Source organism: Carcharodon carcharias, chromosome 23 (assembly GCF_017639515.1).
Source record: "Carcharodon carcharias isolate sCarCar2 chromosome 23, sCarCar2.pri, whole genome shotgun sequence".
In the NCBI taxonomy this organism is placed as follows: Eukaryota; Metazoa; Chordata; class Chondrichthyes; order Lamniformes; family Lamnidae; genus Carcharodon; species Carcharodon carcharias.
The window spans coordinates 14,920,696-14,981,643 of NC_054489.1; the positions used below are offsets into that span (position 1 = coordinate 14,920,696).

The 60,948-nt window shown below is 41.8% G+C and overlaps 2 protein-coding genes across 7 annotated transcripts in view; both read left to right on the plus strand.

The window, feature by feature from the left end:
- The window catches only part of LOC121269090 (ORM1-like protein 3), a 50,949-nt gene extending 32,106 nt beyond the window's left edge, over positions 1-18,843 (plus strand). For 4 of the 6 annotated variants that reach the window (XM_041173544.1, XM_041173538.1, XM_041173539.1 and 1 more), the window contains 3 exons: positions 787-978; positions 14,225-14,376; positions 15,142-18,843. In XM_041173544.1, the coding sequence (XP_041029478.1) occupies positions 805-978; positions 14,225-14,376; positions 15,142-15,277 (462 nt within the window). In that variant the 5' untranslated portion in view covers positions 787-804 and the 3' untranslated portion in view covers positions 15,278-18,843. The remainder of the gene's footprint in view (positions 1-786; positions 979-14,224; positions 14,377-15,141) is intronic. The other 2 variants (XM_041173542.1, XM_041173543.1) reach the window with 1 other exon arrangement.
- Positions 18,844-24,153: 5,310 nt separating this feature from the next.
- psmd3 (proteasome 26S subunit, non-ATPase 3) lies at positions 24,154-59,950 on the plus strand. The gene is made up of 12 exons (XM_041173424.1): positions 24,154-24,609; positions 34,491-34,681; positions 35,665-35,802; positions 44,804-44,940; positions 46,297-46,487; positions 47,369-47,472; positions 47,671-47,785; positions 49,447-49,566; positions 51,118-51,221; positions 52,202-52,357; positions 53,609-53,659; positions 59,587-59,950. The coding sequence occupies exons 1-12, from the start codon at positions 24,432-24,434 to the stop codon at positions 59,662-59,664; spliced, it is 1,563 nt and encodes a 520-aa protein (XP_041029358.1). The 5' UTR covers positions 24,154-24,431; the 3' UTR covers positions 59,665-59,950.
- Positions 59,951-60,948: the final 998 nt, after the last annotated feature.

A 60,948-nucleotide genomic window follows, 5' to 3' on the forward strand; every position in this document is an offset into this window, starting at 1 on the left:
GGCCTTTTTCTGTACAGTAACTTTTGTATGGGTTTTCACCACCCCCCCCCCCCCCCCCCCAAAAGAAAAATACCCACAGTAAAAGACTAGTTTGGATCCTTATACAGATTGTTAATGTTGTCAGCATTTCAGAGTAGTGGAGGAATAAAAGGTAAATTATCTAATCTTGTTGGTGGAACTGCTAATGGGGTGGTTTTCAGGAGGTAAAACAAGAGGCTGAAATTGTGACCCTTGCTTCTCAAAACACAGTTTAAAAGAATCTAGAATTCCATGCAATCAAAACAAGATATTGACTTATTCTGCCACTTCAATGGTCCTGATTATTGGCTTTGTAGTGTATTCCAAAGCTTAACAGTGGCTGCTATGAATTTTATAACAGGAATACAATAAATATCCTTGATAATTCTTAGTGAAGATTGCCCAAGAAACATAACTCAATTTTCAAAATCAGTTACAGAATTATTGCAGGGAGCAGACAACCAATAATCAAGTAAACAATAATTAAACATGATGACAACCTACTGAGTTAGCTGTTAAATCGTAGCAAAGACTAGAATGGCAAGACAGGAACATGTACGTTGCTTGCAAGAGTAGGAAAAATGGAATTTTACCCCTTCATCCATTTTCTCTTTTTGGTCAGGAGGAGAGGGGTTCCTCTTGCTGTTTATTATTTCTGCAGCCAGCAATATTGTATGGCCTGTTTTTGAGCCTTGAATAATAATCTTTACTGTGTTTCATTATCCGAATGTTAGGAATTGTTAATTCTGCATTTCTCTCTTCTCTTAGGTTGTAAAGAAACAGACCATGAATGTGGGCACTGCTCACAGTGAAGTGAATCCAAATACCCGGGTTATGAACAGCCGTGGGATCTGGCTGTCTTATATCCTGGGAATCGGCTTGCTTCATATCATTCTCTTGAGCATCCCATTCTTCAGTGTGCCAGTGGTATGGACACTCACTAACATTATTCACAATATGGTAAGGCTAGTTGAAATGTTGATAAAGATAATGCTTTTCAGACTGTTCCAAATACTGTATTTAGGCATGCCGAGAGGTTATTGTTTTTTTACCCCCTGGTTTCTATTTTATTTGCATCCTGGTTTCAGAAGATTTAGTACCTTTCTTCCAGTGTTTCAATTTTTTTTCCTCCTCTAAGTCAGTTGCCATAAAATTAAGTTTTAAAAAAGCAGAGGTATGACCTGTACAGTGACCTTGGTGGAAGCATGAAGATAGAATGCTTTAAAATCAGCCTGGACTTCCCGATAAGTCCCAGGCTCGTATGGAATTGTATGGATTTTTTTTCTGTCTTCCTTGTATTGGGGCACCTGACTGAACAAATTAGAATTCTGCTTAGATGATGAAATAGTGCCTTATATCTAAGGCATACTCTGTTCAATTCTATGCACCTTACTTCAGGGTGGTTACTGGCCTTAGAGACGCTTCAGCACAGAATTAACTGAATTATACCAGAGCTAAAAGTGTTAAATTATGAGGACAGGTTGCACAGACTGAGCTTGCATTCCCTTGACTATAGAAGATTAAGGGGTAATCTAGTTGAGGCCTTTAAGATGATTAAAGGATTTGCTTGGGTAGATAGAGAGAAACCATTTCCTGTGGAGGGCAAATCCAGAACATGAGGGCTTAACCTCAAAATTAGAGTTGTGCTGCTCAGGGGTGACGTCAGGAAATTCTTCTTCGCACAAAGGGTAATGGAAATCTGGAACTCTTCCTCCCAAAAAAGTTGACACTATTTCAACATTGCTATTGATAGTTTTTTTTTATATAAAAACTTTTAAGGATATGGAACCAAGGAGTTGAATGGAGTTAAGGTACAAATCAGCTTTAATCTGGTTGAGCGGCAGGACAGGCTCGAGTGGCTGAATGACCTTCTATTCCTATATTTCTATTCTATCTGAAATAGCTGAACTGACTTTCGTGTGCATATTAATGCATTCTGAACTATTCACTTGTTATTGCCTTCATTGCTGAATATTGGTCAGTTTCTTACTTACCCACCAATTCCACCCTTCCCCAACATATACTAAGATTGAAATAGGAGAGGTAATAATGCTGAAACACTTCAACTTCATTATCTGAGCTGTCACTTGAATCGAGGTAACTAACAAATTAATTTGTTGATATTTTCTGTATGCATTCAGGTAGAGCAATAAATGCCATTGTGATTCAATGGAACTTACAGTAAAATAATTCAGAGTATGAATATTTGCTGTCTCTGATCTATTGTTCTGTGAATGCATCATCTTGTATTGATTTTCAAATTTTAGAGTTAAATGTAAGCACTCTATTGGCAGTAATCGATTATAGCATTTTATAGGTTCCATTAGCTTGTGTATTCCTAGCCTAGTTTTTGTTATACCTCCAGGAGTTATTTTATCCTGAAGTTGTGAAAGACACTATTTAAATGCCATTTTTACTTGCCCATTCATGAGCTTTAAATCTCTGCATGTTTGTTCTTTTCATTCACAAGCTCTTTGTACTGTGCCCACATTAACCCAAGGATACTGCACCTTTTCAGTGTTTTGATATCAAGATGTGGAAATATTTGGCGCCTCCTTTCAAGTTTGACAAAGTTGCATGTTCTGGACTGCTGTGCAATTCTTCTCTCCCACTGGCCTTGAAAGAATTTCTCTCAGTTTTACAATTGAAAACTCTACTCTTCTGGCAGTACACTTTTGACAGTCATGTTTCCTGACTGTCTTATGCGCTCTCAACATTTGTGGCCTTTGTTGGTATGCAAAATATGCACTAATGCAGTCTGTCAGTGAAATTTAACATCTGAGAGATTCTCCAGTCTCACTGACCTAGATCAGATTCTAAGTGGGAGGCCAGCCACCGTGGGCTGATTAACTGTCGAAAATTGATGTTCGGCATGTACTTGCTAGCCCTCTCAAATGGCACCCACCAATCCAGCTTGCTGCTGTTGGCATTCTTTTTCTTGCCCTTTCCCTGCAATCAGTGTAGAAAAGCGTCCTTGGAGATCAGATAATGCTGAGGGGCAAACTGGTAGAGACATGACTGCAGGCTGTTGGAGTAGCCCATGCATGTACACACCAGTTGTGTCATCTTGTGCTTCCTAAACATCAAGTCCCTTCAGGGATTTATTCAGGCAATATCTGAAGAAATGTTCAGAAGTGGCTGTTGCTGAGCCTTTTTCCTTGGTTGGCTTAACAGGTATTGGGTGTCTTCACTCACATGTGGCCTTAGTGTACCTGACACAAGCTAATGTTAGGGTGAATTTCAGCCTTATTTGGAAACTGTTGCTTACAGTATCTAGTGATATAGATGCTCATCTTATAAAGGAAACTGTTTTCCTTCTGGCACATCAATTTATTTGGACTTTGATACAGCCTATACTGTAATTGGTGTAGTTGATGTGAATCAGAGCATAAGCTGTTATAATGTTGAGAAGCAGTGTTGTAAATATACTTATCTGCATGAAACTCTTTAAAAGAATGACCAAATTGTGTAAAATTTATATTTTAGCACACAGCCAGCTTTCAGCTTTTAGTGCTGCATTATCTAGGCTTGTAAAGCCAAGGATATTTTGCCTCTCCAGGATATGGCCCAAATACGAAGTTGTCAGCTTATTAAATGGGACAAAATAATATGCCAAATTACTTAAAGCAAAGCATGAGATATGGGTTACTACACTTCTAAGAACTAAATGTATTCTCAGGACCATGCTTCCTTTTAAATGTATTTTTGGACCATGTTTTTAGTCATCCCTCCTATTACTACTCAGTGGCACTTTCATATCTGTAGATTGCATTGCATTTTACATACAAGTAGATAAGTTTGTCTATTTAGGACAAATGGTAACAGAAGATGATAGATGCGATGCTGAAGTTAGAAGAAGGATAGAAATAGCCAGAAGTAATTTTGTGAAGATAAAGGATGTGTTACCAACAAAACTCAAGGAACAAGGAAAATAACTTTTTTACTTCATTCATAGGATGTGGGTGTCGCTGGCTAGGCCAGCGTTTATTACCCATCCCTAATTGCCCTTGTTCAGAGAGCAGTTAAGAGTCAACCTCGTTGCTGTGGGTCTGGAGTCACATGTAGGCCAGACCAGGTAAACAGCAGATCTCCTTCCCTCAAGGACATTAGCAACCAGATAGGTCTTTATGACAAAAACAAAAATAGCTGGAAAAATTCAGTAGATCTGACAGCGTCTGTGGCGAGGAAGTCAGAGTTAACGTTTCGAGTCCATATGACTCTTCATCAGAACTACTTCATCTTCATCAGTTCTGATGAAGAGTCATATGGACTCGAAACGTTAACTCTGTCTTCCTCTCCACAGATGCTGTCAGACCTGCTGAGTTTTTCCGGCTACTTTTGTTTTTTTCAGATTTCCAGCATCCGCAGTATTTTGCTTTTATCTTTATGACAAACAGGTTCGTGGTCATCATCGTACTTTTAATTCCAGATTTTTATTGAATACAAACTTCACCATCTGCCGTGGTGAGATTCAAACTCAGGCCCCCAGAGCATTACTCGTGGCCTCTGGAATGCTAGTACAGTGACAGTACTACTATGCCACTGCGTCCCCGACTTTCCTGTATGCCTCAGAAACCTGGACAATAAATAAGTAAATCTGCCTTTGAAATGTGAACGCTAAAACGTATGCTAAAAATTCCATATACAGACCATAAGACAAATGAAGAGGTGCTTGAAATTGCAGGAGCAAAAAGAACTCTTTAAAAAATAACATCAGAAAAGAAAATATCAGTATTTCGGCCATTTGAGCAGAGCTGAAAAGCCACAGAGATCTCTTCTAGAGGGCAAAGTGGAGGGCAGCAGAAAGAGGGGTCAACCTAGGGGAAGTTGGATGACAGACATCACAGAACGGTTGCAGACAAGCTACAGTAGATGTGTGAGGATGGCACAAGACAGATCAGCGTGACGTACCATGTCAGCAGATGACCTGGTAGGAGTAGCTATAAGCAGCAACAGCACATCAATCTGTGATGATTGCATTCAACTCATCTATCCCAAATCTGTTCAATCTAAACTCAAGTTCTAAACAGTACAGATCCACTGTACTAAATTTGGATTCTTGCTCAGAGGTCCATGCGGTGGAATTTCCACACTTCTCCAGTAGAGGACACTGCTCTGAGCTAATGATTAAGCATTTTAGCATAAATAACAAAAGTGGATTCTACTTTATTCCATTTGTCTTTTATGCTGAACCTCAGAGCTGTCAATGCTTATACGGTGCCAAAAGTGTGTAAGTGTTCTGATCCTGTAAACAAGCGTCACTTGAGGTGGTTACCGCACACATATTTATCCTGAGCCTCTTGTAGTCATTTGATTATTTTTAAAGAAATAGACCCTGGTTTTCTTTGAAGCCTCAACTGTGAACAACAAACTGGGGACAAAGTCTGTTTGAATTTCTGGCGCAAGTGGGTTTTTGTAATAAGGCTGATATGCAGCTCTAACGTGCATTCTCTGAGCCCCAATACACATTGCACAGAGAGCTCATTTGGATTTTTCAAAAATGCTCTGGTTGTTCGCAGATACAATATTTTTTGATGCAAATTCTATTTACCATATTGTGTTGTACTCTAAATGCAGTTTACACTTGTGTTATTTCATTAGTCATCTGTCAATACTACTACATATCTTACAACTTCGTAATAACTGAGTAGAAAATGTTAAAAACAAAAAAACTGCGGATGCTGGAAATCCAAAACAAAAACAGAATTACCTGGAAAAGCTCAGCAGGTCTGGCAGCATCAGCAGAAGAAAAGAGTTGACGTTTCGAGTCCTCATGACCTTTAGTAGAAAATGTTGTCCACCACCTTCCAATTTATTTCCTAATTAGACTTTTTGAGCACACTTTTGAACACATTTTGTAAGAAATCAATGCAAACAGCTTTTTGACTTCACTTTGTCATCGCAATTTCATGTCCCATTATGGATCGGTTTGTCATGTGAATTACCAGGCACCAGTGAGCAACTGTTAGTACGAGACATTTACTTAAGATGATTTCAGATCTGATGGAAAGCAGCATGAAGTGTCATGTGATCACTGAAATCACACCAATTGTTAAGTTTTCTAGGCAATTTCCCCTAGCATTGTTTACAGAGAAGCATGGGTACCAATAGAATTGATGAATTGAAAGTTTGTGACGTGGGGAGACAGTCTGTTAGAAGTGCATGGAAGAGGGTTTTTTAAAAATCCATTCATGGGATGTGGGCTTCGCTGGCTGGGCCAGCATTTATTGTCCATCCCTAGTGCCCTTGAGAAATGGTGGTGAGCTGCCTTCTTGAACCGCTGCAGTCCATGTGGTGTAGGTACACCCACAGTGCTGTTAGGAAGGGAGTTCCAGGATTTTGACCCAGGAACAGTGATATATTTCCAAGTTAGGGTGGCGAGTGACTTGGAGGGGAACTTCCAGGCGCTGGTGTTCCCATCTATCTGCCGCCCTTGTCCTTCCAGATGGCATTGGTCGTGGGTTTGGAAAGTGCTGTCTAAGGAGCCTTGGTGACAGTATATGCATGCACTGAGGGATGAAATGAAGATACGTGGTTAGAAAAAGTCAAAAATGTTTGATGAGCATGAGAATAACATTGAATAGCACAGCATAATGGTAAATATTGAGGTGAAAAATGGGGGTGCTCCTGAAACTTGAGTGGAAGGCAAGATTGAGGTTACTGAGAAAGAGAGGAGTATGGAGGCAGTCATTGCATGACAAGATGTATGTTGTATTAATTGTAGGGATAATGTGGTAGAGTGGTGAAAAAGTAAGGAGGTTGCTTGTTGTCCCTAACTAATTGAGAAAATCACTCTTGCTAGGAACATATTTAAAATGGATGTGTTTGATGCAAGACTCTTGTTCATGTCGATAGGTTACAGCTAACAGGAGGTGAATTGTGAACAAAGGATATCTAATGGAGATAATGTATCTGGATTTTTAGTCTTTGTGTTTGTATTTATTATGAGAAGACTTATGCACTGAATTGAGAAGAATTGAGTCCACTAACACCTTTCCAGATTTTAAAATTAAGTTAAAATATTTATTAACAAAATGAAAATAAAATAAACCCACGCAAGATTACAGTTACACGGTTATTTAGCCTTAATTCCCAAGATTCTTAGTTAGCAGGCTCCCAACTACATACCCCCTTTAAGGCAACAGTCCAAAATAGATTTGAAATTATAAAATCAACCCAGCAAGGCTTACCACAGCGCCCACTGAACAGTGGAATTCCGAAGTAACTGTGGTTACTGGACACAGCAGACTTCTAATGTGGCTGGAGGCTTTTTCTTAAGGACTGCTTCCCACGGTGTACCTTTCTATATCACATGGCTGCACACCCCCTACATAGCCTTCCATCCCTCTTTATAATGTTTTCTCTCTTTAATCAGTAAATTCCATTGTTGTACAGGCCTTTGGAAACTTACTTTTCCCATAATATAAAACATTTTCATGATGTCAATATGGCATCTTTTTGGGAAAAATAAACATAACTTTGCCCTATTTATCTTGTTAGTTGTAAATATCCCACCATCCCTTTGAAACCCAAACACATTCCACTTATCTTAAAACGCAAATTTCATTCGCACCTTATCTGTGGACCCCTCATCCTATCTTGTCCATCTCCATTTCAAAAGTCTGCTTTAAACCTAACTCTTTTGATTTCAACCTTGCAGTCTATCTGATTCTAATTCAATTAAATCAGCCACACAGAACCATCCACACTCTCACCCATAAGCCTACAATAATATTATGAAAAATATTATAGTTTTGTGACACAGACCAACACAAAGGTGCAGCTGGAGATGGAAAAGGGCTATGTACTGGGGAAGGAAGGGTTGTAGTGATTTTTGGACCTCCACTTAATATCTGGAATGTGGAAGCGAATAAATTGCTATGACCACAGCAGATGTTAACTGCTGCACAAACCAAACCTCAGAGGGAAAGTTGGCTTAGGGGCCATACCTTTTTTTGTATTCTGAAAATGAGAAGAAAATGTATTGATCTCAGCAGCAAGAAATCCAGTAACATTTCTGGGATTTTAAAAATTAAAAGTTTTATTAACAAGAATAAAAGAATACTTAAGCACACAAGTTGCACAGTTAATCTTGCAAAACATTCCCAAAAAAGACTCCCTACTTGATCAGACCCACAAGTAAACACCTTCCACTCCACGTTTGCAGTTCACTTCAGGCAGACAGGATGAGTCTCGTGCACCCAGTGCTTTTTGATGCTGTGGCAGAGGAGGAGAGGAACTGGCAGAGGATGGCCCAGGCTCAGGGGCAGCAGTGGCCAGGCAGCTTAGGATGCTGAAAATCCAGTAATATTACCCAAGGCAAACTACTGTAGCTTTAATAAAGGCATACCTCATGACTTCTTAAGCTCACTCCCACTCTATAGCGGAAATCCAAAGCTTCAGAACAAGACTGCTTTTTGCAGCCCAAGACTTTTCTGGCTTGACTGGATGGCTTATTCAAACTTCATCTTCTGCCCAGAGATAAAACCAAAAAAACTACGGATGCTGGAAATCCAAAACGAAAACAGAATTACCTGGAAAAACTCAGCAGGTCTGGCAGCATCGGCGGAGAAGAAAAGAGTTGACGTTTCGAGTCCTCATGACCCTTCGACAGAACTTGAGTTCGAGTCCAGGAAAGAGCTGAAATATAAGCTGGTTTAAGGTGTGTGTGTGGGGGGCGGAGAGATAGAGAGACAGAGAGGTGGAGGGGGTTGGTGTGGTTGTAGGGACAAACAAGCAGTGATAGAAGCAGATCATCAAAAGATGTCAACGACAATAGTACAATAGAACACATAGGTGTTAAAGTTAAAGTTGGTGATATTATCTAAACGAATGTGCTAATTAAGAATGGATGGTAGGGCACTCAAGGTATAGCTCTAGTGGGGGTGGGGAGAGCATAAAAGATGTAAACAAAATAAATAAATATTTTTTTTTTCCTTTTTTTATAATGGAAATAGGTGGGAAAAGGAAAATCTATATAATTTATTGGAAAAAAAAAGAAAAGGAAGGGGGAAACAGAAAGGGGGTGGGGATGGGGGAGGGAGCTCACGACCTAAAGTTGTTGAATTCAATATTCAGTCCGGAAGGCTGTAAAGTGCATAGTCGGAAGATGAGGTGTTGTTCCTCCAGTTTGCGTTGGGCTTCACTGGAACAATGCAGCAAGCCAAGGACAGACATGTAGGCAAGAGAGCAGGGTGGAGTGTTAAAATGGCAAGCGACAGGGAGGTTTGGGTCATTCTTGCGGACAGACTGCAGGTGTTCTGCAAAGCAGTCGCCCAGTTTACGTTTGGTCTCTCCAATGTAGAGGAGACCACATTGGGAGCAACGAATGCAGTAGACTAAGTTGGGGGAAATGCAAGTGAAATGCTGCTTCACTTGAAAGGAGTGTTTGGGTCCTTGGACGGTGAGGAGAGAGGAAGTGAAGGGGCAGGTATTGCATCTTTTGCGTGGGCATGATGCTGAACTCTTCTTCCGCCGTCTTCGTCTCCGGGCTCACTTCTTTGGGCAGGAGTCCTTTCCCAGTTCAACGGATCCTTTTACCCATCTCCAATATTCTCCCTCCACCTGGACCCCTCCCTCTGGATTCTTACCTTCTCTTGATCTTTTCATTGAGAACTGTCGGCGCGACATTAGTCGTCTCAATTTCTCTGCTCCTCTCACCCATTCTAACCTGTCTCTCTCTGAACTTACTGCACTCCATTCTCTCAGGTCCAACCCTGACATTGTCATCAAACCCGCTGACAAGGGTGGTGCTGTTGTTGTCTGGCGCACTGACCTCTACCTCGCGGAGGCTGAGCGTCAACTCTCCTATCTCTCCCTGGACCATGACCCCACCACTGAACATCAAGCCATTGTTTCCAGGACTGTCACTGACCTCATCTCCTCTGGGGATCTCCCTCCCACAGCTTCCAACCTGATAGTCGCCCAACCTCGGACAGCCCGCTTCTATCTCCTACCCAAAATCCACAAACAGAACTGCCCCAGTAGACCGATCGTCTCAGCTTGCTCCTGCCCCACAGAACTCATTTCTCGTTATCTTGACTCCCTTCTCTCTCCCCTTGTCCAGTCCCTTCCCACCTACATCCGTGATTCCTCTGACACCTTACGTCACATCAACAATTTCCAGTTCCCTGGCCCCAACCGCTTCCTCTTCACCATGGACGTCCAATCCCTCTACACCTCCATCCCCCACCAGGATGGTCTGAGGGCCCTTAGCTTTTTCCTCGAACAGAGGCCCGAACAATCCCCATCCGCCACTACTCTCCTCCGTCTGGCTGAACTTGTTCTCACGCTGAACAATTTCTCCTTCAACTCCTCTCACTTCCTCCAAATAAAAGGTGTGGCTATGGGTACCCGCATGGGCCCCAGCTATGCCTGTCTCTTTATGGGGTATGTGGAACATTCCTTGTTGCAGTCCTACTCCGGCCCCCTTCCACAACTCTTTCTCCGGTACATCGATAATTGCTTCGGTGCCGCTTCATGCTCTCGTCGGGACTTGGAAAAATTTATTAATTTTGCTTCCAATCTCCACCCCTCCATCATTTTCACATGGTCCATCTCTGACACTTCCCTTCCCTTCCTTGACCTCTCTGTCTCAATCTCTGGTGATAGACTATCCACCAATATCCATTACAAACCCACCGACTCCCACAGCTATCTCGACTACAGCTCCTCACACCCCGCTTCCTGTAAGGACTCCATCCCATTCTCTCAGTTCCTTCGCCTCCATCGCATCTGTTCCGATGATGCTACCTTCAAAAACAGTTCCTCTGACATGTCCTCCTTCTTCCTTAACCGAGGTTTTCCACCCACGGTCGTTGACAGGGCCTTCAACCGTGTCCGGCCCATCTCCCGTGCATCCGCCCTCACGCCTTCTCCTCCCTCCCAGAAACATGATAGGGTCCCCCTTGTCCTCACTTATCACCCCACCAGCCTCCGCATTCAAAGGATCATCCTCCGCCATTTCCGCCAACTCCAGCATGATGCCACCACCAAACACATCTTCCCTTCAACCCCCCCCGATCGGCATTCCGTAGGGATCGCTCCCTCCGGGACACCCTGGTCCACTCCTCTATCACCCCCTACTCCTCAACCCCCTCCTATGGCACAACCCCATGCCCACGCAAAAGATGCAACACCTGCCCCTTCACTTCCTCTCTCCTCACCGTCCAAGGACCCAAACACTCCTTTCAAGTGAAGCAGCATTTCACTTGCATTTCCCCCAACTTAGTCTACTGCATTTGTTGCTCCCAATGTGGTCTCCTCTACATTGGAGAGACCAAACGTAAGCTGGGCGACCGCTTTGCAGAACACCTGCGGTCTGTCCGCAAGAATGACCCAAACCTCCCTGTCGCTTGCCATTTTAACACTCCACCCTGCTCTCTTGCCCACATGTCTGTCCTTGGCTTGCTGCATTGTTCCAGTGAAGCCCAACGCAAACTGGAGGAACAACACCTCATCTTCCGACTAGGGACTTTACAGCCTTCCGGACTGAATATTGAATTCAACAACTTTAGGTCGTGAGCTCCCTCCCCCATCCCCACCCCCTTTCTGTTTCCCCCTTCTTTTTTTTTCCAATAAATTATAAAGATTTTCCTTTTCCCACCTATTTCCATTATTAAAAAAAAAACCCACTAGAGCTATACCTTGAGTGCCCTACCATCCATTCTTAATTAGCACATTCGTTTAGATAATATCACCAACTTTAACTTTAACACCTATGTGTTCTATTGTACTATTGTCGTTGACATCTTTTGATGATCTGCTTCTATCACTGCTTGTTTGTCCCTACAACCACACCAACCCCCTCCACCTCTCTGTCTCTCTATCTCTCCGCCCCCCACACACACACCTTAAACCAGCTTATATTTCAGCTCTTTCCTGGACTCGAACTCAAGTTCTGTCGAAGGGTCATGAGGACTCGAAACGTCAACTCTTTTCTTCTCCGCTGATGCTGCCAGACCTGCTGAGTTTTTCCAGGTAATTCTGTTTTTGTTTTAAAATGTAACATCTGTTTACCTATGGAACTTCAAGAAGCAAACATGCTTCTTGTCACTTCTGACTTCCCTTTGATATTCAAACGAACTCTCAACTTATCTAAAAATGCAAATGTTAGGTTTGAGGTACAAGGTTGAATCTAACGTCTGTATCCTTTTATATCTTAAACCTCCCAGACAACCTGTCTTCTAGTAGCTTTTCCCCAGCTATTTTTAAATCATTTACACGCGCGCGCACACACAGACACACACACGTGCAGCTTTCTTCACAGAATAACGCAATATTCCCCAAAAATATTTTAAAAATCCATTTTCACAAAATGAAGTACAGTAGTAGTAAATGAGTTGATAAAATGTGGCTAGGTGAAGGCTGTAATGGAGATTGGTGTCCATCTGGACAAGTGGGTGTGCTAAGTGATGGATGTGGGTAAATAGATGGTTTGCACATTACAGTCATGAAGATGTGTATGCAATGAAGTGCTCCTTGACCAAGATAGGATTTCAGTGTGTTTACAGAATATTCACAAAGTATGTAGTAAATGTGAAGCTGGGATGTTGAAAGGGAAAATCAATTACTGAGATTACTTGAGAATATTTGAGTACAAATAGTTTTTCTTTAAAAATCCATTGTGGTCTAGTGAGTAAAAACACTGCTTAGTATACTATTCAGTCATACAGACTGAAAGGCCTTGGGTTCAAATGGATCTGTATAATTCAGACCATCCCACCCTTTAAAAGGACATGGAAACGTTGGGAGAATTTCGGGGGGGGCAATAACAACAATGGTTCTGTGATTTAAGGCTGTAATTTAGGGAGAGATTCGAGAATACTTTGGTTGTTAAACTCTTGTTTTCAATCACTAATGTATTCAGATCTTCAAAATGGTGAGAGGCATGGATAATGTAAGCTTGTGCCCACTAATTTATAACTACTTGCATATGTGTTGCTGCCTTTAATGTAGAATTTATATACAACCAACTTAACGCAGCCATAAATGGATGCTGAGCCAAAGGAGGAGAGATTATAATGTGTAACCAAAAGCTTTATCAAAGAGTAGGTTTAAGGTGGGTCTTAAAAGGAAAGAGGAGGCTAGAAGGATCTAACGAGGGAATTCAGAACTTGGTGCTTGGCTGCCAGTGGTGGGGTGAAGGGATGGGGAAATGCATAAAAGACCAGAATCAGAGTTTGCGAGAGGGTTTACACAGTTACAGAAATAGGGAGGAGTGAAGCCATGAAAAGATTTGAACATGAAGATGAGAACCTTTACTTTGAGCTTTTGGTAGTCCGGTCAAGAGACCAAAAGTGGGGGAGTAGGATTGGAAACGGGCAGCAGAAATATAGATGAACTGGTTTATTAAAGGGAGGATGAGTGGAGTATTGCACGTCTGGAGGTAACAGTCAACACAGGTCAGGTTTGTCTTTAGCCTTATGTTGATAGCCTCTGTGATCAAATGGCCTGCAGATGCTCTTTAGCCTTATAAATGGTGAGTAATCACCTGGGTGGAATACCAGGTTGCCATTAGCACTTGAACTGTTCCCCAGTATAAACCTTTGTCTTTAGGAGAGGAGAAAAGTTTGCATCCTAAATGAGTACTCGTGCAGCAACTGGGCCAACCGCATTGTAAAATATAAGATTATAAGAAATAGGAGCAGGGGTAGGTACTCGGCTCTTCAAGCCTGCTCGCCATTCAGTAAGATCATGACTGATCTGATTAAGGCCTAAAACCACTTTCCTGCCTGCCCCTCACAACCTTTGACTCCTTTTGTCAATCAAAAATCTGTCCAACTCTGCCTTGAATATGTTCAGTATCAAATATGCTGATCCACGCTGATGGATTCAATGAAATTGACTTTGAAATATTTTATAATTTTGTGGTGAGATATTTATGGAATTAATGTCCCTAATCCAAGAGGCCTCATACCTTCCAAAGTTATAGACAGAATAATGAACCGATAGCATCCGCTAATTTATTAAAATGTGGAAGCTGCTAAGGCCAACAGACTTGGGAAGCATTTTACGAATTCTACTGGATATTTTTTGAACTGAAACACTAATATCTTGTTGTATAATGGTGTTATTGCCTGCTGTCTCAGGATAGGTTTGCCTAAATTTTAGTATTTGCTGTAAACTGAATTCAAGGAATGTTCTGCTATTAGCATGGTCAAAGCATTAAATGTGTCTGTGTAAATATTTTCCCTTCTGTCTCCAGGGGATGTACATATTCCTGCACACTGTAAAGGGAACACCATTTGAAACTCCAGACCAAGGAAAGGCACGGCTGCTGACACACTGGGAGCAGATGGATTATGGAGTGCAGTTTACAGCCTCACGCAAATTCCTCACAATCACACCTATTATCTTGTGAGTCTGAGAAGTAACTATTGAAGACTGAGTCAGCCCAAGGAACAGTGACCAATGTGGCACTTGCGAATTTATCTTCCTTTTATCATAGACTTTGTAATGCATCATCCCTGAAAAATAATAGGAAACTTCCCTTCCTTTCCACCACCTCCATGGTTTGATGTACAAAGTCCATCTTTTATGATCCTGAGCTGTACGCTTCAGAAAACTACCAACTTCTGGTACAGCCAGAGCACTTTTGGGGTTCCTACAATTTGCTTCACACAGCTATCAAGCTAGAAGGATTGGGGGTGGGTGGTGGAATTTGGCCAAGATTCCCCTTATTGGTAGTTACCTATGATCTCTGGAACTCCCTCGTAAAATTACACAGTGACCTTTTGGTTGTAATAGCCTCCAAGATCAAATAATCTGGCAATGCTGCCTAGTATTCAACATGTCGAGCCATTGGAGGACTGTTCTCACCCACAGCACCACATAAATCACTGCCTTCAGGAGAAATAAGGGGAGATAAAAAGTTCAAGAAAATTGTTTAATTATTGGCTCTGCTGTTGATATGTTTAAATATTTGTACAAAATTTAAAAATTATAAGCAAGCAATTTAGCAAAAATGTAAAACCATATGAGTTGTCAAAATTTAGAATCTTTTTGGTGTTAGAATCCAAAAATCTAAGTAAACATTAGCTTTTGGCTTCGTTGTGAAAATGCTGCAGAGCCTTCAGGAAGATTTTGATGCTTTTTTTTTGTCTCTTTTTATTTCAACAACAGGTATTTTCTTACCAGTTTTTACACAAAATACGACAAGTTACATTTTGTTATAAATACAGTTTCGCTGATGAGCGTCCTCATCCCAAAGCTGCCTCAACTTCATGGAGTCAGAATCTTTGGCATCAACAAGTACTGAATACAACATTATGACCAGTGTGAAAGAAAACACTTTTGGAACAACCATCAGCAGCAAGGACACATCATGTTCAGATATTATGACTTATACCCCGCACTCTATAATCTCTTATCATGGACTTTTTATTATGAGTAGTACATTTCTGAATGAAGCAGCTCATGTTGGTTGCTCAGGTATCACATTAAATATTTGCAGTGCTCGGAATAGAAAGCCTGCTTTTTCGTTTACTGCCTATAGATCCTATTCTCCCAGACAATATTTTTGATGCCTTGATTGCCATATTAAGTAAGGAGACTTTGGTATTGTAGACATTTAGTTGATACAGTGTGTGAATTTTGCTGTCTATTGTGACCAAACGGATGTAAAAGTATCACATGTAAATACTGTAATGAAATTAGATTTATGAAGGTATGCTGTTTGATATTTGCAGAAGATTTGTTTTCAGTGTCACAATGGAAGCAGTTGCTGAAGGCCATAATATCAGTACATTTATGTGCATGTTCCAATATGGCAGGATTAGGTGTCCTTCACTATATTGAGGTACTTGGAAACATGGTCTATATGGCTTAGTGTAGCCTCTTTGAAGAAACAGTGCTGGTCTTACTGTGCATTTTTAATTACTATCTTTTGCAGATAATTTTTATTTATTTTGTTTTCTTTTCCTCTATCTCATATATGTTCAGTGTTGTGTGGGTGGAAAAATTTACTTGGGAGAATGTAAACACTAATGAGGATGTGTTTTGAAGCACAACTTATGAATGTTTGATTTAAAAAGGTGTTTTTTGGATTTTTTTTAAAGCATATAAAGTGTTAAATAATAGATCCTGTGTGTTAAACGAGGGCAGTAATTGAGGCTGGGCACTTAAATTCGTCTACCCAGGACTTATTGTATGGAATCTCAGAATGTGATTTTTTTTTTAACATTCAAAAACAAATCAGGATGTTAATTGTTGGAATACTGCAAAACATCAGCAATCATGCAATTTTCCTGTGTTTGCCACGTTGCCTAACTTTGTTCCTTTCTTAACAAATGTAATTTTGGTTATCTGTACCTGGTCTGTTGTTCTGTCAGAGTATATTGTAATTTGACTGGCTGAAGAAATGTGTTTGAATTTCATCTGATTTTTATTGGATGGTAGCGATGTACCTGACTTTTATATTTTTTTTTATATTCCTGCTGCACACTTGAAATTGCTGACCTTGTACCGCTGGTCCTTGCAGTCTGCTAGGACTACAAAAAATCATAGCACTGAGAGTCATGATTTTAAGCAATAACATATGAAGACATGTACCATAGCAAGGGATTGAAGATATGTCTGCGTGATTGAGGCCTTGGCTATAGTGGGTAAAATTGCTGAACTTTACTCTTAGGAATTGGGCTTTGAAGCCAGCTCATGCTGGTGGGAGGAAAGAACTCAATTTAAATTTTGAAATCTCGGCCTCATTCCTAAGATTGTAAAGCTGCTTGTTTGGAGCAATTTGGCAAAGTCCGTCGGGGTCAAGAAGTTAACTGAACTGGGAAATGCTATTGTAGTGATGCAGTTGGAGTTAAAACACATTGCTGCGACTTCAATGAACATCTGATTTGTGCCATCCCTAATCTAGGAGTGCCTGATGCTGGTGCAGGATGTTTTAGGAAATGTGAAGTATTATTTTTCCCAATGGTGTTAGACAAAAAAGTTATCAGCCACTCAACCGATTGGTTCAGTGTGTTTACATAGTGAATAACTGAGCCATATGGGTCAGGAAGGAGGGTGAGGCCAGGAACGTGTCCTCTTTTTAATTCCTATCGAGTTAGCTAACTGTTGCTAGGACAGAGGTAGAGGCCCATGATTGGTCTAATTGCCTCTGGCTTATAGAGGAGAAAATCAATCTGTTTGTAAACATTGTCCAACAACCATCCTCTTTTGGAATTGTGTGGATGTTGGAAGAGAAGATGATTGAACTCTGCTGAAATTTCCCCTTATCACTGAACAAATCATTCTGAAGGCTTACATATGAATAACTAGGAACAAAAACAGGAACTGGTGGAAATATTCATGACTATGCACTGGGCATCTGGACAAGCTACTGGTCTGTTGAACTGTACACCAGCAAAGAGTTGATGGTTTTGGTGGAATGATGGAGTAGAGCAATTAGCATGGGAAGGAGGGAACTAGAGAGCAAATAAACCAGTTTTCATTCCCATCCTTAATTCCCTGCTGAGGTACACACACAAATATGTTACTACTTTTCAATTAGACCTTCAAACTGTTGAAAAATCCTGATTTTTAAAGAAATCTGCCATTTATTTGTCTTTAAAAAGTTATGCTTACACTGGGAAGAGTATCCTGTGGTCAGGAGCCAACGTGGAATTGTCTACCAGTATAACCGAATGAGAAGAATACTCCATTATTGGCAATAATTGAAAGTTTACACTTTTTAATATTGAAATTTAATCATAATCCTCTTTCTTGCACTATTATTCAATTGTAGAAGAAATGCTAAAGTTGCACTTTTTTAAAATGTTTACAAATGGACACCAGTCTTCTGCAGTGGAAAGGAAGAGGAAAACAATCGGACTACAGACTCGCATTAAAAGTCCAGTGCAAAATTGGACAATGTTCCTCAAATCAATTGAAATTAAAACTGAAACACATTACTTATCAAACAAGTTAAAACAATTTCAGCAGTTAACCGTGTCACTGCGTTGGTCCTACAGAAGCACAAATTACGAGTGCAGTCCTGATTTTTTGACTATTCCTGAATTCTGTCTTTGGAATTTTATTCACAAAATGTTACTGGACTTGATTTGTGTCAAGTTGTCCAAATTCACTGGAAGGGTGTGCCAGTGGAAAGGTTAACCTGCTGTAATCAGGAATTGTTAAACATTTTAAAATATTGCTTTACTATACTAATCTGATGCCTTGTACAAGATTAAAGCCTTGAATTTATAGATTTTTGAATGCTGGTAAATAAAGACACCATGGAAGGCTGCTTTTTATAGTATTTTGAGGGGTTCTGGATTGTCAAAAAGTAACAAAACTTTGTGAAGTACAGTATATTTTTTTTTTGTTTAACTTACAACTTCCACTTTCAGCTTATATCTTAAATAAATGGTCATGGGTGATGGGTTGGTGCTGATGCAGTATCAGTGCTACCCCCACCCCACCCCCAAAGTAGCAAATGTGAGAATTGATGGGGTGATGCAAGGTCAGGACAACCCAGGGTCAGATACCTGCACTATTTTTATAGTGGCTGTAAGAGGTACGAATACCAAAACTATTTTGGTGGAATCTGAATTAAATATGTGCCAGGCTGGGCCTTTTGAATTTTATACCAGTCTATCGGTTGTGATATTAACCATTGAAGAATTATTTGCATTGGGGACTAGTGTGTTTGTGTATTTGAGCATCTTGTAAATAAGAGTTAATTTAGCATCTGGTTGCAAAAGGATCCTGTAAGCCAACTGCCCTTTTGCAACCAGATGTTTTTCATCTAGATCTTTGTAAGAAAGTGTGAATAATATTTTTATTACTCCTTTGTACAGTATTCTGATATTTAATAAAGATCAGTATTCATGTAAACTTGTACAGTTTCCCTTTGTTCTCACATTGCAAAGCATTCGAATACTATCTGTATGATTTTCGATGGCACTTTCAACTTTGAGGGGGTGTAAGATGAAAGATAGCTGATTCACCTACACTTTTCTTCAATATACACATCCACAAGCAGACTGCAACATAAGTGGAGATCATGCCATAGCCCCACATCCCCAGCATATTGCATGACCTATTTCAACAATCAGAATGATTAATAAACTACAGTAGTTGCTGCTGTGCCCCCCAAATCACGCAGGCTTGTTCTATTTAGCAGTTACAACTTTACTAGTAAGTTGTGATAGCGTTTTAACACCAATTACTTTATGGTAAGTGCAGAACTTAAGATTTTTAATTACATTGCAGAAGATGCAAAGTCTGATCATGTACCTGTTTAATTTTTATTCTTGTGATTTATGATGCAATCTTAAGTATTTGTGGCTTTAGCACTGGGGTATCTGTTACCTTGTACTGATAACTTATCACTCTCATTGTACATGGTAAGATGTGAGCTAGCCAGTCATTTTCATCAATACTAGTTGCTTTCAGACTAATGGATTATTGAAATCATTCAATACTGAAATGGTTCCCTCTGAAGTTGAATTATTTAGCATTGTGATTTCAGGATAATAATGTCCACCAAGTCTAATGATAGACTTCAAGAACAATATGAAATCACTCAAAGCATATGATGCACTGAAGTTGAGTGGAGAATTTTATACTTCACTTTTTAGGGCCTTTTATGTGCTGATAGCAATCAGTACTTGTGTTTTTTTAGGTGAATCTTGTTTACTCCTTGTTACCCCGTTAGAACTGTCAGTTCAGCAGATGGATTAATACAGTTTAATCTCTGACATGGATGTGAACCATAGGAAATGCTACAAATACTCAGGGCAGACTGCATCAGCGGAGAGAGAAACAGTTAACATTTCAGGTTAAGGACCTTTCATCAGAACATTTTGTCAGCGTTTGGTTTTCTCGGTCAAATCTGCTGCCAGGAAAGTTCTTCAATCTGAAACGTTAACCCTGTTTCTTTCTCCACCGATGCTGCCAGACCTGAGTATTGCAGCATTTTCAGTTTTTATTTCCAATTTCCAGCATCTACAGTATTTTGCTTATAAGGGGATGAAGCACAACTGTGGTGAAAGTCTCTGGCTGGAAGGATTCTAACTGGAATGAAAGTTGGGCAGGTCTGAACCAATTCTAACTGGGTGTGACACTCTAGCACAAAATTATCCTTTACGGTTTTACCGGGAGAATCTAAAACAGAGAGAGAGATGCTCATACAGGTGCTGTTCCACATTTTTGGGATCAAGGCAGATTAGGACAGAGTAGGGAGAGCTTTACTTTGCACCTGGCTGGTGTCAGATGTGACTTGCAGAAGAACTTTATTTAACATTGAGGTAACTGAAGTGAAAAAAGTATTTCATTTCCTGCACTGGTGTCAGCCACTTTCATGAGCCCAAAATTGAATACCTACCAAAAAATACAACTCTGGAAGTAGATATAACCAGGAAAACCAAATGCTAACAATACAATCCATTCAAATTCTGCAGTTTCTGAAGTAAATGTGTTATACAGCACAATGACTTGTTTAATCTGTCTGTTATGCAGATTATGCAGAAAAGGTGTTACTGAATATTAGGGGACAATTTTCAATTTTATAAGAACATGATGTGTGTTAGAGCTATCCACTTAGCCCTGCACCAATCCCTCTTCCCCTTACCTTTTTTTATCTTCAAATATTTACCCACTTCTCTTTTGAAATGAACTTTTGATTTTACTTCCAATAATGTTTCTGGTGTGGCATTCCACTGCTTGGGGAAAACAAAATTCTAACTTCTCTTTCAGTAACAAGAACATATTTCTTACCTTGTGTCAGCCATGGCTCAGTTGGCAACGCTTTCATCTGAGTCACAAGGTTTTGGGTTCCAATTTCCACTCCAGTACTTAAGTACAAAGTGAGACTAGTGTCATGAACAAAATCTGTGTTTTCTTAATCTGTGATCAATGTGTTTTGTATGTGAGGGGTGTGTATTTTCTTTCTCTTTGATTATTCCAATTTAAATAATTTCAGCAGCAAGCTTTTTGAGAATTTAAAATAAAGCTTATTTATTATCACACACTTTCCCCAAAGATTTTGAGAAATGTGACATTCAATCACTGGACTCACCACATTCTCAAATATTAGATACAGATAAAGAAAAAAACAATATGATTACAAAGTATAATTGTCTCAATCTCCCTTTCATTGGTAGGCCTGTAGTTTCTTAGATGAATTGATGGTTTTAGTTGTCCCAACCCCCTTAAACCAGCTTATATTTCACCTCTTTTCTATTTTTCCTTAGTTCTGGTGAAGAGTCATACGAACTCGAAACGTTAACTGTATTCCTCTCCGCAGACGCTGTCAGACCTGCTGAGTTTTTCGAGGTATTCGTGTTTGTGTTATCCCCACTGTTCTGGCTAATAATTCCCCAATCACAAAAACAGATTATCTAGTCACTATTACATTGCTGTTTGTGGGAGTTTGCTGTGTTTTCTACATTACAACAGTGACAGTGTACTGTGGCTACAAGAGCAGGTCAGAGACTAGGAATCCTGGGGTGAGTAACTCACCTCCTGACTCCCCAAAGCCCCTCCACAATTTACAAGGCACAAGTCAGGAATGTGATGGAATACTCTAAACTTGCCTGGATGAGTGTAGCTCCAACAACACTCAGGAAGCTTGACACCATCAAGGACAAAGCAGCCTGCTTGATTGGCACCTCATTCACAAACATTCACTCCCTCCACCACCAATGCACAATGGCAGCAGTGTGTACCATCTACAAGATGCACCTCAGGAACTCACCAAGCCTCCTTAGACAGCACCTTCCAAACCTATGACAGCAACCATCTAGAAGGACAAGGGCAGCAGATGCATGGGTACACCACCAGCTGGAAGTTCCTCCTCCAAGCCACTCACCATCCTGACTTGGACATACATTTGCTGGGTCAAAATCCTGGAACAAATAAATTGCAGTGGTTCAAGAAGGCAGCTCACCACCACCACCTCTAGGGTAATTAGCAACGGGCAATAATGCTGGCCTAGCCAGCAATGCCTACATCCCATGAATGAATAAAAAAAAGATTGCTTCAAAAAATACTTAATTGGCTGCAAAGCACTTTGAGAAGTATGATGGTCGTGAAAAGTGCTATTTAATGCATGTCTTTCTTTGAATGTTTAAGTGGATGGGATGCTGATCAAGGGGTGTACTTTGCCTTAAACGCAAAGAGGGTTTTTGCACCATATTTTCAGGCTGTGAATTCCAGACACCTGGGTGAAGATAAAAGAATTGCTCAGCTCCCCTCTAATCTCCCATTACTATAAATATTATATAAAGGGGGAGATGGTGGCATAAGGTAATGTCAGTGAACTAGTAATCCAGAGGCCCAAGCTCTGGGGACGTGGGTTCAAATCCCCAAAACGGCAGCTGGTTCAATTTAAATTCACTTACTAAAATCTGGAATTGTTCTCAGTAATGGTGACTGTGAAACTATCATCGATTTTCGTAAAAAAAACCAACGGGTTAACCATTTGCCATCCTTAGCTGGTCTTGCCTACATGTGACTCCCAATCCTCAGCAATGTAGTAGATTAGGGGGTGGAGAACCTTTTTCTTATCATGTGTCATTCAAACATAGACAAAATCAGTTGCGGGCCACACACACACACACACACACACACCTAAAAGTGAACTTGCTTTAGCTTTTTTAAAGAATGCAGAAACGTTCGACTCATCCGCTGTTTTAATGTGATGACTGAATTTCAAAATTACATTGTTAAATATTATTGTAGTAATTATAGCTGACACTTTTGTCCAAAGCAAATTCTTAACAACGATGATAAGTGCTATTTTGAAGGTGCTCCTGTCAGAGGTCGATATTTTTAGAAATCTTGCTGCGGTCTGTATGAAATTGAGCAATGGGCTGGATCCGGTCCACGGGCCATAGGTTCCCCACTCCTGTGACAGACTCTTAACCGCTCTCTGAAATGGCCTAGCAAGTCACAGTTCAAGAGCAATTAGGGATGGGCAACAATGCTGGCCTTGCCAGCGACCCCCACATCCCTTGAAAGAATAAATTAAAAAAATACTGTTGAAATGAGAGGCACGTTGCCAAAGCTTTTTGTCATGCACTCATCAGGACAAATGCAAGAATGCCAAATTTTAAGCTATCACAACAATTTAAACTAAAGGTGCTGATTAGCTATGGCATTGCGATGGAGAAAGCAATGGGGAACGATAGGATCCCCAAGCTCCCAGGTAATTCAAAAAAGACACAAGGCTTGAACATATTTCTTTTGTTTGCAGAGAATGGGTCCCTGTGTATGAATATACGTCGCTTCTAACCAGCATAAATGAGCCATGTTATGAGCTCGAATGATTATCTTAAATTGGTTGTTAGTGTAGCTATTAGCACACACAGGAGATAAATCAATCAATCTGAAGAAGAGTCAAATGGACTCATAACATTAACTCCATTTTTCTCTCTACAGATGCTGTTAACTCTTTTTTTCCTCTCCACAGATGCTGTTAGGCCTGCTGAGTTCTTCCAGCATTTTCTGTTTTTGTTTCAGGTTTCCAGCATCCGCAGTATTTTGCTTTTAAATCAACTTATGGCCCATTGGTTCATTATGTATCTGCCAAGGGAAATATTCACCCTATCCAGGCCCCTGATAATATTATATCGCTTAATTTTTAAAAATATATATGGCAAGACCAGCATGTGCTGCCCATCCCTAATTGTCCTTGAAAGGAGTCGTTTGCTAGGTCATTTCAAAAAGGAAGTTGGAAGTTAATGTGGGTCTAGAGTCACATATGGAACAGGTAAAGAGGGCATATTTCCTTCCCCGAAGGGCATTTGTGAACTGGATGGGTTTTTACTCAGTCTGGAGTCACATAATAAGCCAGAGTTGCAGATTTGAACTAGATATAAAACAACAAGATGGATTTTTCACAAGGTTGTTCATGGGCTGATGGATGAGTTGAATTTTAAACTGACCGTGGGGGTGGGGGTTTAACCAGACTAGTGACAACCACCACCTCCACCCACACACTCCTACCCCATACCCATACCCCCACCCCCCTCATACCCCCATCCCCCCCTCCCCCCATACCCATACTCCCCTCCCCCCATACCCCTACCTATACTCCCCTCCCCCTGCCCCTGCCCCTGCCCCTGACTGTGGAGGATGAGTCGATGGAGAATGTGCCTTGAGCTATCGATCACTCTGCGCTCCACGAGGTGGGGCTGCGGTGGATGATGCGGCTGTTGATTGTGAGCGGCTGGCGGCGCGGCCTAGTCAGGAGTTTGTGCCCAGTCATCGTGGGAGAGACCGAGACCCGGACCCGGGACAGAGAGACCGCGACCCGGACCCGGACCCGGACCCGGACCCGGACCCGGGACAGAGAGACCGCGTCCCCCCGGGACAGAGAGCAGGCGAGAGCGGGGACGATAAACCCGCCCGGAGACCCAGAGGCCGCAGTTTAAACCCGCCCCTCAGAGCCCAGCCTTTCCCCCGCTCCAGCCGCCGGGATGAAGGACACGGCCGGGAAGCACAAGCCCAAGGAGCCGGCCCCGGACAAGGCCAAAGTGGCCGCTGGACCCCCGGCCCCCGATGTGGAAATGAAGGACGTGTCGGCCGAGCCCGAGTGCGAGCAGCCGGAGAGCGGGGAGAAGAGTCAGAAGGAGCTGGACCTGATCACCCTGGAGGGTAAATATCCTCAAACTATAAACCCCTCACCCGGTAGTGAGGGGCTGAACCTCATCCTCATCACCCTCACCCTCACCAGGTAGTGAGGGGCTGAACCTCATCCTCATCACCCTCACCCTCAACAGGTAGTGAGGGGCTGAACCTCATCCTCATCACCCTCACCAGGTAGTGAGGGGCTGAACCTCATCCTCATCACCCTCACCAGGTAGTGAGGGGCTGAACCTCATCCTCATCACCCTCACCCTCACCAGGTAGTGAGGGGCTGAACCTCATCCTCATCACCCTCACCCTCAACAGGTAGTGAGGGGCTGAACCTCATCCTCATCACCCTCACCCTAAACAGATAGTGAGGGGCTGAACCTCATCCTCATCACCCTCACCAGGTAGTGAGGGGCTGAACCTCATCCTCATCACCCTCAACAGGTAGTGAGGGGCTGAACCTCATCCCCATCACCCTCAATCTAAACACATAGAGAGGGGCTGAACCTCATCCTCATCACCCTCACCCTCAACAGGTAGTGAGGGGCTGAACCTCATCCTCATCACCCTCAACCTAAACAGATAGTGAGGGGCTGAACCTCATCCTCATCCCCATCACCCTCAATCTAAACACATAGTGAGGGGCTGAACCTCATCCTCATCCTCATCACCCTCAACCTAAACAGATAGTGAGGGGCTGAACCTCATCCTCATCACCCTCAACCTAAACACACAATGAGGGGCTGAACCTCATCCTCATCACCCTCAATCTAAACAGATAGTGAGGGGCTGAACCTCATCCTCATCACCCTCAATCTAAACAGATAGTGAAGGGCTGAACCTCATCCTCATCACCCTCAACCTAAACACATAGTGAGGGGCTGAACCTCATCCTCATCACCCTCAACCTAAACAGATAGTGAGGGGCTGAACCTCATCCTCATCATCCTCAATCTAAACACATAGTGAGGGGCTGAACCTCATCCTCATCCCCATCACCCTCAATCTAAACAGATAGTGAGGGGCTGAACCTCATCCCCATCACCCTGGGGGCTGGGGGTGTGGGGGGGTAAGATATTTACCCAGCATAAAATAACCCAGTCAGAATGTGGGGCTGAGGGTCAGAAAGCTGGATCACCCTGGGGGGTAAAATATCCCCAAATTATAAACCCCTCAACCTCAATCTAAACACACAGTAAGGGGTAGAGAAGCTCAACCTTGTCACCCTGGAGGGTAAAATATCCACAAAGAACAATTCCCAAATGAATCCAATCTAAAATGACCCAGTTAAACTATAGGGGTATTGGTGGGCTGCAGAAAGATGGATCTGATCACTCTGGAGGATGAAATCAGTGCAACTTAAACCCGCTGAAGTGAACTATCCTAGATACATAGTAGGTATTAGGGCAGAGAACTGAATCTGATCACCTTGGAGGGTAAAATACCCACAAACCATGAGCCCAACAATTTGTCCCTCAGCCCTACTCTATTTAGACTGATACTGTTGGGCTCATGATAGAGTAGGGCTGAGGGACAAAGGGCTGAACCTCATCACTCTGGCAGGTAAAATATCCACAAAGAACAATCCCCAGCCCAAAATATCCCAGTTAAACAGTAGGGGTTAGGGTTAGGGTCAGAGCTGGACCACCCTACACAAAAAATATAAAAAAGGCCATTAGACAATCCCTCATTACACATAGCCTCAGCGATAGTTAGGCTGGGATGATGAAATATTCAGTAAGTGAGGCTACGAGGTGCATGGATCTGATCACCTTGGAGGGTAAAATACTACGATCAGTGTAACTTAAACCAGTTAATGTAAAATATCCCAGATAAACAGTGGGGGTTAGGGGCAGAGCTGGGCATGATCACATTGGATATGAAATATAAATAGTTTATCATTATCAACTATATAAATAGTTTGTCATTCATCAATATAAATAGATCATTGTCATACATAACTCGGATGGTGTATATATACACTGTGGTAATAAAATGTTCAGTAAGTGGAGTCAGGGCAGAAATCTGGACGGAGCTGATTCCCTCAGGATTAAAATAAACTAATCTAATATAAGGTATCCAATATAAGTAATGGAACTGGTTCCAAAGAACTGGACAGGGAAGGGGGAGGTGGTGGCATAGTGGTATTGTCACTGGACTAGTGTTCCAGAGCCCCAGGATAATGCTCTGGGGACCCGAATATGAATCCCACTACGGCAGAATCTGGCATTAAAAGTCTGATGATGACCGCAAAACCATTGCTGATTGTCATAAAAACCCATCTGGCTCACTGATCTGCTGTTCTTACTTGTAGGCCTGGTCTGGCCTACATGTGAATCCAGACCCACAGCAATGTGGTTGACTCTTCCCTAATTGCCCTCTCAACAAGGGCAATTAGGGATGGGTAATAAATGCTGGCCTAGCCAGTGCCCACATCCCAACGAATAAAAAAATCCACTAAATATGGTAAAGATTAATATATATATATATATATATTTAAGTAACATAAACGGTATATTTTAAATAAGTTAGTGTCTGATCTAGAGAAAATTGTACTGAACACATATATAAATGTGGGACTCGCAGTATAATCGTTATGTTGCTGGATAATAATCTAGAGTTTAAATCCCACCAAGGCAATTCTATTAATTAAACAAATCTGAAATAAAAAAGCTAGTATCACTAATGATGAGCGTGAAACTACTAGATTAGGTTCACTAATCTATCAGGTTCACTAATGCCCTTTAGGGAAGAGAATCTGCCGTCCTTACTTGGTCTGGTCTACATGCGAATCCAGACCCACAGCAATGTGGTTGACTCTTCATTGTCTCTGAAATGGCCCACCTAGCCACTGAGTTGAAAATGGCTTACTAACACCTTCTAAAGAGCAATTAGGGATGTGCAATAAATGCTGGCCTTGCCAGTGCCGTCCACATCCTGTGGGGAGAAAAATATAACCAACATGTAAATTAATAGAAGTATAACCTGAGATGTAATGGATGAAAGTAGTAGAAATGTTTGCAGAGAGCTGGTTCAGATCACCCTGATAGGTAAAATGTCCACTATGAAATGTATAATAATACTCTATAAATTCTGCTGCCCATGTCCTAACTCACACCAACTCCTGCTCACCCATCATCTCTGTGCTCGCTGTCATGTATTGGTCCGCAGTTAAGCAATGCCTTGATCTTAAAATTCTCACTTTTCTTTTCCAATCCCTCCATGGTCTCGTTCTTCCCTATCTCTGTAATCTCCTCCAGACCTACAAACCTCCAACATATCTACACTCCTCTAATTCTGGCCTTGAGTAAATTGCACAGTATCGTATTGTGTAGCTGACCCTTGTTCTGCTATTAATATCTTCTGCTATCTTACCTTTATGCCACTATCAGCACCTTGTTTACTCTTCACCACTACCGTTAACACTCACTTTGTCTTGTGTCCATGACATCTTTGTCAATCTCCTAAACAAAAACAGAATTACCTGGAAAAACTCAGCAGGTCTGGCAGCATCAGCGGAGAAGAAAAGAGTTGACGTTTTGAGTCCCCATGACTTGTCAATCTCCTGTTAGCTGTCACCTATCCCTGACCTTCTATCTCATTCCACCTGCTCCACCCCCATTTAAACAGTATAAAATCCATTGTATTTCTACTTCTCTTTAGCTTTGAAGAAGAGCCATATGGACTGGAAACGTTAACTCCTGTTTCTCTCTCTACAGATACTGCCAAACCTGTTGAGTTTTTCCAGCATTTTCTGTTTTTATTTATTATTATTGTATTGTATACCTTATTTGTAATAGATCTATAGAGAGAGAGCACTGTTGGAATGCACAGAATTTTAAAAGATGATAAAAAAATTGCATTGATTGTAGTAATTAATCCTGTGCAGAGTATCAGTTAGTAAACATTCAGCAATTACATCGAAATCACAAACCCATTGTGTGGAGTGGCCCAGCTGTTGGAATTTTGTTATCTGATGTTGGGGATGCCACTGGAACCTGGAGCATGTAGAGCATAATGTGAATAGATTCCACTTTAGTGTAAATTAAAGGGGTTAAGCACAGAAAGTAGTAGCTGATGACAAGAACAAACAAACTTGCATTTCTACAGCAAAGAAAAGGAAAATGCTAGATATCTGAAATAAAAACAGAAAATGCTGGTGATATTCAGCAGAACTCGAGCTGTTTTTATTGCACTTGTGTGGACATTTAGGACCTTAGGGGCATCTTGACTTTACAGCTAATGAATTACTTTTGAAGTGTAGGCACTGTTGTAGCGAAACATATTTAGCACTTAGCGAGGGCTCACAAACAGTGAGGGATATGACCAGATAATTATTTTTAACTTGCGTTAACTGAGGGATAAATGTTTTACAGGGCACTCTGACAGCTCCCCTACAAAAGGCTATAGATAGGTTAGGTGAGTGCGCAAAGATCTGGCAAATGTGGGAAAATGTAAAATTTTGGCAGAAGGAATGAAAAAGAAGCATATGATCTAAATGGTGAGAGATTGCAGAGCTCTGAGATGCAGAGGGATCTGGGTGTCCTAGTGCATGAATCACAAAAGGTTAGTATGCAGATACAGCAAGTAATTAGGAACGCAAATAGAATGCTATGGTTTACTGCGAGAGGAATTGAATGCAAGAGTAGGGAGGTTATACTACAGTTATACAGGGCATTGGTGAGACCACATCCGGAGTACTGTGTACAGCATTGGTCTGCTTATTTAAAGAAGGATGTAAATACGTTGGAAACAGTTCAGAGGTTTACTAGACTAATACTTGGAATGGGTGGGTTGTCTTATGAGGACACGCTGTACAGGCTAGGCTTGTATCATTGGAGTTTGGAAGAGTAAGATTGAAACATATAAGATCCTGAGGGGACTTGACAGGGTGGATGTGTGAAGGATGTTACCTCTTGTGGGAGAATCTCGAAGCAGGGGTCACTTTAAAAATAAGACATCGCCCATTTAAGACAGATGAGGAGAAATTTTTCTCTGAGGGTTGAGAGTCTTTGGAACTCTGTTCCTCAAAAGGCGGTGGAGGTAGAATCTTTGAATATTTTTTAATGCAGAGGTAGATAGATACTTGATAAGCAAAAGGGTGAAAGGTTATCAGGAGTATGCAGGAATGTGGAGTTGAGGTTACAGTCAGATCCTAATTCGTATGTTCATACATAGCGCTTTGAAACCTTTTACAGCCACCTGAGAGGGCAGATGTGGCCTCCATTTAATGGTTCATCCAAAAGCCTGCAGGTTTAAACAATTTTTAATGGACACTGATTTATTTCTTAGCAATCAGGCGAAGATTATCATTTGAGAAACCTTCCCCAATCCTGAATTGTGGTTACCAACACATATTACTTCAATGAAGTAAACTGACTGACTGCTTTATTGCTATTACCTGATTCCTGTGGTTAAGTTACTGCTTTTTAAAAATTCATTCTTGGGATGTAGGCTTTGCTTGCTGTGCCAGCGTTTATTGCCCATCCCTGGTTGTCCTTGAGAAGGTGGTGATGAGCTGCCTTCTTGAACCGCTGCGTTCCATGTGGTAGTGGGTGCACCCAGAGTGCTGTTAGGAAGGGAGTTCCAGGATTTTGACCCAGTGACAGTGAATGAATGGCGATATATTTCCAAATCAGAACGGTGAGTGGCTTGGAGAGGAGCTTCCAGGTGGTAGTGTTCCCATCTATCTGCTGCCCTTGTCCTCCTAGATGGTAGTGGTCGTGTTTGGAAGGTGCTGTCGAAGGAGCTGTATAGAACCTTGATTAGCCCACACTTGGAATATTGCGTGCAATTCTGGTCACCACATTACCAGAAGGATATGGAGGTGTTGGAGAGGGTGCAGACGAGGTTTACCAGGATGCTGCCTGGTCTGGGGGTTATTAGCTATGAGGAGGGGTTAGAGAAACTCGGATTGTTCTCACTAGAGCAATAGAGATTGAGGGGTGATCTGATAGAAGTTTACAAAATTATAAAAGGCATGGACAAAGTAGATATTCAGAAGCTTTTTCCCAGGGTGGAAGAGTCAATTACTAGGGGACATAGATTTAAGGTGAGAGGAGAAAACGATAAAGGTGATGTGCGGGGCAAGTTTTTTACGCAGAGGTTAGTGAGTGTCTGGAATTCGCTGCCAGAGGAGGTGGTGGAAGCAGGTATGATAGTGGTGTTTAAGAGGCAGCTTGACAAATACATGAATAGGATGGGAATAGAGGGATACAGACCCCGGAAATGCAAAACGTTTTAGTTTACGGGCAATGTGATCGGCGCAGGCTTGGAGGGCCGAAGGGCCTGTTCCAGTGCTGTACTTTTCTTTGTTCTCTTTGAGCCTTGGTGAATTCCTGAAGTGCATCTTGTAGATGGTACACTGTGTGTCAGTGGTGGAGGGAGTGAATGTTATGGATGTGATGCCAATCAAGTGGGCTGCTTTGTCCTGGATGGCATCAAGCTTCTTGAGTGTTGTGGGATCTCCACTCATCCAGGCTAGTGGGGAATAGTCCATCACACTCCTGACTTGTGCCCTGTAGATGGTGGACAGGCTTTGGGGAGTCAGGAGGTGAGTTACTTGTCTCATGATTCCTAGCCTCTGACCTGCTCTTGTAGCCACAGTATTTATATGGCTAGTCCAGTTCAGTTTCTGGTCAATGGTAACCCCAAGATGTTGATAGTGGGGGATTCAGTGTTTCTAATGCCATTGAACATCAAGGGTTGATAGCTGGATTCTCTCTTGTTGGAGATGGTCATTGCCTGACACTTGTGTGGCACGAATGTTGCTTGCAACTTGTCAATATCCAAGCTGGATATTGTCCAGGCCTTGCTGCATTTGGACATGGACTGCTTCAGTATCTGAGGAGTCGCAAATGGTGCTGAACATGACGCAGTTATCAGCGAATATCCCATTTGAAGTCCTTGCAGCCGCCTGTTATTTTCTGATGCATATATATGAAATTGGATGTATTTTATTCAGATTTTCCCTCCAAAAACTGATAGCTAAAGTGGCTGTTTGCAGCTAACTGCTGTTGTGCCCTATTATGGCTGTAAGGAAATGTTCATCCTGGAAGATTAGCATTTGTAATGATTTAATGCCAATTTATACTGCAAGTTCAAGGGAGGTTGAGGTGCTCGTTATTGTACATTCTTATACATTATACAATGATGAGGAAAATGCATTGACAGAGTGGGAATAGTGGTTATCAGCTGTATGATTTACTTTTGATGTAACTTTATCATTTCCTTACTCTTGAAAATTTTGTCTTTTTAAATTCATTCATAGGATGTGGGCGTTACAGGCAAGGCCAGCATTTGTTGCCCATTCCTAATTGCCCTTGAGAAGGTGGCGGTGCCTTCTTGAACTGCTGCAGTTAAGGAGGGAATTCCAGGATTTTATCTAATTCAGCAGTTTGTTGGTAGTTGATACAAATGGTGTTTCAGAAAAACATGGTGAGAGGTGCATTTTTTTAATTTGTTCAGTGGGTGATGCTGGCAAGGCCATGTTTATTGATTTTCACTAATTTCCCTGGGATGGTGATGAGCCGCCCCTTGAATCATTGCTGTCTTTATATTGACAAAGTTCCCATGAGAGTTTTAGATAAGGGATGGTAGGCTAGTGACCCAACAATGTGCTAAAATTACAGAGCACCAGCCTGCAGGCCCATTACTACTTTGTGTATCTATCTGCTAATTGTTTGCCTCTGAGTTGTTGTATTGCTGCTTTCCATTTTATTTTGGCTGTATAGTTGTTCAGAAGCCACGGGGCTGTGCTGCGATGGAAGTGATAACTGCGCTGTGAAACCTGCAGCTATTTGTAACTGGCAATGTTATCCTGTGTTTTTTGTATGGCAGCAGAGTGTAGTGATCTTTTATGGCAAGTCTGTCGTTAGGAAACTTCTTATCTACCCACTCGAAAGGCCAAATTAGATGGATTTCTTTCAGAAAATAATATTTTGGAATATGGCATATGAGTAATTTGAGATTTGATGTAGTAAAGGTAATAAGCTTGGGGGAGCAGCTGACTTTGAACCTCGAATCTCAAAGTGCTCCACCACTGAGATTTTCTTTCCATCATGACTGTGTCTTTTGTAGACTACTGCTTATCGATGGAGATTGTTTGTTTGCTGTGTTTCATCAACAATTCCATTATCAGATGAACTTTGGTCTTTTTGCATCTAGCAATTCCTATGTTCAGAAACCATTTTGAATCAGTCTGAATTGGATTGCTGTTTGTGGGCCAGATCAAGTTGTCTTAGTAAACCAATTGGGACTTAGGATAATCTCATGACTTTTCTTTGCTACAGCCCCGTGCAAATGCCTCATCTTTGTTGCAGGTTATAAAAACCGGTATGTTACTAGATTATTAGTACACTTGCAATGGTGGCATTTGAACTCTCAACTTCTGGGTTGTTAGTCTCTTGTCCATAACCATTACACTATATATCTGTCTAATTTTGATCAATTTGTTATTACCCCATTAATAATATCATAGGGATGATGACTTTTTCAGCAGTGACAGAGAACAGGAGATTTTTCTCACCTCATTTTATGTTTGTACAAGGCGTGTGATGAAAAAGCCATGGAAATAGTCCAGCTTCCATCAATAACAACTTATTTATTTATATTATAGAGCTTTTAGTATAATAGTCCCAAGGGATAATCAAGAAAATGGACACCAAACCCAAGATGGAGACATCAAGTGGGTTGACCAAAAGTTTGGTCATATACATCAGTATTAAGAAGCCCTTGGAGGCAGTGATGAAGCTGAGGGACTTTGAGAGAGAATCTCAGAGTTTGTCAGTCAGCTGGATGCATTGGTGTCAATGGTGGGGCAAAAACATGGAGGGTGCACTCGAGGTCAAAGTAAGAGGAAAGAGAAACGTAGGGCTGGTTGTAGGACTAGGAGAGGTTATAGAGTTTGCTGGTTGGGGTCAAGGCCACAAAGGGATTTAGATTTGAGGATGAGAATTTCTAATTCAGTTTATGTTTTAATGGCAGTGCAATCACAAAGCAGTTTCTTTGAACCTCTTGTGATTTCTAGAAAATTAGTTAAATTCAAGACTTGTTTGCAATCATTTCAAGTGTTTTGAAACTCAAATATTCATGTATTAGCAAATAATCTCCATCCTTGTTACTTGATTCCGCAGAGGTGTTTACTGCCAGTCTTCTAAAGGATGCCTTCACATGTTACACATTGGCATTCAGAGACCCGCTAATAACATGCCTTCGGAATGGCCAAGTATGATATTTGTCATTCCTAGGTTGGGCTTGCATTAAAAATGGCAAGAACTTGCCCTCGAAATGGATACCCTCAGAGTGATTCCATTAAGGTGGATGTAATCAATTGGAATTGATAGAATTGGCGGAGTATCAGAGTACACAGAGGGAAGAGGTCATTGTGTATTGCAGAGAATAGTGACCATTAAGGCTGTTGCCTCTTAAGTTCTCTGACACTAGAGAACTAAGTGAACTTTGATCCATGTAACCTGTTTGTGTGGACAAGTGGGATATACCCTAGCATGGAGCCCATGCTGCAGGAAAACGGAGGCTGGAGCAAAATTGGTTTCCTGCAGTGTCTGGCAAACCATGGTGGGCAGCCTGTGAATTGTGTTAGATTCCCATGGAGTGGCTCGAGGTGCTGATACACTGTTTTGCAACAATGGGGATGTTATCAACAAAGTGCGATGGGGGGAAATGTTAGAGGAAGTAAATGTGATTCCTTTTTAAGTTTCTGCGTCCTGTTGAAATGTACGAAGAGTGGATCTTTGTATGATGCAGCCAAGAGTGGGGGGTGTGAAATTCTCAATGATGTCACAAGGGCCCTGGAAGTAGGTGTTGGGAATCAACAGGGAAACTGATGCAATTCCAGATAGTCTTAAAACAAGTCATCTTGAAACACTTGCTTTTTTTTTCAGATATAAAAGAACACGTGAAGCAGATTGAGAAAGCTGTATCGAGTAAAGAGCCACGGTTTGTTCTGCGGGCTCTGCGAGCACTTCCTCCGACCTGTCGGAGATTGAACCCCACTGTCCTCTACAAGGCCATCAATGGCTTCTTTGTGTCAAACACTTCGATACGGGATTTCCTGCTTGCTTTTCTCGAGGAGGTTGGTGTCGAACGCTAAATTTTATGTGGATGCTTTATGGTTATGAATGTGTGACTCAGAGGCGATTATTCAGTTGAACAAGGAATTCATCGAGGGCACCAAAAGAATCGGGAGTGGAAGTAGGCCAGTTGGCCCATTGAGCATGTTCTGCCATTCATGGCTGATCTTCTATCTGAACTCTGCTTTCCCTCCCTATCGTCATATCCTTGATTCCCGTGGTGTCCAAAATGGGAATCCTTAACTTGTTCACCTCAATTCCTTCTCAAGGAGTCATCTGGGGTTTGCCATTAAAATCTGAGTCTAGGAGTTAAATAATACCTAAATTTGACTTGCCAAACTGTCTTGCATCAGCTGGTTTGGGTTATATTAACATTTGCAGCACCGACCTCCTGTCAGGATCTGCACAAGCTGAGTGAATGAATTAAAACCTTCTTGCTGATTATCGAAGACATGAATTAACAGTTGCTTATTAACTCTAGAGTTATACATGTAAATATTGAAAGTATTAAACTAACTAGTAGGATTAATTGTTGAAATAAAAGTTTACAATTATGTTGTGCAATTTCAGCATTAAGCACTGAATTTACAATTGAAATCAGTGGTCTGAGATTGATGGAAATGAGATCAGTTTAGGATTTAATTTCTTAGATATCTGACCAGTTAACAGCTAAACTATTGAATAAAATCTACGTGCTCGTAATTAGTAATGTTTCCAGAATTTATACAACCTTGTCTTTGTGAGCCAGTGCAGATGAAATGGTGCCTCGAAGGTTGGTGTTCACATTCCGCCACAATAGACTTTAGGTGTTGTTAGGTTCATCCACATGGTAAATGGTACAGAAAAGCAGTACCACACAGTGTGTTAAATCACGAAAAGAAATTTAGGAGGCCTGCATTGCTGGTATACTTGGAATGGTCAATTTAAAAATGACTGCACTGAAGACTGCGTAATACATTACATGACATGTATCATTCTTTTTTAGCCCATGGATACAGAGGGAGAAGTACAGTTTCGCCCTCGAACAGGGAAGGCAGCCACGGTACCTCTTTTACCTGAGGCAGAGGCCTATCTACACCTTTTACTGGTCATTTACTTGACAAACAACAAACGATACACTGAGGTGAGTTTCAGTTTCAAAGATAGTCATCCAGTAGAAACTTTTAAGGTGTAAAGCTTAAGATGAGCAGTAACACGAGTCCCATTAATTTGTATATTGCTTAAGAATTAGTTTTGTGACTTTGTAGCTTTTGTAGTAGTTAAGGAAAGAAAGTACTTGCATTTCTATAGCAATGAAAACAGAAAATGCTGGAAAAACTCAGCAGCTCTAACAGCATCCGTAGAGGGAAAAACACTTAACATTTCGAGTCATATGACACCCAGTCAAACACATCTTCGCCTCAACCCCCTGTCGGCATTCTGTAGGGACCATTCCCTATGGGACACCCTGGTCCACTCTATCACCCCCAACACCTCATCCCCTCCCACGGCACCTTCCCATGCAATCGCAGAAGGTGCAACACCTGCCCCTTTACCTCCTCCCTCCTCACCATCCAAGGGCCCAAACACTCCTTGCAGATGAACCAGCGCTTCACTTGCACCTCCTTCAATTTGGTCTACTGCATTTGCTGCTCCCAATATGATGGTCTCTACATTGGAAAGACCAAACGCAGACTGGGTGACCGCTTTGCGGAACACCTTTGGTCTGTCCGCAAGCATGACCCAGACCTTCCTGTTGCTTGCCATTTCTACACACCATCCTGCTCTCATGCCCACATGTCTGTCCTTGGCCTGCTGCAATGTTCCAGTGAAGCCCAATGCAAACTGAAGGAGCAGCACCTCAACCTCTGACTAGGTATTTTACAGCCTCCCGGACTTAACATTGAGTTCAACAATTTCAGACCATGAATTCTCTCCTCTATCCTCACCCCTTTTTTCAATATTCATTTTTATTTTTTATCCACTTCACTTATTTTTATTTATTTTCATTTTTATTCATTGTTTTATCCCCACCTTTTATCCTATTTTCAATCTTTTTCCCCCACCACTGTTCCCTCTCCCACCCCGCTCCACCCCACCCCAACAAGGGCCATCTGTCACTTGTTCATGTTGTTCTTTCCAGAGTGCTTACCCTTATCCTGCTATTATCACATTCTGATTTCTTACCTTAATGCCACTATCAGCACCTCCTTTAGCCCTTAGCATTACCATGAACACCCCCTTTGTCCTTTTGTTCATGACATCTTTGTCAATCTCTCCTTTGCCCCCACCTATCGCTGGCCTTCTATCCAGCTTCACCTGCTCCACCCCCCTTAAACAGTATAAATTTCATCACATTTTTACTTCACTTTAGCTCTGAAGAAGTCATACGGACTCAAAACGTTAACTCTGTTTCTCTCTCCACAGATGCTGTTAGACCTGCTGAGTTTTTCCAGCATTTTCTGTTTTTGTTTCAGATTTCCAGCATCCGCAGTATTTTGCTTTTATATCATGCATTTATAAAGCACCTTTTGAGTCTTCTGGATAATCCAAATTCCTTCACAACCCATGAATTGCATTTGAAATGCAGTTACTGTTTTGTAGGGAAATGTGACAACTACTTTGTACCTAACAAAATCTCCAATGCAAAAATGATCGAACAGTGTGTTTTATAATAAAATCAGAGGACTTGCATTTTGTGACCACTGGACATCTTGAAGCACCTTGCAGCCAAAGAATTAGTTTTTACAGTGTAGCCTCTGTTGTAATGTAGGGACACCAGGCGATATTGCTCTCATAAAACTCCCATAAATCTGAAATGTGATAATGACCAGATAAACCTCTTTTTGCGATGTTGATTGAGGGATAAATATTGGCCAGCACATCGGGGATAAACTCCACTGCTTTTCTTTGAAAGAGTGCCATGAGATCTTTTATCTCAACTTGATCAGGCAGATGGGGCCTCAGTTTAACATCTCATCTGTTAATCTCAATCATATATTGAGGAACGGATGAATCTGAAGATAGTCTTTTCCCTTAAGCCAGGTTTATTTCCATGACTATAAAATAAAGGCACAGATTCTTGTTGTCCAACCCCCAGTGTGAACTGTTTTTATACTGTAATGATTCTGTCATCCTTCCCCAATTGGGGGCAGCTGCTCTTAATTACGAATTTAAAGCATTTAGTTTATTGCAGCACCATTTTAACATTAACAGCTCCTACATTGCAGCAGTCCCTTAGTACTGCACTGGAGTGTCAGTTTTTTGACTCAAGTCCTCGAGTGGGGCTTGAACCTGGAACCTTGTGATTCAGAGGTGAATGTGCTACCAGCTGAGCCATGGCTATCATTTGCAATGGTTGATACTGGCCAGGTGTCTGGGAGAAGTTTCCTGCAGCGGGGTTTTTTATTCCCGTCTGACCAGGTAGAACCTCGATTTAACACCTCATTTGAAAGGCAACACTTCTGACAGTGTAGTAAATGGCCACTTAAGGGCCTCATTTGACCTCCGGGTGAGAAGGTCGTTCTCAATTCTCAATTCTTCCTGCCGAGCGATCGATTGGGGGGAGTTGGGAAGGTGACAGACTCTCCACCCCACATCTTCCTATTCAATTTTATGGTTGTGGGGGGGGGTAGCATTGAATTCCATCCCACATTTGCATGAATGGAGTGCATAAATTATAACTACTTCCTTTTATTTTTCTAAATGCAGTCAACAGACAATGCAGAGAATTTAAAATCTCTGTTTTTCTCTAGTTGTTTAATTTGAATCTGGTCCACACCACCGCAATGGAAATGTATGCTCTTTAAAGCTTCTGTATGGAAAAACTAATGGACTTATAAGCAAATGAAAAATTCAGCGAGGTTAGAAAGTTTCTCAGTTCTGGGGTGCAAATTATTTAAATGCAGGAAAATAATGAAAGTAGCTTCATTCTACATCTGATCTGTGCTTGATGTAAACGTTTTGCATCCTGAGCTCTGACATTCCCCATGTTGTGAGAACAAAACATTGGAGCGTTGTCTTTTGCATCCTGAGCTCTGACATTCCCCATGTTGTGAGAACAAAACATTGGAGCGTTGTCTTTTGCATCCTGAGCTCTGACATTCCCCATGTTGTGAGAACAAAACATTGGAGCGTTGTCTTTTGCATCCTGAGCTCTGACATTCCCCATGTTGTGAGAACAAAACATTGGAGCGTTGTCTTTTGCATCCTGAGCTCTGACATTCCCCATGTTGTGAGAACAAAACATTGGAGCGTTGTCTTTTGCATCCTGAGCTCTGACATTCCCCATGTTGTGAGAACAAAACATTGGAGCGTTGTCTTTTGCATCCTGAGCTCTGACATTCCCCATGTTGTGAGAACAAAACATTGGAGCGTTGTCTTTTGCATCCTGAGCTCTGACATTCCCCATGTTGTGAGAACAAAACATTGGAGCGTTGTCTTTTGCATCCTGAGCTCTGACATTCCCCATGTTGTGAGAACAAAACATTGGAGCGTTGTCTTTTGCATCCTGAGCTCTGACATTCCCCATGTTGTGAGAACAAAACATTGGAGCGTTGTCTTTTGCATCCTGAGCTCTGACATTCCCCATGTTGTGAGAACAAAACATTGGAGCGTTGTCTTTTGCATCCTGAGCTCTGACATTCCCCATGTTGTGAGAACAAAACATTGGAGCGTTGTCTTTTGCATCCTGAGCTCTGACATTCCCCATGTTGTGAGAACAAAACATTGGAGCGTTGTCTTTTGCATCCTGAGCTCTGACATTCCCCATGTTGTGAGAACAAAACATTGGAGCGTTGTCTTTTGCATCCTGAGCTCTGACATTCCCCATGTTGTGAGAACAAAACATTGGAGCGTTGTCTTTTGCATCCTGAGCTCTGACATTCCCCATGTTGTGAGAACAAAACATTGGAGCGTTGTCTTTTGCATCCTGAGCTCTGACATTCCCCATGTTGTGAGAACAAAACATTGGAGCGTTGTCTTTTGCATCCTGAGCTCTGACATTCCCCATGTTGTGAGAACAAAACATTGGAGCGTTGTCTTTTGCATCCTGAGCTCTGACATTCCCCATGTTGTGAGAACAAAACATTGGAGCGTTGTCTTTTGCATCCTGAGCTCTGACATTCCCCATGTTGTGAGAACAAAACATTGGAGCGTTGTCTTTTGCATCCTGAGCTCTGACATTCCCCATGTTGTGAGAACAAAACATTGGAGCGTTGTCTTTTGCATCCTGAGCTCTGACATTCCCCATGTTGTGAGAACAAAACATTGGAGCGTTGTCTTTTGCATCCTGAGCTCTGACATTCCCCATGTTGTGAGAACAAAACATTGGAGCGTTGTCTTTTGCATCCTGAGCTCTGACATTCCCCATGTTGTGAGAACAAAACATTGGAGCGTTGTCTTTTGCATCCTGAGCTCTGACATTCCCCATGTTGTGAGAACAAAACATTGGAGCGTTGTCTTTTGCATCCTGAGCTCTGACATTCCCCATGTTGTGAGAACAAAACATTGGAGCGTTGTCTTTTGCATCCTGAGCTCTGACATTCCCCATGTTGTGAGAACAAAACATTGGAGCGTTGTCTTTTGCATCCTGAGCTCTGACATTCCCCATGTTGTGAGAACAAAACATTGGAGCGTTGTCTTTTGCATCCTGAGCTCTGACATTCCCCATGTTGTGAGAACAAAACATTGGAGCGTTGTCTTTTGCATCCTGAGCTCTGACATTCCCCATGTTGTGAGAACAAAACATTGGAGCGTTGTCTTTTGCATCCTGAGCTCTGACATTCCCCATGTTGTGAGAACAAAACATTGGAGCGTTGTCTTTTGCATCCTGAGCTCTGACATTCCCCATGTTGTGAGAACAAAACATTGGAGCGTTGTCTTTTGCATCCTGAGCTCTGACATTCCCCATGTTGTGAGAACAAAACATTGGAGCGTTGTCTTTTGCATCCTGAGCTCTGACATTCCCCATGTTGTGAGAACAAAACATTGGAGCGTTGTCTTTTGCGTCCTGAGCTCTGACATTCCCCATGTTGTGAGAACAAAACATTGGAGCGTTGTCTTTTGCGTCCTGAGCTCTGACATTCCCCATGTTGTGAGAACAAAACATTGGAGCGATGTCTTTTGCATCCTGAGCTCTGACATTCCCCATGTTGTGAGAACAAAACATTGGAGCGTTGTCTTTTGCGTCCTGAGCTCTGACATTCCCCATGTTGTGAGAACAAAACATTGGAGCGTTGTCTTTTGCATCCTGAGCTCTGACATTCCCCATGTTGTGAGAACAAAACATTGGAGCGTTGTCTTTTGCATCCTGAGCTCTGACATTCCCCATGTTGTGAGAACAAAACATTGGAGCGTTGTCTTTTGCATCCTGAGCTCTGACATTCCCCATGTTGTGAGAACAAAACATTGGAGCGTTGTCTTTTGCATCCTGAGCTCTGACATTCCCCATGTTGTGAGAACAAAACATTGGAGCGTTGTCTTTTGCATCCTGAGCTCTGACATTCCCCATGTTGTGAGAACAAAACATTGGAGCGTTGTCTTTTGCATCCTGAGCTCTGACATTCCCCATGTTGTGAGAACAAAACATTGGAGCGTTGTCTTTTGCGTCCTGAGCTCTGACATTCCCCATGTTGTGAGAACAAAACATTGGAGCGTTGTCTTTTGCGTCCTGAGCTCTGACATTCCCCATGTTGTGAGAACAAAACATTGGAGCGTTGTCTTTTGCGTCCTGAGCTCTGACATTCCCCATGTTGTGAGAACAAAACATTGGAGCGTTGTCTTTTGCATCCTGAGCTCTGACATTCCCCATGTTGTGAGAACAAAACATTGGAGCGTTGTCTTTTGCATCCTGAGCTCTGACATTCCCCATGTTGTGAGAACAAAACATTGGAGCGTTGTCTTTTGCATCCTGAGCTCTGACATTCCCCATGTTGTGAGAACAAAACATTGGAGCGTTGTCTTTTGCATCCTGAGCTCTGACATTCCCCATGTTGTGAGAACAAAACATTGGAGCGTTGTCTTTTGCATCCTGAGCTCTGACATTCCCCATGTTGTGAGAACAAAACATTGGAGCGTTGTCTTTTGCATCCTGAGCTCTGACATTCCCCATGTTGTGAGAACAAAACATTGGAGCGTTGTCTTTTGCATCCTGAGCTCTGACATTCCCCATGTTGTGAGAACAAAACATTGGAGCGTTGTCTTTTGCATCCTGAGCTCTGACATTCCCCATGTTGTGAGAACAAAACATTGGAGCGTTGTCTTTTGCATCCTGAGCTCTGACATTCCCCATGTTGTGAGAACAAAACATTGGAGCGTTGTCTTTTGCATCCTGAGCTCTGACATTCCCCATGTTGTGAGAACAAAACATTGGAGCGTTGTCTTTTGCGTCCTGAGCTCTGACATTCCCCATGTTGTGAGAACAAAACATTGGAGCGTTGTCTTTTGCGTCCTGAGCTCTGACATTCCCCATGTTGTGAGAACAAAACATTGGAGCGTTGTCTTTTGCGTCCTGAGCTCTGACATTCCCCATGTTGTGAGAACAAAACATTGGAGCGTTGTCTTTTGCGTCCTGAGCTCTGACATTCCCCATGTTGTGAGAACAAAACATTGGAGCGTTGTCTTTTGCGTCCTGAGCTCTGACATTCCCCATGTTGTGAGAACAAAACATCGGAGCGTTGTCTTTTGCGTCCTGAGCTCTGACATTCCCCATGTTGTGAGAACAAAACATTGGAGCGTTGTCTTTTGCGTCCTGAGCTCTGACATTCCCCATGTTGTGAGAACAAAACATCGGAGCGTTGTCTTTTGCATCCTGAGCTCTGACATTCCCCATGTTGTGAGAACAAAACATCGGAGCGTTGTCTTTTGCGTCCTGAGCTCTGACATTCCCCATGTTGTGAGAACAAAACATCGGAGCGTTGTCTTTTGCATCCTGAGCTCTGACATTCCCCATGTTGTGAGAACAAAACATCGGAGCGTTGTCTTTTGCATCCTGAGCTCTGACATTCCCCATGTTGTGAGAACAAAACATTGGAGCGTTGTCTTTTGCATCCTGAGCTCTGACATTCCCCATGTTGTGAGAACAAAACATTGGAGCGTTGTCTTTTGCATCCTGAGCTCTGACATTCCCCATGTTGTGAGAACAAAACATTGGAGCGTTGTCTTTTGCATCCTGAGCTCTGACATTCCCCATGTTGTGAGAACAAAACATTGGAGCGTTGTCTTTTGCATCCTGAGCTCTGACATTCCCCATGTTGTGAGAACAAAACATTGGAGCGTTGTCTTTTGCATCCTGAGCTCTGACATTCCCCATGTTGTGAGAACAAAACATTGGAGCGTTGTCTTTTGCATCCTGAGCTCTGACATTCCCCATGTTGTGAGAACAAAACATTGGAGCGTTGTCTTTTGCATCCTGAGCTCTGACATTCCCCATGTTGTGAGAACAAAACATTGGAGCGTTGTCTTTTGCGTCCTGAGCTCTGACATTCCCCATGTTGTGAGAACAAAACATCGGAGCGTTGTCTTTTGCGTCCTGAGCTCTGACATTCCCCATGTTGTGAGAACAAAACATCGGAGCGTTGTCTTTTGCATCCTGAGCTCTGACATTCCCCATGTTGTGAGAACAAAACATTGGAGCGTTGTCTTTTGGATCCTGAGCTCTGACATTCCCCATGTTGTGAGAACAAAACATTGGAGCGTTGTCTTTTGCGTCCTGAGCTCTGACATTCCCCATGTTGTGAGAACAAAACATCGGAGCGTTGTCTTTTGCGTCCTGAGCTCTGACATTCCCCATGTTGTGAGAACAAAACATCGGAGCGTTGTCTTTTGCGTCCTGAGCTCTGACATTCCCCATGTTGTGAGAACAAAACATCGGAGCGTTGTCTTTTGCGTCCTGAGCTCTGACATTCCCCATGTTGTGAGAACAAAACATCGGAGCGTTGTCTTTTGCGTCCTGAGCTCTGACATTCCCCATGTTGTGAGAACAAAACATCGGAGCGTTGTCTTTTGCATCCTGAGCTCTGACATTCCCCATGTTGTGAGAACAAAACATCGGAGCGTTGTCTTTTGCGTCCTGAGCTCTGACATTCCCCATGTTGTGAGAACAAAACATTGGAGCGTTGTCTTTTGCATCCTGAGCTCTGACATTCCCCATGTTGTGAGAACAAAACATCGGAGCGTTGTCTTTTGCATCCTGAGCTCTGACATTCCCCATGTTGTGAGAACAAAACATTGGAGCGTTGTCTTTTGCGTCCTGAGCTCTGACATTCCCCATGTTGTGAGAACAAAACATCGGAGCGTTGTCTTTTGCAGCTTCTGGTGCAGCTCGTGCTTTGGTTTCTTAGCCTGGATTTCAAATCCTGCGGTCAGTGTGTGAAATAAAATCGGTGACGGTTAAAACTTCAGGCAGGGGCTAGTTGTGAAAAAGGTGACATTCCAGCTTTTCCTAAGGCCTGATGGATAAAGGCACTGCGTGGTTTAGCATTAAACCATCGGTCTCAGGTCAGAGAGCCTCTGGTTGAATTCAGAGTCTTTGCTGAGTTAACTGTGGCAATTGACGCACTACATTTGACCTCAATTTCCCCCCCCCCTGACAAGGCAGGGGTTTCCTCTGTCATGAAATATCGCCCATTGCTCTTTGCTGGAAAGCGGGTGCATATGTGTGATTTCAAGTGAAAACGACTTGCATTTATGTAGCAATTTTAAAGCAGTTAAAACATCCCAAGTGGCCTCACAGGAGTGCCATTTGACACAGAGCCACATAAAAAAAATTATTGAAACAGGACCCAAGGTTTGGTCAAAGGGGCAACTTTTAGAAGTAACTTTGAGAGTGGGTGGAGTGGTTTAGGAAGGGAATTCCAGAGCTTAAGCAACTGAAGTCATGGCCATCAATGGTGCACCAGTGGAAAACAAGGATGCGCAAGAGGCCAGAATTGGAAGACTGCAATGATTTTAGCTCAGTTTTGGCTGTGATACCTGAAGTGGTTGAAGATTGGCACTACTGACTGTACACCCTCGCATTTGAAGAATACTGACTTCCAGCTGATACTGGAAGGCTCTAGCAGGACCTAGCACCTTCAAAATAGAATGAAATTTGGCACTAAAGAGAGCCCAACGCTCATGGTATTGTCTTTTATTTTCTAATGCAGGCACAGAAATGCTCAGATGATCTAATGCAAAAGATTGCTGCTCAGAATCGCCGTGCTCTAGACTTGGTTGCAGCTAAGTGCTATTATTACCACGCTCGTGTTTATGAATTCCTACACAAACTTGATGCAGTCAGAAGGTGAGAATGTTGCTTCACTTTAGACCTTTGAGCACGACAGTAGAGATATGTTAAAATTCCAGTTCCGTATATAGTGATAATGAAAATGAAGGACAAAACCTGGTTTGAACTTAAAGCTTGGCAGTTAACTGTCAGTCATTGGTTAACTGGTACATTTTCCATGGCAACACCTCTACCAATCAGAATCCACTCGCAAACCAATCAGCACTCTCTTCTCATGAAGTATAAATTGTTGTTCCCTTTATGTTCGGTGTTCTTGTGAATTGTCCTGATGAGTGCAAGATGAAAAGCTTCGACAATGTGTCTTTTTTCAGCAATACTCAAGTTCTGTACTACCAAACGACTATTTGAAAATGAAAGAATTGGTATATTGGGGAATTAGTATATCTTGATACTTCCATCAGCAAAAGTTACCGCATTAGTTCCCAGATGATAGGTAATAAACCATAGTGATCAGGAACTTGTCAGGTTTAATCGCTGTATTGTGCTTGCCAATTTCATAGTGGGAATACCACAACTGGAACTCGGGTCACCAACAAGGAGCAAATATTAAGACATTGTCCCACTGCTGGTTGCTACCTACTTAAAAGTATAAGTAGATACATAAAATCATGGACATTTCAGCACAAAGACATTTGGGCTATTATGTATGTGCTGGTTCCACATCTAAGCTAGCTGATATCATTCTGTTTCCCTGTGCCTTTTAATCAGACCCTCAGGAGATCAATGATTCTGAGGCCTGAGTATACCTACCCAGCCATATTTTCCATTTGTTTTCCAAACTTTATCCCCTATTGTAAATTTAGTGGTAGTGTTGTAGAGGTGCGAGTAAATAGTCATGGTGATGGATAGGCTTTGGGATTTAAAACTTAGCTGGGGTTCAAACTGAACACTAAGGTGTGTTTCAGCTGATGAGGGGTGAGGGATGAATTAGTGGCAGAGGAGTTAGTTATGTGCTTGAGGCTGAAGATGATGGATATGCTGTTCCCTAAAAAATATTTATTAAGAGTGAAATGTCCCCAAATGCTGGCAGACTTACTTCAGAACTTGGTGGTATTGCTACAGAATTTGGCCTTGATGGGTTGCAGAATTTAGTGTTTAATTAAATGATCCATTTGCCTTCAGTAGCAACTGGCCATCATGTATTTCATGATTAAATAACCCTTTGTAAGATTAAGATTCTTCTGACCTTCCATCTCATGATTCTAATATTAATTCTAAACCCATAGCCACTTGCTATAGATTCATAGACTCTTTATGCTCTCATAAAGTGAAGGACCAGAGTGGCGAGTATCTTCACTCTGACCCTAAGTGTAATTTTATAACATTATGAGTAACTAATCTATTATTTCTAAGTTTCTTGCATGCGCGTTTGAGGACAGCCACCCTTCGCCATGACGCTGATGGACAGGCCACTCTGCTGAACCTGTTATTGAGAAACTACTTGCAATATAACCTGTACGATCAGGCAGAGAAGCTTGTCTCCAAATCCATTTTCCCAGAACAGGCTAATAACAACGAGTGGGCAAGATATCTGTATTACACTGGTGAGGCTCAGTCCAATCTTTCAATGTGAAGTAACTATTAAACAAAAACTTACATTTATATAGTGCCATTGACAATTTCAGGATATTCCAAAGTAGTTTACAGCCAATGAAATATATTTGAAGTGCAGTCACTGTTGTAATGTAGGAAACGTGGCAGCCAATTTGTGCACAGCAAGCTCCCGCAAACAGCAATGTGACAATGACCAGATAATCTCTTTTTCTCAGTGATGTTGATTGAGGGATAAATATTGGCCAGGGCACCTGCTGTTCTTTGGAAGAATGCCATGGGATTTTTTGTAAACACCAGTTGGACCCTCAGTTTACTGTTTCATCTGAAAGACAACACCTCTGACAGTGTGGCACTCCCTTGGTACTGCACTGGAGTGTCTGTCTGATTTTTGTGCTTTAGATCGCTGCAGTGAGGCTTAAGCCCACAATCTTCTGACTCAGAGGCCAGAGTGCTCTTAACTGAGTCATGGCTGATGCAATCATTTAAGAAAAAAAGCAAAATAAAGACACTTGAGAGATTTTGTGCTTTCTGAAATGCCTTTTCAGTTATTCCCCAGTCACGACACAGCCTTTTTCCTTTTTGTGTGAGTCATAGTTTTTGAAGTGTTATTAGTAATTACCTTTCATGATGGCAGATCTTCCATCACTCTTGATAGCTGGAGAATACTCCTGTAGTACTGTTGTGCATTATACTGTACACAACTTGCAAATAGCTGTTAGAAGGATGCTTTGCAGCCCTAGCAAAATCTCAGTTAGTGAGTAACTTGTTTGCTGCATTGAAATTTTTTCTGTATAGATGCTGGTTGGATGTTATTGGTATATCCATGTAGGTTTTTGTGATTTAAAAAAAAAAAAGTGCTTGTTGCTTTCAGGTCGTATTAAAGCAATTCAGTTAGAATACTCAGAAGCACGGAGAACCCTGACTAATGCTCTGCGAAAAGCTCCACAGCACACTGCAGTCGGCTTCAAGCAAACAGTGAGTTAAAAACGTAGTTTTGTTTTAAAAGAATTGTAGCTTAGTGGTGTAGTTTTTAAAGACAATAGAAATCCCTCTTAAATGAAAAATAAAGGGAGTACGTTTCTCTCTTAAATATTATTCCTCTTAAATATACTGGTGGCTCTATAAATGTGTTTACATTCCTCATAAAATTAGTTTTGTTTATTTAATTACCAGGTTCATAAGTTGCTTATTGTGGTGGAGTTACTATTGGGTGAGATCCCAGACAGGCTACAGTTCCGACAACCATCGCTCAAGCGGTCCCTGATGCCATACTTCCTGCTCACTCAGGGTCAGTACAATACAGATAAACACAAGCATTTTGGCTTTAAAGCAGATTTCATTTTTATTCTTCTCTTGGAAAGCCCTGAAACTTTCTCTAGAATTAAGCAAGCGAAGAGATTGCCTTGTTTGCATCCGTAAGGTGTCACGTATTTACAGAACAGCTAATAGCACCATCTAGTTGAAGTAAATTGTTTGACCCCTTGTGCGGACACAGCCCTTTAGCCATCTCAAACCAGTCTTTATGCAGCTTTTCACAATATTGCACTAAACACTGAAAGGAGGATGTATTAATTCTGGATAGAAGTAGTTTAGCCAGATTACAAGGCTGTGGAATTCAACATTAAGGCAAAACTATATAAGCGGTTTTTTTAGTTGACATGGAGTCGATGGGCCAAATGGCCTATGCCATAATGACTGATTCTTAAGCTGTGTCTTCTGAGATGTCCGATGTATTATAACAATAGGTGCAGTTTGTTTAAAATTTAAACTGTTTAACTCAGTGTGATTAATTTGATCCAATCCTGTTAGTTGAGGTTAAATGGGCTATTGGATTTCATTAACTTCCATAAGTTTACTTTTAGTCCCTGTGCGCTCCAGTATTAGCAACAGAGCACATAGCCACCTGCTGGTTTGTTAAAACAGCAACAGTTTTTCCATTACTAAAACATGGAGCTGAAGGCACAGTGGATTAGTATCTCTGCCGTCTGTGGTTTTGAAACCAGCCTAGATTGATGAAATCAAAATCTCATTATTTTTGGCCAGAATTGTGATTATTTAGAATAGCCTCAATCAAGACTGACTTTGAAGCTTCAGGATAAACTGTCTGTAATTTGGTAGGAATGCTCAGAGGCACCACAGGATTGTTTCTTGTGGCTGCTGAAGACTGACCTAAGGTTGCATTGTTGGGACAGAATAGAACAGGATGTTCAGCCTGTGACTCCATGAAGCCCTGGAAATGCAGCCTTAAAGTGTAGATAATTGTGTCATATTTGTGCTTCTGGATCTTATCAGTAGACTTGTCCCATTTGAATTTTGCTGTTCCGGAGGTTTGTATAGGGCTGATTTAGTGCAGTTACATCACTTACTGTCAGCAACTTGAGCTGCATGCAAATTTATGAGAACATCAATTTAAACTTTGTGACCACTGAGGCTGCTTGGTACATAATAATGAGGCCACAAAGACAAAAAGCTTGGATACAGTGTGGAAGTTTTAAGCTGCCTTCTACTAGAAGCACATGACGATGATGACACTGGTTGCCGAAAAGCACACACCTTTATCAAATTTCAGAAACACTAAAATTATTGTGGTGTAAAGCTTTTGATCTTGGAAACTCGGACTTGATCTTGACCATATTATTGTAATGACTGGCAATAATTCTGATTTGTTTTAATTGGGTCTTAAGATTCTTTTGTGTTCTTCACTCAATTTGCTACGGTGTTTTGTAACTAAAAGGTTTGTTTTCTTCGTTTTACCCTATACTCCAGTCGCCATAGTTTAACAGGATCTTTTCCTTGAGCTGCTTATATTTTAATTAGACGAAAACTCTGTTTAAAAGCTACTGCATGTAAAATGAAATCATTTAGCACCTGTTCGGAACGTGCTGTACTCGCACTGTTCCCAATTAGGATGAAGAGCTTCACGTTTTTGTCTTCCCCCCCCTCCTCCAGCTGTGCGAACTGGGAACTTGGCCAAGTTTAACCAGGTTTTAGAGCAGTTTGGCGAGAAGTTTCAGACTGACGGCACCTACACGCTGATCATCCGCCTGCGACACAATGTCATCAAAACAGGTCAGCATTCAATCTAAGAATTCAGCAGTTTTTCATCCGCTGCCCATTTAGTTACTTTGGCACCTGCTGCCAGGCCAGGACATCTAGACTGACCGTCACATTTGGAAAATTCATATTCCAGTTCTTGTTTTGCTCTCATTTTTCTAGCAATCTTGCTCGAGCCACCTGGAGTGGTGTCAGCTCAGTAAAGTGGATGTTCTGAGGAGAATGGAACTGAGCCACACCAACCACAATTTTGATCTGGTTTGAATTTCAGTCCACGTTGATCTCGGCTAGGGTTGGAGTCGGGAAACTGCGGTTCCATGTCCCTGAGTGGGGAGAGAGAAAATTAGCCAATGTTCCTGTTTCTACCCACAATCCAGTGCTGGAAAGGGCATCTGTATAAGCAGCACAGAATACGTTAGTCTCAGTCATTATTGTCCACTCGGTTCATTTGATTGACAAGGTTGCAGTTAGTAATTTAAAGGTATTGTTGGTTATAGAAACCCAGATCCGCATGGATGTGAAACCAAAGCACAGCTAGTCTAATTTGGCGTTACACTGGCAATCCCATTCAGAGAACACAAATACTGGTGGTATAGGAGATGTAAAATTCATGAGTGGAGTAATAAATCTGAGGCTTAAGGTGCACTGTCAAAGCATAGAGGAGGGTATCAGTTATTTTATGCTCGCGTCTAAGGTGTCCCAGTGCAGGACCAGCCTCTGTACTTTGTAGCCGAAAAAAATAAATGTCTGCTATATAAGGCAGTTAACATTTCAACCCTAACTTCAAAGAGCAGCAGTTGACTGAACATCATGTGGTTTGCCGGTTTTACAGTGAGGTCTCGATGTCAAAAAGAACAAGCTTGTATTTATATAATGGTTTAGGCTGGTAATTGACTCTCTAGCATCTGTTCTGCTGCTCTCCTTCTGCTCTCTCACTGTTTTCTTCCCCCCTCTCTCTCACTCTCTTTCTCTTTCTTTATTTTTGTTGTCTGCCTTACAGGTTGATTTAAGATGTGAATTCTGGTCAACTCTTTGCTCCCTCTGACTAGTGGCAGGAGGCACAGTCACAAAATTAATGTTCTGCTTTTTCAGTTGGCACGGTGACTTATGGAACAGTTGCCCTGAATGTAATTTGTTTGAATTTAATATATGTTTGGTGCTTTATTCACTGCTGCTGCAGCACAGGGATTGAAACTGGACCTCTTCTTCCATCGATACGGTTTTTAAGGCTGCAAAGTCTTGGAGAGTTGAGACAGCATTTTAAAATATCCAGATATTAGAGAAAAAGCAGGAGCAGACTAAGAACTGGAGAGGCCAGTGGCAGATTGAGAGCCTGAGAGATGGAACCAGTAGCCTGGGAGGGAAAGAGTCCAGAGCTACAGGATTATCTTCTAAAATGAATCAGATATACGACTGTCTTCCTCTATTTAATGCACTGCCCTTCAAAATAAAAGCCCCGATATCTTTAGTATGTTTTGTTAATGCTTGCTGTAAAAGTGTAATCCCTGAAAAATTAAACATTTGAATCATATGCACTTTTTAAAATCTCTTCTCTTTCCCCTACAGGTGTAAGGATGATTAGTTTATCTTACTCCCGCATCTCTCTCACTGACATAGCACAGAAACTGCAGCTGGACAGTCCTGAAGATGCTGAGTTTATAGTCGCCAAGGTAACTTCAATAGGAGGGGTTAAAAAAAGAGTTTGGTTGCTAGAATTCTGAAATTCAAACAAAAAGTACAGTGAACGGACAGCAGATCAATCAGTAACCAAAAGATATAGATTCATGTTTCAGGATCTATTTTTAACTTTTTTTTACTTTCTATTTTACTTTCTGAAATTCTTCAATATTTTGATTGGAAAGTTAAAAATAGAATGTTAAAAATAGAAATTTCCCTCAAACCAATATTGTCTTTTTGATCACTTATAATACATGGGGCCATGGGTTGGAAGATCAGTGTGCTGTGAATTGATGGGTTGTTTATATGAGATCCAGTTTTCAAGAAGGTGGCACTTCCTTGTGGGTTTGGGAAATAGCTTCTCTGGGTCAGTCTTAACAACACCCAGCCTCCAGTCATAAATGTATGCTGCGCTCCTGGTTGGAAAATGAAACGTGATACTGAAAACTAAGGAGGAGTGATGGGAAAATTAAAATAATGTGGGAAAAATGTAATTGGCACAGTGGTGGTTTTTACCTATTGAGAATTTGGAATGGAATTTAATCACTGAGGGAGCTAGCATAGCATCAGCGGGACAGGGGTGGTGGTGCTCAGCTGGTAGACTGAGAAGAAAGTCTGATGAGGGGGAGTATTTTGAGTGGTTCTCCATCTGACTGTCAGCAACAGTGTTACCGGTGGCCTCTTGTTAAGCAGAGAGAAAATCTTCCAATGAATATCCAGTGACTCCTGCTGTAAAGTATATTTTGGTTCCAGTTAAGGTTGGCCTCAGTGGTGGCCTGACATTCTTGAACCCTCTGATACCATTCACTTTCTAGCCTCTTGCATGAAGAGTGCCTGCTTAAGTCAGAAACTGAGGGGCTGTTGACACTTGCAAAACCCAGCAGGATACACCACTTTCAAAAGAGGAAGGGAGAAAGGTACATCAGGGAGGGGGGTGCGTGGAGAAGCATTCTAATTTTCTTTTTTTAACCAGGCCATTCGTGATGGAGTGATTGAAGCCTCTATTAACCATGAGAGAGGATACGTCCAGTCTAAAGAGACCATCGACATTTATGGCACAAGAGAGCCTCAACTGGCATTCCACCAGAGAATCTCCTTCTGTTTGGATATCCACAACATGTCTGTCAAAGTAAGGCAGAAACACACCAGGCTCCTTTCCATAGTTGATTGAATTGAACTTTTAGAATGATAAATGAACAACTAAGACTGGCGTGAATGTAGAATTATTTCTGATCCGTAGTTTTCAGATTAGAGTGATACATAAGTCAGCCTTTTTTAAACTTAAGGTTTTGATTACAGTGGACAGCTCAACATCTCATTCGTTTGACTGTTTGGGTTGTTGTTCACGTAGACCAAGTGCTCTTCTCAGCAAAAATTACTCCTCCATATTCTTTCTACTACCTTTCCTGCTTATAGATCGAAAATCTGTGCAGAATTTGCGCGAGGGCGCAGAAGCATTTGTTTCTATTGGAATGTGTGTGTCGCTGGCAAGGCCAGCATTTATTACCCATCCCTAGTTGCCCTTGAGAAGGTGAGCAACCTTGTTGACAATTAAGTGACTTGATAGGCCATTTCAGAAGACAATTAAGAGTCAACCTTATTGCTGTGGGTCTGAAGTCACGTACAGATCAGACTGGGTAAGAAAAGCAGATTTCTTTCCCTAAAGGATATTAGTGAACCAGGTGTTTTTGTATGACAGTCTGCTGGTTATATGGCCACCATTACTGATACACTAGCCATTTTTTTTTATTAATTCCAGATTTATTTAATTAATTGAATTTAAATTCCCAGCTGCCTTGTGGGACATGAACTCATCCCCCTGCCTCTGGGTGAATAGTTCAGTAACATAACCACTATGTTACTGTTCCTGACGAGGAATGAACTGTCAGTGAGGAACCTATTGAAGTGGTGCAGTTTATATGGATTTGGTAGAATCTGATTCTCTAGAAAATGTCTTTTTTCTTTAACTTCTAATCTCTAGTTTGTAAAAAATATTCCTATTCAGCAAAAGGATTATGTGGCAAGATTATTTTGCAACAATTGATGCCATTTTCTTTAAAAGTTATCTTATTTGAAGGCTAGCATTGTGTGGCCCAGTGCCACATCTGTGCAGCTGCACTGGGATTATTGGCTTTGAAGTGAGTGAGATATCTGTAGCCACAAAGTTCTCGATTTACTAACCTATTTTGGAGCAGTTAGAGCTTTGTGATGGAACGCATTCAGGCCTGACTGGAAACAAAATTCAGTACTTTAGTTCTGGAGCTAACAGGATTTGCCCCAAGACAGTTCTATTGTATCAGAACATTAAGACAAGCTTATCATTTAGAACTTTATTGTTTCTCAACCCTAGAAATCTCAAATGTTCACTTCTGCTTTACAGGCAATGCGATTCCCACCCAAGTCATACAACAAAGATCTGGAGTCAGCCGAGGTAAGGTTTCCATTGTTCTTTTTTTATTCTTTCATAGGATGTGGGTGTCACTGGCTAGGCCAACATTTGTTGTCCATCCCTAACTGCTCTTGAGAAGGTGGTGGTGAGCCTGGCGTGGATAGAAGATTGGCTAGCGAACAGGAAACGGAGAATAGGCATAATAGGGTCTCTTTCTGGTCGGCAGGATTTAACGAGTAGTGTACCATAGGGATCAGTGCTGAGGCCTCAACTTTTTTACAATTTATGTCAATGATTTGGATGAAGGGATCGAAGGAATGGTTGCTAAATTTGCTGTTGACACAAATATAGGTAGGAAAGTAAGTTGTGAAGAGGACTTAGAGGCTACAAGGGGACGTAGACAGATTGTGAGTGGGTAAGGTTCTGGCAATTGGAGTATATAATGTGGGCAAATGTGAAAATTGTCCATTTTGGCAGGAAGAATGAAAAAGAAGCATGTTATCTAAATGGTGAGAGATTCGGAGAGATCTGGGTGTCCTAGTGCATGAGTCACAACAGGCTAGGATGCAGGTACAGCAAGTAATTAGGAAAGCTAATAGAATGTTACTGTTTATTGCGAGGGGAATTGAATATAAAAGTAGGGAGGTTATGCTTCAGTTATACAGGGCACTGGTGAGACCACATCTGGAGTATTGTGTACAGTATTGGTCTCCTTATTGAAGGATGTAAATGCATTAGAAGCAGTTCAGAAAAGACTTACTCGACTAATACCTGGAGTGGATGGGTTATCATATGAGGGAATGTTGGACAGGCTATGTTTGTATCCACTGGAGTTTAGAAGAGTAAGAGGTGGCTTGATTGAAACCTTTAAGGTTGTGGAGAGGATGTTTCCTCTTGTGGGAGAATCTAGAACTAGGGGTCACTGTTTAAAAATAAGGTGTCGCCATTTAAGACAGATGAAGAGAAATTTTTTTTCTCTGAGGGTCGTGAGTCTTTGGAACTCCCTTTCTCAAAAGGTGGTGGAAGCAGAGTCTTTGAATATTTTCAGGGCAGAGGTAGATAAATTCTTTATAAACAAGGGGGTGAAAGACTATCGGGAGTAGACGGGAGGTTACAGTCAGATCAGCCGTGATCTTATTGAATGGCAGAGTAGGCTCGAGGGGCCAAGTGACCTACTCCTGCTCCTAATTCATATGTTCTTGTGCATTATTAAGGATGAGATTTCAGAATACTTGGAAGTGCATGGTAAAATTGGGCAAAGTCAGCATGGTTTCATCAAGGGGAGGTCATGCCTGACAAATCTCTTAGAATTCTTTGAGGAGGTAACGAGTAGGTTAGACAAAGGAGAGCCAATGGATGTTATCTACTTGGACTTCCAGAAAGCCTTTGACAAGGTGCTGCACAGGAGGCTGCTCAGTAAGATAAGAGCCCATGGTGTTAGAGGCAAGGTACTAGCATGGATAGAAGATTGGCTGTCTGGCAGGAGGCAGAGAGTGGGGATAAGGGAGTCCTTCTCAGGCTGTGTTGGGACCACAACTTTTCACTTTATACATTAATGATCTAGATGAAGGAACTGAGGGCATCCTGGCTAAGTTTACAGATGATACAAAGATAGGTGGAGGGACAGGTAGTATTGAGGAGGCGGGGAGGCTGCAGAAGGATTTGGACAGGTTAGGAGAATGGGCAAAGAAGTGGCAGATGGAATACAACGTGGGGAAGTGTGAGGTCATGCACTTTGGTAGGAAGAATAGAGGCATAGACTATTTTCTAAATGGGGAGAGAATTCAGAAATCTGGAGTGCAAAGGGACTTGGGAGTCCTAGTCCAGGATTCTGTTAAGATTAACTTGCAGGTTGAGTCGGTAGTTAGGAAGGCAAATACAATGTTGGCATTTATTTCGAGAGGACTAGAATATAAAAGCAGGGATGTGCTGCTGAGGCTTTATAAGGCTCTGGTCAGACCACATTTAGAATATTGAGAGCAATTTTGGGCCCCGTATCTCAGGAAGGATGTTCTGGTCCTGGAGAGGGTCCAGAGTAGGTTCACGAGAATGATCCCAGGAATGAAAGGCTTAACATATGAGGAACGTTTGATGACTCTGGGTCTATACTCGATGGAGTTTAGAAGGATGAGGGGGGATCTGATTGAAACTAACAGAATACCAAAAGGCCTGGATAGATTGGACGTAGGGAAGATGTTTCCATTAGTAGGAGAGACTAGGACCCGAGGGCACAGCCTCAGAGTAAAGGGAAGACCTTTTGGAACAGAGATGAGGAGAAATTTCTTTAGCCAGAGAGTGGTGAATCTATGGAATTCATTGCCACAGAAGGCTGTGAAGGCCAGGTCATTGAGTGTATTTAAGACCGAGATAGATAGGTTCTTGATTGGTAAGGGGATCAAAGGTTACGGGGAAAGGGCGGGAGATTGGGGTTGAGAAACTTATCAGCCATGATTGAATGGCAGAGCAGACTCGATGGGCTGAATGGCCTAATTTCTGCTCCTATGTATTATGGTCTTATGGACACCCACATTGCTGTTAGGAAGGGAGTTCTAGGATTTTGATCCAGCGACAGTGAAGCAACGGAAAAATAGTTCCAAGTCAGGATGGTATGTGGCTTGAGGGGGATCTTGCAGGTGGTGGTGGTGTTCCTATGCACCTGCTACCCTTGTCTTCTGGGTGGTATAGGTTGCAGGTTTGGAAATTGCTGTTGAAAAAGCCTCGGAGAGTTGCTACAGTGCATGTTATAAATGGTACACACTGCTGCCGCTGTGTGCCGGTAGTGGAAGGAGTGAATGTTAAGGTTGTGGATGGGATGTCAATCAAGCATCCTGCTGTGTCCTGGATGGTGCCAAGTTTCTTGTGTTGTTGGAGCTACTCTCATCCAGGCAAGTGGATCATATTCCATCACACACCTGACTTGTGCCTTGTAGATGGTGGACAGACTTGGGGCAGTCATGAGGTGAGTTACTTGTCTCAGAATTCCCAGCTTCTGACCTGCTCTTGTAGCCACTGTATTTATATGGCTGGTCCATATAAATTGATGAAAGTAACAAATGTGATTATAGGGAACAAAAACAGAATTACCTGGAAAAACTCAGCAGGTCTGGCAGCATCGGCGGAGAAGAAAAGAGTTGACGTTTCGAGTCCTCATGACCCTTCGACAGAACTTGAGTGGACTCACTCAAGTTCTGTCGAAGGGTCATGAGGACTCGAAACGTCAACTCTTTTCTCTTCGCCGATGCTGCCAGATCTGCTGAGTTTTTCCAGGTAATTCTGTTTTTGTTTTGGATTTCCAGCATCTGCAGTTTTTTTGTTTTTATCTCTGTGATTATAGGGAAGCTGTTTGAGGCTTTGATGTGGGAGCGGGGGAAAGCAACATAATAGATGATTTGGAAGGACTGATTTAAAGATCCAGCTTCCGAAGGGAATGTTATGACTAATTCAGCAGATTTCTTCAAGGAGGTTACACCTCTATTTGGTAAATATCAGGCAGTGGATGTTCTCTAACTAGATTTCAGGGAGGCAGGTATTCAATGTAACAATTGTAAAATGTGTTCCCATGGGATAGATGCAGAGTAATAGGCTAGGGGTTTGCTGTGTAACTGAAAAGTAGATTGCAAAATTGGCAAAGTGTGGGAAGGTGGCACGTTGGAACTGGTTGCTGATGCCATTGATCAGGGTTAATGTTGATACTAATACTTTTGAATATAACTTAGAGGACAGATAATTTCCAAGGTGCCTATGCTTGTGGATACCACCAAATTGGATGCAGCGAGCAGTAATGTTAATGTGTGATCACCTAAAGGGATTTGGGCAAGTTTAATCAATGGGCAGACAGATGCCGATGGAGTTCAAAACATTATGGTCAAAGTGATGAAATTAGGTAGAAGACAGAAATGAGCACATATTAAGTGATCACCTGGAATGCACTGCCTGAGAGTGTGGTGGTGGCAAAGTTGATCGTGGCTTTTAAAAGGAAACTGGATAGTTATTTGAAGAGAAATTCGCAAAACTACAGGGAAAGGCAGGGGGAGTGGGACTAGCTGAGCTGCTCTTACAGAGAGTGTGTAGAGACATGATGGCCAGAATGGCCTCCTTTGACGTAATCGTTCTGTGACCTGCTTCAAGTGACAGAGGAAGAATGAGATTTCAGGGAGTTTGTTGGATAGATTGTTGAAATCAATTTTGCACCCAACTTTGAATATTGGGCGTATAGCTAAAGGTCCGATTTGTAGGACTGAGACTGATGTTGATGAAGCTGTTAAAGCCAAATCCGGGCAAATGTATTTAATTTGGTGTTCTGTATTATGAGGAAGGTGTAGAATTATTGTTGGGAATATCAAAGATAGCCAGGACGTTAACTCCTGAACTTGAGGAAAATTATGCAGGAGTCTACATTCCCTGGGCATCACCCTGTAACTGAGCAAGACTTAGTGGAGGCTGTTAAAATTTTGACGGCCATGGGGAACTTGGATTCGGGAACATTCTTCTGGTGACATGGGATTCAAGGAAACTATTTAAAATTAAGGGGGTCAAATGAAAATAGGAAATTTAAGCAGCTTTTAAATAAAATTAGGATAATGGAACGTGGAATAGAAAACCATAGCGAGGTTTTAAAAAGGAATTGGATGAATTCCTACGGGAGATGTGATAGAGGACCATTAATTTCAGGCTTCAAGCAAACAGTTCATAAAGTTGCTTATTATGGTGGAGTTATTATTGGGTGAGATCCCAGACACGCTACAGTTCCAACATCCATCACTGAAGTGGTCCCTGGTGCCATCCTTCCTGCTCACTCGGGGTCAGTACAACACAGCCAGACATAAGCATTTTGGCTTTAAAGCAGATTTCATTTTTTATTCCCTTGGAAAACCAGTTATCTTTAAATAAGTGAAGACTGCCTTATATAAATCTGTAAGGTGTCACTTATTTACAATAACCACCTAGTTGAAGTAAATTGTTTCACCCCTTGTGTGGACATAACCTTTCAGCCATCTCAAACCAGTCTTTATGCAACTTCTGACAATACTGTACTGTACAATACTGAAAGAAGAAAATTTTAAATCTGGATAGAAATAGTTTAGCCACACCACAAGGCTATGGAATTCAGCATTAAGACAAAACTATATTAGCAATGTTTTTAGTTGGCATGGACTTGTTGGGCCAAATAGTGCTCTTCTGTGCCATAATGGCTCTGTGACTCTCGTTAACATAGCACTTTTGCATCAGTAGGTTCTGGGTTCAGCTCCCACTCCCAAGACTTGAGCCTGTAACAGTGGTTTAGCAGACCAGTGCAACAACTGTACCACACTGAGACAGTGCTGCTTTTTAGAGGTGCCATCCTTCCAATGAAACATTGAGTCAATGCCTCATTTCTTTTAAAAACAAAAAAAACTGCGGATGCTGGAAATCCAAAACAAAAACAGAATTACCTGGAAAAACTCAGCAGGTCTGGCAGCATCGGCGGAGAAGAAAAGAGTTGACGTTTCGAGTCCTCATGACCCTTCGACAGAAGGGTCATGAGGACTCGAAACGTCAACTCTTTTCTTCTCCGCCGATGCTGCCAGACCTGCTGAGTTTTTCCAGGTAATTCTGTTTTTGCCTCATTTCTTTTGTTGATTCAGATAAATTTTAAAGATCCCACGGCACCGTTTGAAGAAGAGCAGGAAATTCTCTCTGTCCTACCCAACATTTCTCCTTGATTCAAATACATCGAAAGAGAAGCAGATTAACTGATCTTTTTAGCTGCTTTTGGCATCTTCATGTACAAAACCCAGCTGTACCTACCTAACAGGAGTCACTGCACTTCAGAGTAATTAATTATATTGGAAGTATTTTAGAAACATTTCTGCGAAACATGATTCAGATCCATAGCTCTATATGAATAAAGGTCTCTCTTCTGTCTTTCAAATGAATTCACGTGAATCTGTTGTACAAATTTCAAATGTCCCTTACTTAATGCCTTACAGGAACGGCGTGAGCGGGAACAACAAGATCTGGAGTTTGCGAAAGAAATGGCAGAAGATGATGATGATGGATTCCCATGAACCTTTGTGGGATATTGATTCTGAAATATTTGGTATACTGTAACTGCAAACAGTAAAGATAAATAAAACCAGAATCGTGACTTTAAAGTATGGTGGAAACCCTTTAATAGACTCAAGTCAGCCAGCATGTTTGAGAATGGGAGTGTTATACCCTGTCCAGGTTTGACTCATGTTTACCTGCTTTTATTTCTTTTCATTCGCTGTTATCATCCTCGGAATAGTTACCTTTGTCCCTTTAAGCCTTGTAAACAATAACTTACTGATGATAAATATATGGTCAATAAAACCTTAAATATTTGTGATTTTTTAAAAAAAATTCTCTTCACGTGGGCTACTAAAACGACAGAGAGAATTCCACTGGGACCAGTCAAACCAGATTTTAGCATCATCAGTTGTATGTTGTGTTCCGAATGGTTTAAATAGTCAAGAATTATCAGTTCTCAGCCCTCAAAGTTGAGCGGTTCCTGAGAATTGCTGATAAATAACATATAACACATGGGGGCCTGACAACTGATTCAAGGTTAACTTTTGCCAAGGGTCCATATTTATCCTTTGAAAATATTGCATTGACATTACTTTTTCAATAAATATCAACTTTCTGGCCTCGTGTATGTGCTGGGGGCATCAGAAATGATAAGACCATAACCTTGTGTGATGGCATATTGGGGAAAGATGGCCACGAGCCAAGATGCACTGATCAGGAATGCTTTAAGGTTCAATCTCCGGTCTCTGCTGATTCAGCTCATTTCAGCTGCAGTGATAGAAGGGGTTGCTACAATTGGCCTGAGAGTCTCTGGACTAGCAATAACACTCGCACCAAATCATTATCCAATGACTCACATTGAAAATGCATGTGTGTGCGCATCAATTTAGGATAGGATTGGGCTTGGTTGTCGATACTCACTATTTAGGTTAACAATGAAGATCTCTCAATGATTGGATGAAGGTGCTAAACTCCCTTTGACAGTTTCAACCTGGATCTTTATTTGATGACTGAGCATCAATCCTTCTATCTGCATAAGGATATTTATCCTTTCAACATTGATCATTGATTAGTTATCAGAATTGAGGTTCCCCTCTTGTTTCCATCTTTCCTATTTCAGTAACGTCAAGACCATGTTATAAAGCCCCTATGGCTGTCCAGCTAAGATTTACTATTAGCACAGAATAGGACCAAGGACTTAAATAAAAACCAGAAAATGCTGGAAAAACTCAGCAAGTCTGACAGCCTCTGTGGAGAGAGAAACAGTTAATGTTTCGAGTTGAATATGAGAACTGTTTCTG

Coding starts and splice junctions, on each gene's coding strand:
- psmd3 (XM_041173424.1), top strand. CDS start 24,432: ATGAAGGACACGGCCGGGAAGCACAAGCCCAAGGAGCCGGCCCCGGAC. Junction 24,610..34,490: donor GGACCTGATCACCCTGGAGG/GTAAATATCCTC, acceptor TTTTTTTTTCAG/ATATAAAAGAACACGTGAAG. Junction 53,660..59,586: donor AAGATCTGGAGTCAGCCGAG/GTAAGGTTTCCA, acceptor AATGCCTTACAG/GAACGGCGTGAGCGGGAACA.